This window comes from Phyllobates terribilis, unplaced genomic scaffold, assembly GCF_046119375.1.
Source record: "Phyllobates terribilis strain yellow unplaced genomic scaffold, ASM4611937v1 Scaffold_1__5_contigs__length_1240528914, whole genome shotgun sequence".
In the NCBI taxonomy this organism is placed as follows: Eukaryota; Metazoa; Chordata; class Amphibia; order Anura; family Dendrobatidae; genus Phyllobates; species Phyllobates terribilis.
Genome location: NW_027362761.1, coordinates 981001645 through 981073733, shown reverse-complemented (window position 1 = coordinate 981073733; position 72089 = coordinate 981001645).

Below are 72089 nucleotides of genomic sequence, written 5' to 3'. Positions count from 1 at the left end.
TAGATTCAGTTTGCAACCTGATGGAGGTCAGTATAGATGGACTAATAGAATGATGCTATGCCCAAAAGATTTTACTTCACTAGGTGCAGTAAAAAAATTGGTATTCTATACACAGGTGGTATATCTTGCAACACAGATAGGCTACTCCACTGACTAACACACTCTGCAATAGGCCAAAAAGGATTAGCTTTGCTAGATTCAGCCAAATGCTGTGAAAAAAACTTGCACAGCACTGGCACAGACCTGCCTGGCAAAAACTGATAGGAACTGATGTAACCTAGTCCTGAAAAGGACTCCAATTACAATTAGTCTTTACTCCCACAACCTATCTATTTAAGAGCACAGACCTGCCTGATAAAAGTCGTAGGAAATGCTGTAACCTAGTCCTTAAAAGGACTGCAATCACAACTATTCCCTACTCCCAAGCTATCTGTATATTTGTGCGAAAATTGGCTTGAAATTAACAAGGTATAGCGCACACAGCAACAGCGGTGCCGTCTAACACGCAGCTGCAGCAGTGAGAAAATGGTGGCGACGGGGAAAATGGCTTGGTCTTATAGGGCAAGGACATGTGACATACACTGCCAATGACACATGCCCTTGCTTGTGTGAAAAAAAGCACTTCGCTCCGTGTGTGCGCTGCTGATAGGCTGACAGATTGCACCTCCCCACTGTAAATGCGGGAAAGAGAAAAAAAAATGGAGATCTTCATTGTTCCTGCAGAGATCCATCCCCTGCCCCTCCCCCCACCCCGCTGTACACTCAAACTGCGTATTAACATTAATTTTCATCATTACTGAGAAAAAATCCAGTTATGATTTTGGTGCACGAACAGTTATCGAACATAACCTCGAACAGCCGAATTTTTCTCAAATTGTTCGTGTTCGCCGAACGGCTCGAACACCGCCCAAAACAGCTCGAATTTGAGATTGGCGAACAGTTCGAGTAGAACAACGCTCATCTCTAGTTCTAAATTCAATCTAATATGGAACTTATCCGATGTGTATTAACATGGTTATATGTATTCTCAGAGGTATATACACATGTATACTCTCATGGCCAGGGAACTACTAGTAACACTTGGTGTACCTACGATTATACTGTTATTGATATCATGTATTGGACTCTTAAATCCTTTTTCCCCATCCTCACTCCATTTTCTTCTTTTTCAGACTTCCTAAACCTCTGGTCCCTCTTCTAGATAGATCTTACCTCCGTATTCCCTATCAGCGCAAAGGCTGCAGCGAGTACATACCTCCAGAACGCGTCACGCAGGTCTTCCTAGCCAGGCACGCCCACTTCCGACTTCGTGGAACGTAAGCCCCCAGCACTTGGACCGCACGCGTCAGCAAAAATGTCACTTCCAGTGATGTCACTCCGGCACTTAAGCTTTACGCTGCTAAACACTCTGCAGCACCGCTACGATAGGTCAGCTAACCCATCACTCCCCTATACATAGGGACCCTCCCACACCCATTTAGCGCCAGGAACCAGCGGTGGATACCGCGTTCTGCGCCAGGCTCATTGCACCAGCAGCATTAAGGTATAGTGCCCTCATACCCCTGCCATATTAACTGTCTATAGAGACTCAGCCCTGTGTCTTTGGTACTTTCTAGGAAGTCCTGTGCTATACTATGATCCTGTGCTATACTATGACATTGTGTCTGCAGCCCCTGCACATTTGCCTCACCCCAATTGCAGACAGTCTGGTAGGTGCTTTACTAATTGCTTTACTAATTAAATACATCTATTTTAGCCATCCGCATCCCTAGAAAGGTTCCTCTTCCCTAAGACTTGATCCCTTTCCCACCATTCCTTTTTCCCTATGGTTTAACCAATATGAAATTTGTCTGTACTCATGTTGGAAAGTTTTCTTTCCCTGTTATTGTGTTTTGGATTTTTGTTGATTTACTCACGCTGTTTTGCATTTATGTTCTGCAGTTAACTGATGAAGGTCTGTTTGACCGAAAAATCTTTTGTTTGTAAATTAATGGACTGCATTAAAAATTACACTTCTTTGTTCTAAATCCGAGTGCCGAGGTTATTCTAATATAGTTGTACAGGTACTACAGTCTACAGAGCATGATACAAGCTCCTGTTCTTCCTCCTCCTCCTCCTCTCCCTCATTGTCCCCCAATGCACGCTGGGATGAGATGAGGCTGGGCTGTGTGTAATCGACCGCTACGTCTTCTTGATCCATCTCATCATACTCTGGCTGCAATGCCTCCTCTTTAATTCTCTGCAGATGTAGAACGAGCAAGAAAGCTTGTAAAAGAACTTCAACATGACGTTTCAAGGATGGAGTGAGACTGCCATCTACTGGCCAGAGGCAGTCAAGCGGAACGAAAATATACAAGGGAAGTTGCAGGGAGGGCAGATTCAGACGCTGGACCCAATCAGGTGACTTCCAGGAAGGAGTTCAGAGAGATAAGAGGCCAGCGCACCAAACCTGAGGGGTCTTTGGCGCCAAGCAGCAGAGAGGAGCAGACGTGCTCCCTGCGTCCTGAGAAACCCCGCGTGCCAGGCCAAATCCAGAGGCCTGAGAGGTGCTCCAGCCGGGCACCGGTAAAAGAGCTCCGGATCCCTCACAGTTGTGACTCGAGTGCTGTGCCTGCTGAGGATACTAGGAACCTGATCGCGGTGCTGAGTGAGTTCGCGGAACCCGACGTCGGCCGCCGACAGACGAGGCCTGGACCCCCCTATCCAAGGCTCGAGAGACTGCCTCCAACGGCCAAGCAGAGAGGAGCTGCATACGTGAGCAGGGCCGTCACTTCCACTGCTCACCCACGGTACTGGGGACAATTGGGTTTAAGTACTCAGGTTGGGAGGGGAACGGTTGGAGCTAAAGTAGCACAACGTGATTTAATTGAATTCATCCGGAAAGAGACTCACGGCCTAGCGGGAATAACCGGTGACCCCCGCTAGGGCCAAATTCGCGGTTAAAGAACTTGTGTGGTGTCTCTCATGCTTGAGGGCATCACCTTACTTTAAGAGACTGCGCCTTATTTTAAGAGACTGCGCCTTACTTTGAGAAATTTCGTATTTTTCTGATATTTCAAACCACTGTTCATTACCCTTGTTGCTAATCCCTTGTTTCAGTATACCTGTTTGTATAAAACTGTTTACAAACATCTCTGACTGTTCTCGCCTTGTGTCTCTGTGTGTTGCATTTCGGCACCTGCATTACATTTGGGGTAGTCGGCAGGATGCAACATTCAGACGCAGAGATGGCGGATCAGTCTGTGGCTGGGTCCGGCCGGAGCCATATACCCCTGGGGGCTATGCTCAGCCATCTTCCCAAGTTTACAGGGGATGGCATGTCACTTTGGGACTGGGCGGAAAGACTGAGAAGTATGCTACGTTTGTATCCCCTTGACCCTCTAGCCCAGGCGGAGCTGGCCCTCCTAACCCTTGATGGAGAGGCCCGACAGACTGTGATGTACCGCCCACCTGGGGACCGTGACACCGTGGATAAAGTGATAAAAATTCTAGAGGACATGCACGGTGACACTACAGATTTGGGACACTTGCGCTTACGGTTGTTTCAGCGGGTCCAAGGGGAAAATGAGACAGTAAATCAGTATGTTAATGCATTACAGGAAGTGATGGCCCATATCACTAAGAAAACTCGAGATGGGAACCGAGGACTGGGACCATTGGATGAGGTGTTGCGTGATCAACTGATTGCTGGCTTGAAAGACCCTTCCCTGAGGCAGATCCTGAAGGAGCGGCTGCGATTGAGCCCTGATATGGGCTTCCTGGAGGTAGGGGCTGAAGCTAGAGTCCTGGAGAGAGAAGTTCCTGTTCTCAAAGCCACAGTTAGAAGTCATGAGGCAATTGCTCCTGGATTCACCAACCAAGAGCCTGATTGGGTACGGGAAATACGTCAGGAAATTCGAGACATTCGGGGTGAGCTGAATTCTATTAGGAAGACTCCTACTGCCCCCTTGCCGATGGACCGTACTGCTCAACGCGGACGGAGACCAGAACGAGAAAGATGTTCCTATCCGGCCCCAGCACGACATGTACCCGACCTATCGGCAGAACGAGGACCGGAGTGCTGGACCTGCGGAGGTAGGGGGCATATCTTCAAAGACTGTCCCAACCGAGAAAGGAGGAGGAGAGGACAGCCATTAAACTAAAATGCCCCACGGTTGTGGAGCATACCGTGGGGTCTCGAGCTTCAGAGAGTAGAAGAGGGAGCTCTGAAGACATTGTCTCTGAGAGGCCCATTATCTGGGCTGAATTCAATGGGCAGCGGATCCGCTGTTTGATGGACACCGGGTCTCAAGTGACCACTACGCCTGAGACGTACTTCCAAAGTCACTTTCCTGAAGTCGCTCGTTCCTGTCGGGAACCCATTGTCAAACTGGTGGCGGCTAATCAACTACCTATCCCAGTAGCGGGAGTAGTATGGATGTCCGTGCAGGCATGTGGAAAGGACCTCAGTCGAAAAGGGATCGTACTGACCACCGGGCCCGGAGGCGATGGGCCCATTGTAACCCTGGGCATGAATGTGCTGAAAGAAGTCGGACAGTTCCTGGCTGAGGGCTGTAGCAAAAACAACTGGACCCGCGCCACTCGAGACCCAGCTAACAAAAGAGTGTTCCAGCACCTCGTGCGGGTCAGTCAGATTCAAAAGTTGCCCACTACCTCCCAGTACCTTGGTAAGGTATCAATACCACCCGAAGCCACAATGACACTGCCGGTGAGACAGACTGTACTCACTTTGCCGGTGCTGGCACATGAGTCCTTAGAGGGCGTGGACATTCAAGTTGAACCAATGGAGGGAGAAGAAGCGCCCTCTGGACTCCTGATTGCTCGAACTCTGGCCACCGTGCGGCACGGTCGAGTACCCGTGCGCTGCATCAATTTAAGTGGCACCAGTTTACAGTTGTTGCCCCGACAAGAGGTGGCGCGAGTGTGCGTAATGCCGGAGGCCCTTACTAGAGCTGACGCTATAGGGCTGGCACCTGTGGAAGGAAAACCATGGACCTTAGAGGTGTCCCTCAATAGCCAGGAACATGGAAGAGAACCGTTGGCTGGACGCTACCTCCTGGAAGAAATGGAAGCTAACCTGACTGAGTTTTCTGCTGGACAAGTAAGGCAGATCGAACAACTTCTACAGCGATATCAGGGAGTGTTTGCATAGCATGAAGATGATTTCGGGTGCACTCGGGACATTCAGCACGAAATACCCACCGGAAATACTGCTCCCATCCGAGAGAGATATCGGCAGATCCCGCCTCAAATGTACCAGGAGGTGAAAGAGCTGTTGGCCCACATGTTGCGGAACGGTGTGATCCGTGAAAGCCAGAGCCCCTGGGCGGCTCCGATCGTGCTGGTCCGAAAGAAGGACGGTATACTGAGATTCTGCGTGGACTATCGAAAGCTGAATGCCTGTACAGTACGGGACTCCTATCCACTCCCCCGAATCGAAGAGTCTCTATCTGCACTAGGGAGCGCCAAATTCTTCTCCTCCCTCGACCTGGCCAGTGGCTATTGGCAGGTCCCAGTAGCTGAGAAGGATCGTCCGAAGACAGCTTTTGTTCTCCCTATGGGCCTGTTTGAGTTCAATCGAATGCCGTTTGGACTAACAAATGCGCCAGGAACCTTCCAACGGCTGATGGAGAGATGCTTGGGGGACCTCAACTTTGAAGCCACTTTAATATATCTGGACGATATAATTATCTATTCTGCAACGTTTGAGGATCATTTCCGCCGATTGGAACAAGTGTTAGAACGGCTACAAAGGCACGGCCTGAAAATTAAGCCTCGTAAGTGTCGTCTCTTCAAACGAGAAATTGAATATCTGGGGCACACTGTGTCCAGTGCAGGGGTGCACCCCACTGCGGAGAAAGTAGCTGCCGTGCAGAAGTGGCCCACGCCCGCTAATCTAAGGGAACTAAAGGCATTCCTGGGGCTTGCTGGATACTACCGCAGTTCATTAAAGACTTCGCTAAGATTGCGATCCCGCTCAATGAATTGCTGAGAGGAACAGCCGGGGGAGCCAAGCGGCAGCCCATTCAGTGGGGCCCACGACAAGAAGAGGCATTCCGAGCATTGAAAATGGCGCTAACAGATGCCCCGATTCTGGCCTACGCTGACTTTTCGCAGCCTTTCATGTTGTACACTGATGGAAGCTTGCATGGGCTGGGAGCAGTGCTGGCTCAAGTACAAGGAGGAAAAGAGCGAGTGATCGCGTATGCCAGCAGGTCACTCCGAGATACGGAGAAGAATCCGGACAACTACAGTTCATTTAAGCTGGAGCTACTGGCACTGGTGTGGGCCATGACCGAGAAATTTGCTGAGTACCTGTCAGGGTCAGAAGTGCAAGTGCGGACAGATAATAACCCTTTGGCCCACTTGGAGAACGCAAAACTGGGCGCGTTAGAACAGCGGTGGGTCGCAAGGATGTCCAAATTCCAGTATAAAATCGCCTATCGGTCCAAGGCCCTGAACACACATGCAGATGCCCTGTCCCGGGTCACTCAGGCAGGGCCGAAGAAGGACAGAGATGAGGAGCTCGAAGGCAACGAGATCCCGGATTTCAGCCAGTTCGCCGCTGCTGTGGTCGACGCCCAAGAGACCAGAGAGGAGCCGAGGCCCACTCAGATTCTGGGCCGTTCAAGAGACAAATGGATATGTAGCACCCTGAGGATTCGGCTGCTACAGGGGTATTGCACCTCAACCCAGAGGTGTGATATTCCACTCCCGGGTAAGGATGGAGTGTGGAACTGAGCTCGGTAGGCTGCATGCACTACACACATCCCATTTCCGAGGAGCAGACCGACGGTACTACCACTTAGAAATGTGCAGGTACGACCGAGTCTGTTCCTGGCTGGAGTGGGAGGGGGGTGGTACATCCCAAGTAGTGTAGGGGCAGATAGGGGGAGCAGCCTGGGTAAAGATAGGAGCTCATTGGGTGCTGGTCACCTGAGCTCACACATAGAGGGTGTATATAAGGTGGGCACCAACTAAGAACAGGGTCAGTTGCAGAGAGAAAGTCAGCGAGCGGAGGAGAAGAGAGACCCAGAGTGAGAGAGGAGAAAGAGAGACCCAGAGGGGGAAACAGAAGAAAAGGACTCCAAGAACCCAACTTAAATCCCCGGGTGAAGAGTCGGCACAGGGTACCGGAACCCAAGCTGGTGGGGGCAAAAACACTCCCCAGCCAGAGACCGGAGACCGTGGGCAGCGTTTGTCACGGTCACCCACCACATCCACCACGAAGGCATACCACGAGGAGGGTCAGGGAACCCGAGGCCAAGGGTCTCCCAACAGAAGGCCCGAGGGAGCTGGACCTGGGTGGATCAATAGTGGGGACGGCCAGAGAAAGGACAGAAGGAGAGCTCAGGGTCACGCTCCGGACTTATTTGGGGGTTGGCTGGATCCAGAACCTGGTGGACGCAGCACGGCTCGGGAGGTCACTCGAAGCTGGAGTGACCAGAACATCAGCAGTGAGTAAACATCCTAAACTGCATAACCCGACTCTGTCTCTGATTGCCGTCTACACTGCATCACCACAACTCCCATCCTCTGCACCTGATCCCCCTGAGGCTATACCCCACCCGTTGGGGGTTATACCATCAAAAGCTGCACCTACACCATCAGCCTCAGCGGACCCTGCTGCAGCGGCGGCCATAGTGACCGCAATACAACGGGTGGCGTAGTCGACATTAAGAACTTAGTAACATCTGTAGGACTGCCACATACAACTGAGTTTGACACCCTGGGCACGGACCGGGTCACCGCCACTCGGAAGACTACAACTCCCATCTGATCCGGCTCCGGATATTCCCCCTAAAGAATATGGCCCAGGGGGCGCGTCAGATACATCTGCAGCAATCCGACCCGGAGCTAGCAAAGTTGAGAGAATGGGTCGCCCTTAATCAGAGACCCGACCAGGAAACCAGAGCCACTTCACTTTCAACTACCCTACAAATCCTAGGCCAGTGGGAGAGGCTCCTCCTGAAGGACGGCTTGCTATGCCGAAGAATCCAGCTGCCTCGAGAGTTTGATGTTACCTGGCAAGTGGTAGTTCCAGGAGCGCTAGTAACACAGCTAGCCCAAGAAGCTCATAGAAGAGGTGCTCACTTCGGAGTAGAAAAGACCTTCCGGTGGTTGCAACGGCTGGTGTATTGGCCTCAGCTGCGACAAGAAGTCGAGGGGGTCTGCCGAACATGTCGCCAGTGTGAGTTGAACAAGCCCCCGGAGCAAAGAGCTCCCATTCAGACCATCCGAACTTCTGCCCCCTTGGAAGTCTTGATGATTGACTACTTGATGGTAGGAACTTCATACAACGGTTATGGACACTGTTTAGTCATGACTGATCACTTCACCAAGTTTGCAGTAGTGACGCCCAATAAAGATCAGACGGCAGAAGCCGCAGCCAAGGCCATCTGTCTAGATTTCATCCGGATTTATGGGTGCCCTAAGCGAATACATTCTGACCAGGGGGCCTGCTTCCAAGGACGAGTGATGGATGAGCTATACCGCATCTATGGGATCGACCGTTCCCGGACAACGCCCTACCACCCCCAAGGGAACGGTGCATGCGAGCGCTTTAACCGAACCCTGTTGCAAATGTTGCGAACACTGGAAGCGGACAAAAAGATGAAGTGGCCCGAATTCGTGTACAAGCTGGTGTGGGTGTATAATAATCGAGTTCATGCAACCACCGGCTACACCCCCTACATGTTGCTGTTTGGAAGAAGTGGCCGAGAAATCACCGAACTGGAGCTAGACTCAGAAGACCCCGGTCCGGGCAGTAGCCCAAGTACCTGGATTCGAGAACACCAGCGTCGACTCCATACCGTGAGAAGACTGGTTGCTCAGAAGTTTCAGGAAGTAGAGCATGCAGTTCGGCCCCCGACCACAGGTGGATCGCTTCAGCCAGGAGACCTAGTGCTGGTGAGGGCTAAGCGATTTGGGAGTAAGCTGGACCATCGTTGGGAGGCAATACCATATCGGGTGGTGAAGAAAGTTCACCCAGACAACCCCGTCTACGAGGTTAGGCCCGAAGGGGATGACGCCGCAACATCCAGGGTGTTGCACTGTAATATGTTGCGACCTTGCTCCTCTGAAACAGAAGTCTGTAACGGGGCTGGGCCCTCAGACGTGTTGGCTGAAGTGCCACATACAGGAACCTTGGGGGATGAAGAAGGGTGGGCCACAATGCAGTTGGGCCCGTCAGAACCGTTGGTGCCACTCCCGAGTGGAAGTCAGAATGAGTCAGGAAATGATTTTCAATCCCCAGTAGTTGATTCCTCGGATCTCCCGGAGTCTCCTCCGCAAGAAGAGCCCCGCAGAAGTGAGCGGGCTAATGCCGGAATTCCTCCTAACCGGTATGATCAGGAAGAGTTAATCTGGTCTCGAATCCAACAGAAAACGCAGGAGTGTGCCCAACTCCTGTCTGAGCTTGCACTGCCTGGAAGGAGACATCAATTCTGCGAGGAGTCCACTCGCCCGAGGACTGGCGAGCAAAAAGGAGGGAGGAATGTAGAACGAGCTAGAAAGCTTGTAAAAGAACTTCAACATGACGTTTCAAGGATGGAGCGAGACTGCCATCTACTGGCCAGAGGCAGTCAAGCGGAACCAAAATATACAAGGGAAGTTGCAGGGAGGGCAGATTCAGACGCTGGACCCAATCAGGTGACTTCCAGGAAGGAGTTCAGAGAGATAAGAGGCCAGCGCGCCAAACCTGAGGGGTCTTTGGCGCCAAGCAGCAGAGAAGAGCAGACGTGCTCCCTGCGTCCTGAGAAACCCCGCGTGACAGGCCAAATCCAGAGGCCTGAGAGGTGCTCCAGCCAGGCACCGGTAAAAGAGCTCTGGATCCCGCACAGTTGTGACTCGAGTGCTGTACCTGCTGAGGATACTAGGAACCTGATCGCGGTGCTGAGTGAGTTCGCGGAACCCGACGTCGGCCGCCGACAGACGAGGCCTGGACCCCCCTATCCAAGGCTTGAGAGACTGCCTCCAACGGCCAAGCAGAGAGGAGCTGCATACGTGAGCAGGGCCGTCACTTTCACTGCTCACCCACGGTACTGGGGACAATTGGGTTTAAGTACTCAGGTTGGGAGGGGAACGGTTGGAGCTAAAGTAGCACAACGTGATTTAATTGAATTCATCCGGAAAGAGACTCACGGCCTAGCGGGAATAACCGGTGACCCCCGCTAGGGCCAAATTCGCGGTTAAAGAACTTGTGTGGTGTCTCTCATGCTTGGGGCATCACCTTACTTTAAGAGACTGCGCCTTATTTTAAGAGACTGCGCCTTACTTTGAGAAATTTCGTATTTTTCTGATATTTCAAACCACTGTTCATTACCCTTGTTGCTAATCCCTTGTTTCAGTATACCTGTTGTATAAAACTGTTTACAAACATCTCTGACTGTTCTCGCCTTGTGTCTCTGTGCGTTGCATTTCGGCTCCTGCATTACACAGAGAGCGTTGCAAAAGACAGACAAGTGGAATGCTGACGCTAATGATGGCGTCATCGCCACTCACCATCTTGGTGGACTCCTCAAAGTTTGTCAGGATGGTACATATGTCAGACATCCAGGTCCACTCCTGAGGTCTTATGTGTGGAGTCTGACCTGAATATCGACGGCCTTGTTGCAGCTGGTACTCCACAACTGCTCTCTTCTGCTCACAAATCCTTTGCAACATGTGGAGGGTAGAGTTCCAACGTGTGGGGACATCACACACCAGTCGGTGTGACGGAAGCTGCAAACGCTGCTGCAACACAGCAAGGGTGGCGGAAGCTGTAGCCGACTTGCGAAAATGAGCTGACAGGCGGCGTACTTTGACGAGCAGATCTAGCAACTCGGGGTACGATTTAAGAAACCGCTGAACCACGAGGTTAAGCACATGAGCCAGGCATGGAACGTGTGTGATCTCGCCTCGCCTCAGAGCCGCCACCAGGTTACGGCCATTGTCGCACACGACCATGCCTGGATGTAGGTTCAGCGGTCTCAGACACAGATCTGCCTGCTCTTTCACAGCTGTCCACAACTCACAAGCAGTGTGAGGTTTCTCACCTAAGCTTATGAGTTTCAGCACAGCCTGTTGCCGCTTGGCAGAGGCAGTACTGCAGTGCTTCCAGCTTGTAACTGATGTGGTGATATCTGAGATGGAGGCTGAACATGAGGAGGAGGAGGAGGATGATGCGCAGGAGCTGTACACTGTGGGAGCAACTCTGACTGACATAGGGCCTCGGTGTGGGGAGGATGTGTTCCGTCCCAAGGTCCGACTGGGTCCCAGCTTCCACTATGTTTACCCAGTATGCCGTCAGGGAGATGTACCATCCCTGGCCACAAGCACTTGTCCACGTGTCCGTTGTCAGGTGAACTCTCCCAGTAACTGCGTTGTTGAGGGCACAGCAGATGTTTTGGGACACGTGCTTGTGTAGTGCGGGGATGGCACATTGGGCAAAATAATGTCAGCTGGGGACCGAGTACCGAGGGACGGCCACCGCCATAAGTTTGCGGAAGGATTCCGTCTCCACGAGCCTAAAAGGCAGCATTTCCAACGCAAGCAGTCGTGAAATGTGCGAATTTAGGACTGTGGCCTGTGGGGCTTTGGCTGCGAATTTCCGCTTTCGTTCAAAGGTCTGGGATATGGACAATTGAACGCGGCGGTGGGACGTGGACATTGATGCTGTTTCTTGAGAAACTGCCATAACAAGTGAAGACTGAGAGGAGGGGGCATCTTTGCATGCAGTATGGACAGGGGATTGCCTTGCACACACAACAGGGGGTTTTATTGCACGCACAACAGCGAAAGAAGCAGTGGTGACAGCCGCTGACACTGGTCGTGGACCCTGGGGTTCAACCCACAAAGTCGGGTGCTTTGCTGCCATGCGCCTGATCATGCTGCTGGTGGTCAGGCTGGTAGTTTTGTCACCCCTGCTGATGCTGGCATGGCAGGTGGTACAAATGGCCTTTTTGGGGTTATCAGCAGAGTCTTTAAAAAAATTCCAGACTCTGGAAGACCTACAGGTTGTACTGGCACCGTCCCTCGTGTTGGTGTTACGGCGAACTGTTGCCTGCCTTCTGTGTGCGGCCACCACACTGCTTCTTCCTGCCTGTTGGGGTACTCTGCCTTCCTCACCCTGTGTGCTGCTGGCCTCGCTCTGCATGTCCCCCTGCCACGTTGGGTCAGTTACTAGATCATCCACCTCCTCCTCTTCCACTTGCGCACCACGATCCTCCTCCTTACTTCCTGGCAATTGTGTCTCGTCATCGTCCACCTCTTGTGACAAATTGCCAGCGTCGACTTCCTCTGGCCGTGGCTGTTCAAATATTTGGGCATCTCTACATGGGATCTCCTCTTCCACCACTTCAAGCGGAGCAGGCGAGGGGCACAAATATGGAAATGGACCAGTGAACAGCTCTTCAGAGTGTCCAAGTGTGGGATCAGTTGCTGTCTGATGACACTCGGCATGGTGGGAGGAAGGAGCATCAGGGTGAGGAGGAGTATGCGGTCGAGACTCACGGCTACTAAGATTTGTCCGTGTGGAAGACAGACCGGAGGTGGTGGTGCCCAGGTATTATCTGCTATCCAATTAATAACCTGTTCACACTTTTCAACAAATATATTTGTGTCTGAACAATCAGGGAGACACTATTAAATTATTTTTTTTACGGCAAAAAATGCCAAAAGCAGAATAATAGAGATTTTTCACCGCGGAACGGCAAAACCACAGTTATAATTTATTGGTCTATACCAGAATCTTTTAAACAGATATATTGGTGTCTGAACAATCAGGAGACACTATTTCTGTTTTTCTTTACGGAAAAAATACCAAAAGCTGGATAATAGATATTTTTTACCGTGGAACTGCAAAACCACAGTTCTATTTCTCGGGCCAACACCAGACTATTTTAAACAGATATATTGGTGTCTCAACAATCAGGAGACACTATTACTGTTTTTCTTTACGGAAAAAATACCAAAAGCTGGATAATAGAGATTTTTTACCGTGGGACGGCAAAACCACAGTTATAATTTACTGGTGCATACCAGACTTTTTTAAATAGATATATTTGCCGCTGAACAGTGAGCGACACACTCAAACTGGTTTTTTTTGGGTAAAAATGGCCCAAAAGTGGATAATACAGAGGTTTGAACCGTGGAACTGCAAAACCACACTTCTATTTCTCTGGCCTACACCAGACTCTTTTAAAAATATATATTTGTGTCTAAACAGTCACGGAAACACTTTTTTTTTGGGGGGGGGGGACACCAAAAGGTTAATAAGATGGGTATTTGTACAGTGTGAAGTTGGAAAAAAAAAAAAAAGAGGATTTAGATGAAAAAAAAGGATTTTTCTTGGCCCCTGAGACCTGGAGCTAAGTCCAGCAATTTCAGCAACAGGAGCACACAGGACTGTAATGCAGCGTTTGCTGGTATAACCACTGCGTCTCCTATACAGCCTGCCTGCCTGCCTGATATCTGGGATGGATATTAGTCCTGAGAAGGACTGTTTGTTTGATCTGGCAGCCTTTACAGACCCTACACTAACTATTTTGCAGTATATATATCTCTACCTAAATCAGCAGCGCTGTCCCTACACTGTCTGATCCCAGCCGTCTGTGTACAAGATAGCGGCGGCCAGTTTTAAAAACTCGAGGTGACGCTGTGCGGCCAGCCAATCAATGTAATGCCCACAACCAACATGGCTGCGGCATTACAGTGACTGGCTGGCAATCCCTGCATGTTCATTGGCTCTGTAAAGAGCGCCAAACATGCAGGGATAAGCTCCCACCCGAGTAACCCAGAAATGCTCGGTGCTCGCCGAACATCCCGAGTAGCGTGATGCTCAGGCGAGTACTGAGCAGTGTTGAGCATGTTCGCTCAACACTAATCTTAACTGCTCATTTACATGTTAAGAAAAATGTGATTTTCTCTGAAATAAAAAATTGGATCGCAGATATAATGGTATCATTAGTGTTGAGCGATACCTTCCGATATCGGGAAATATCGGATCGGATTGGATCGGACCGATACCGAAAAAGTATCGGATATCGCCGATTCCGATACCGGAAACCAATGCAAGTCAATGGGACAGAAATATCGGAATGAAAATAAACCCTTTCTTTCCTTGTAGGTTAATTCTACATGAAGGAAAATAACTAAGAATAATGTAGAATGTATTGGGGGAGGTGGGGGAGACAATAAAGGCATAGAGGTTTAGCCCAATCAAATGGAATAGCAGGAATTAATATATTTTTTTAAGACGTTCTGAGTTACGGAAATATTGACTATGTTAAGTATTTTTATATTTTGTCAGATATTTATGTTTCACTACTTCCATGCTCTTCACCTTCTTTTTTACTTCTCCCACACTTTCTCCTTCATCATCCTCAGTATCTTTTTCATCCACTTCTTCTTCACCTTCTTCATCTTCTTCTTCTTCACCTTCTTCGTATTATTCTTTTTTTTTACATTCTTCATATTCTACTTCTTCATCTTCTTCATCTTCTTCTTCTTCATCATATTCTTATTTGTGGCAGGCATTCCTGTAGTTGTTATCTATAAAAGGTTGGACATTACACCTTTCGTTCTGCCCGTCACAAAAGATTTACAACAGGATTTGTTCGCGTTCAGTTTGGCCTGCAGCAGCAGCTCTTTTCCAGGGGCACCACGAGGAGGAACGGACTCACCCCCATACACTGCTTAGTCATCTTCTGCTTATAATTTAGATATTATCTTTTGCTCTGATTTTTAGTCTTATGCTTAATGTTCTTCCGCTTTTTGTTCTGCAGCTTCTTGTATTTCTGCTTCTTGGTTTTCTGTCTCTTGTTCTTCTGTATCTTGGTGCTTGTCTTCTCTTCTTTGTCCTCTTGGTCAACTTCTTCGGGGTCATCTTCTTGGTCTTCTTCGGGGTGGTCTTCAGGGTCGTCGTCTTCGGGGGTCCTCGTCTTTGGGGTCCTCGTCTTCTTCGGGTTGGTCTTCTGGGTCCTCGTCTTCGGGGTCCTCGTCTTCTTCGGGGTGGTCTTCAGGGTCCTCGTCTTCTTCGGGGTGGTCTTCAGGGTCCTCGTCTTCAGGGTCGTCGTCTTCGGGGTCCTCGTCTTCTTAGGGTTGGTCTTCAGGGTCCTCGTCTTCAGGGTCCTCGTCAGGGAAATCTAGAGTGATTACCAAGAACCATTTCAAAAAGCTTGAACTTGGAAATGTAGCAGAAGGTACAAGAAAGCTGAGGAACTACCGAGGACCAGCTGACGGTACTGGAACCCGGATGGGTAGCAGAAGGTACAAGAGCCAATGGAACTGCCGAAGACCAGCTGACGGTAGTGGAACTCGGTTACTAAGCAGGAGGTACGTGTGCCAGAAAGCACTACCAAGGACCAGCAGACGTTGGTGGAACTTGGATACCGAGAAGGAGGCACCTAATCCAAAGGCACTGCCGAGAACCAGCTGACGGTACTGGAACCCGGATGGGTAGCAGAAGGTACCCATGTAAAAAAAAGTTCAAGGCCGCGAGCCGGCCGCAGTTACCAAAACCCACAGTCCTACAGGGGGTGCTTGTCCTATTGGCACTATGGAACCAGCCTTCATTGCCAGATCCCGCAGCCCACATAGGAGTCACCTAAACTGCAGGCACCATAGAGTCGGCTAACCCGACCGCAACACGACAGGACAACGCATTGGAGGCAAAGTGACGTTGACACTACCCGGAAACAGCTGGCGTGCTGGAACCAGGCTGGGCAGGAGGGAGTACCCGTGCCAAAGTCACTGCCGAGAACCAGCTGACGGTACTGGAACCCGGATGGGTAGTAGAAGGTACAAGAGGAAATGGAACTACCGAAGACCAGCTGACGGTACTGGAACCCGGATGGGTAGCAGAAGGTACAAGAGCCAATGGAACTGCCGAAGACCAGCTGACGGTACTGGAACTCGGTTACTAAGCAGGAGGTACCTGTGCCAGAAAGCACTACCAAGGACCAGCAGACATTGGTGGAACTTGGATACCGAGAAGGAGGCACCTAATCCAAAGGCACTGCCGAGAACCAGCTGACGGTACTGGAACCCGGATGGGTAGCAGAAGGTACCCATGTAACAAAAAGTTCAAGGCCGCGAGCCGGCCGCAGTTACCAAAACCCACAGTCCTACAGGGGGTGCTTGTCCTATTGGCACTATGGAACCAGCCTTCATTGCCAGATCCCGCAGCCCACATAGGAGTCACCTAAACTGCAGGCACCATAGAGTCGGCTAACCCGACCGCAACACGACAGGACAACGCATTGGAGGCAAAGTGACGTTGACACTACCCGGAAACAGCTGGCGTGCTGGAACCAGGCTGGGCAGGAGGGAGTACCCGTGCCAAAGTCACTGCCGAGAACCAGCTGACGGTACTGGAACCCGGATGGGTAGTAGAAGGTACAAGAGCAAATGGAACTACCGAGGACCAGCTGACGGTATTGGAACCCGGATGGGTAGCAGAAGGTACAAGAGCCAATGGAACTGCCGAAGACCAGCTGACGGTACTGGAACTCGGTTACTAAGCAGGAGGTACCTGTGCCAGAAAGCACTACCAAGGACCAGCAGACGTTGGTGGAACTTGGATACCGAGAAGGAGGCACCTAATCCAAAGGCACTGCCGAGAACCAGCTGACGGTACTGGAACCCGGATGGGTAGCAGAAGGTACCCATGTAAAAAAAAGTTCAAGGCCGCGAGCCGGCCGCAGTTACCAAAACCCACAGTCCTACAGGGGGTGCTTGTCCTATTGGCACTATGGAACCAGCCTTCATTGCCAGATCCCGCAGCCCACATAGGAGTCACCTAAACTGCAGGCACCATAGAGTCGGCTAACCCGACCGCAACACGACAGGACAACGCATTGGAGGCAAAGTGACGTTGACACTACCCGGAAACAGCTGGTGTGCTGGAACCAGGCTGGGCAGGAGGGAGTACCCGTGCCAAAGTCACTGCCGAGAACCAGCTGACGGTACTGGAACCCGGATGGGTAGTAGAAGGTACAAGAGCAAATGGAACTACCGAGGACCAGCTGACGGTACTGGAACCCGGATGGGTAGCAGAAGGTACCAGAGCCAATGGAACTGCCGAAGACCAGCTGACGGTACTGGAACTCGGTTACTAAGCAGGAGGTACCTGTGCCAGAAAGCACTACCAAGGACCAGCAGACGTTGGTGGAACTTGGATACCGAGAAGGAGGCACCTAATCCAAAGGCACTGCCGAGAACCAGCTGACGGTACTGGAACCCGGATGGGTAGCAGAAGGTACCCATGTAAAAAAAAGTTCAAGGCCGCGAGCCGGCCGCAGTTACCAAAACCCACAGTCCTACAGGGGGTGCTTGTCCTATTGGCACTATGGAACCAGCCTTCATTGCCAGATCCCGTAGCCCACATAGGAGTCACCTAAACTGCAGGCACCATAGAGTCGGCTAACCCGACCGCAACACGACAGGACAACGCATTGGAGGCAAAGTGACGTTGACACTACCCGGAAACAGCTGGCGTGCTGGAACCAGGCTGGGCAGGAGGGAGTACCCGTGCCAAAGTCACTGCCGAGAACCAGCTGACGGTACTGGAACCCGGATGGGTAGTAGAAGGTACAAGAGCAAATGGAACTACCGAGGACCAGCTGACGGTACTGGAACCCGGATGGGTAGCAGAAGGTACAAGAGCCAATGGAACTGCCGAAGACCAGCTGACGGTACTGGAACTCGGTTACTAAGCAGGAGGTACCTGTGCCAGAAAGCACTACCAAGGACCAGCAGACGTTGGTGGAACTTGGATACCGAGAAGGAGGCACCTAATCCAAAGGCACTGCCGAGAACCAGCTGACGGTACTGGAACCCGGATGGGTAGCAGAAGGTACCCATGTAAAAAAAAGTTCAAGGCCGCGAGCCGGCCGCAGTTACCAAAACCCACAGTCCTACAGGGGGTGCTTGTCCTATTGGCACTATGGAACCAGCCTTCATTGCCAGATCCCGCAGCCCACATAGGAGTCACCTAAACTGCAGGCACCATAGAGTCGGCTAACCCGACCGCAACACGACAGGACAACGCAATGGAGGCAAAGTGACGTTGACACTACCCGGAAACAGCTGGCGTGCTGGAACCAGGCTGGGTAGGAGGGAGTACCCGTGCCAAAGTCACTGCCGAGAACTAGTAGAAGGTACAAGAGCAAATGGAACTACCCAGGGTAAATACTAAAAACAGAGTGGAGCCAGAGGTGTAATTGGAGCAAGTTTTAAATCCGTAGTACAGTGGATGTGGACAAAGCAGGAGAATTTGCCGGACACACAGCTGGGGATCAGCTGACGTTACTGAACCCCAATAACACTGGAGCAAGCGTTGACTGTGCAGACGGCACTTCTGAGCAGCAACTAGCGGTATTGGAGCCCAGGGTAAATACTAAAAACAGAGGAGCCAGAGGTGTATTTGGAGGAGGTTTTAAATCCGTAGTACAGTGGATGTGGACAAAGTGAGAATGTGGACAGAGCAGGAGAAATTGCCGTCCGCACAGCAGGGAAACAGCTGACGTTGCTGAACCCCAATAACACGGCAGCAAGTGTTGACAGTGCAGACGGCACTTCCGAGCGCCAACTGGCGGTGTTAGAGCTCAGGGATAATACTGAAAACAGAGGAGCCAGAGGTGTAATTGGAGCAACTTTAAAATCTGTAGTAGTGAGAATGTGGACAGAGCAGGAGAAATTGCCGTCCGCACAGCAGGGGAACAGCTCACGTTACTGAACCCCAATAACACGGCAGCAAGTGTTGACTGTGCAGACGGCACTTCCGAGCGCCAACTGGCGGTGTTGGAGCTCATGGATAATACTGAAAACAGAGGAGCCAGAGGTGTAATTGGAGCAACTTTAAAATCTGTAGTAGTGAGAATGTGGACAGAGCAGGAGAAATTGCCGTCCGCACAGCAGGGGAACAGCTGACGTTACTGAACCCCAATAACACGGCAGCAAGTGTTGACTGTGCAGACGGCACTTCCGAGCGCCAACTGGCGTTGTTGGAGCTCAGGGATAATACTGAAAACAGAGGAGCCAGAGGTGTAATTGGAGCAACTTTAAAATCTGTAGTAGTGAGAATGTGGACAGAGCAGGAGAAATTGCCGTCCGCACAGCAGGGGAACAGCTGACGTTACTGAACCCCAATAACACGGCAGCAAGTGTTGACTGTGCAGACGGCACTTCCGAGCGCCAACTGGCGGTGTTGGAGATCAGGGATAATACTGAAAACAGAGGAGCCAGAGGTGTAATTGGAGCAACTTTAAAATCTGTAGTAGTGAGAATGTGGACAGAGCAGGAGAAATTGCCGTCCGCACAGCAGGGGAACAGCTGACGTTACTGAACCCCAATAACACGGCAGCAAGTGTTGACTGTGCAGACGGCACTTCCGAGCGCCAACTAGCGGTGCTGGAGCTCAGGGATAATACTGAAAACAGAGGAGCCAGAGGTGTAATTGGAGCAACTTTAAAATCTGTAGTAGTGAGAATGTGGACAGAGCAGGAGAAATTGCCATCCGCACAGCAGGGGAACAGCTGACGTTACTGAACCCCAATAACACGGCAGCAAGTGTTGACTGTGCAGACGGCACTTCCAAGCGCCAACTGGCGGTGTTGGAGCTCAGGGATAATACTGAAAACAGAGGAGCCAGAGGTGTAATTGGAGCAACTTTAAAATCTGTAGTAGTGAGAATGTGGATGTAGCACCCTGAGGATTCGGCTGCTACAGGGGTATTGCACCTCAACCCAGAGGTGTGATATTCCACTCCCGGGTAAGGATGGAGTGTGGAACTGAGCTAGTAGGCTGCATGCACTACACACATCCCATTTCCGGGGAACAGACCGATGGTACTCCCACTAGAGAAATGTGCAGGTACGACAGTGTCTGTTCCTGGCTGGAGTGGGAGGGGGGTGGAACATCCCAGTAGTGTAGGGGCAGATAGGGGGAGCAGCCTGGGTAAAGTTAGGAGCTCATTGGGTGCTGGTCACCTGAGCTCACACATAGAGGGAGTATATAAGGTGGGAACCATCTTAGATCAGGGTCAGTCTGTGAGACGTCAGTCAGTCAGTCTGTCAGAGTGTAACCTGAGAGGCAGAGCAGAGGAGAAGAGAGAGAGACCCAGAGGCGCAGAGGGGACCCCAAGAGCCCATAAGAGAGCTAATAGGGTGAAGGGTCGGCAACAGGGTACCGGATCCCAAGCTGGCAGAGGCTACAGCACACCTTAGCCAGGAACCGGAGGTCGTGGGCAGGATCTGCCACGATCACCCACTAAATCCACCCGGAAGGCAGACCAAGAATAGGGTCAGGGAACCCAGAGACAAGGGTTTACCAACAGGAGGCCCGAGGGAGCCGGACTTAGGTGGATCCCTGGTGGGAACGGCCAGAAGAAGGGAGAGACAGAAAGGAGCTCAGGACCACACTCCGGAGTTGCCTGGGAGTTGACCGAGTCCAGGACCTGGTGGACGCAGCACGGCTTGGGTGGTCACTGCTGTACACAGTGACCCGAGCAACACCAGTAAGTAAAACCCTGGAACTGCATTTTATGCCTCTGAGTCTCCTTGCTGCACCTTCACAACCACCATCCTCCACGGCTGACCCCCTGAGGCTATACCCCTCCTGTTGGGGGTTATACTACCTAAGCTGCACTCACATCATCAGCCTCAGTGGACCCTGCTGCAGCGGCGGCCGTATTGACCGCAAATCAACGGGTGGCGTAGTCGACACAAAAGAACATCTAGTAACATCATAAGGACTGCCACACACTGAGCTTGACACCCTGGGCACGGACCGGGTCACAGCCACTCGGAGACTACAACCCCCATCTGATCCGGCTCCGGGTATCCCCAACAACACTGGCCCAGGGGGCGCGTCAACTTTGGCGTAGTCGGCAGGATAACGTGCCCGCAACAACCGGGTACTGCGTGCCTGAAGAAAAGTTCACCGTTACCTTAAAAAGAAGTCTCCCGCCGGTTCCGGAGGGTCCCCGCCAACGGACCCCATCACAGGTCGTTTCCCGCCGGTTGTCCGACATTTGCAGCTTTTTTCCGCCATCCATGGAGTTTCCCGCCACTGGGAGACGATTCCCGCCATTTCCAAAGATTTCCCGCCTTGGAAGAGCGGACGCCATTATGGGCGTGCCAGAGGGTGGCAAGAGGCCACCTCCCATCGTGGGCCAGGTCGAAGAATGGCGCCAAAAGCGGAAACCGCGCCCACCAACAGAGACTGTGATGCTGGAAGTGTCTATCAGCGTAAGAGAACTGCCCCTGGAACTGAAGTTGCCCCGGGACCACCCTCGATGTGGGCGGAGACAGAACAAGAGAACGAAGATGGGTGCAGCCTGGAGCAGTCTGGAGAGAGCGCACCCGGAGACAAGACGTCTGGAAGAGAGTCCAGAGAAAGCCTACCCGGAGATGGAGGGAGAGTCAGGCAGCACCGACCCAGTGGTCAGGAGCCTGTTGCAGGTCGCCACTCCAGAAGGCCTGCTGGAGATCCTAACACAGCTCCCCCGAGACCGGGAGTGTGCACAGACCGCGTTGGAGGACCTCGCACGGAGGATGGCCCGGGTGCAGCGGGAGACGTTGGCGGAGTGGAGCCGAGAGATGGCCCAGCAGACCGAAACCCGACAGCGGAGCACGCCACCTGAGACGAGGAGACAGACCGCCTCTGAGGATGGCGCAGGAGGAATGAAGGCAGGAGACGGCGCCGAGAAGGGAGCTGAATGGACGGAGGCAGGTAAAGGGGACGTCTCTACCCCGAGCCGGGAAACCGCGTGCCTGCCCCAGCTCCCCGTCGCAGAGCCCGAAGTTCCCCCTGCCGTGCCCGTCGCTGCATCGTCACCGCCGCCGACTAGGCCTCAACCGGAAACCGCGGCCGCGACCCCTGTGACGTCACACGCCTCGACCTCGAGCGTGGCCAAGCAGGAAATACCACCGGCCTGGTCGCAAGGCCTAGTACCTCCGGGCGCCGCAATACCAACAGCGCCCCCTACCTCCACGGAGCCACCGGCCTGGCCGCAGGGCCGAGTAACCACGGGCGCCGCCGTTCTTACGGTGCCCTTTGCCTTTAGGGTGCCCCAAGCCTGGTCGCAAGGCCTGGTCGACCCGGGCGCCACTACCATCAACGCGCCCTCAACATCTAGAGTGCCGCACCTGGGTGAAAATCTATTTGCCCAGCATACGTGCCCGGATGGGCAGCCCTTTATATGGCCACCGGAGTTTCACCATCCCCGACTCCGGAAAGAGAGACCCCTAGACGAGCCCCTGATTCCGGCTCCGAAGCCTGTAAAGAGGACCTCGCCCCCGCTGGAGGAGGCACAGTTCGAGTGGGACCCCACCGGAGAAGACCTCATGGGGTTCACTCAGGAGACTCGGGCGGCCGCAGCAGAGCGTGCAGAGTGCTGCCGGCAGCAGCTCGAGGTCTTCGAGAGGGAGCGGAGAGAGAGGCGGGTCCGGGAACAGCAAGCGCAGATAAGGAGCGCGGAGCAGAAGAGCCGGACCAGGAGGAATCCCCGTGCAGCACATGGTCCCCCTTCCACTGGGACTGTGATAAAATTCAACATGCAGCACGGATGGGGCTTTATTAGAGACCATCAGACCCCCGGCGACGTCTTTGTAACCCGCAGAGACGTAGAAAGCCATCTGCCAGAGGGACACAGAGGTCGTGACCTGTATGTAGGGGACGAGGTCACCTTCACCCGGCACAAGTGTGCCAAAGGACCCTACGCCCTCCATGTGCATCGCCTGACGGAGGAGGAGCTGCGGTGTGAGGAGGAGCAAGAGGACCCGGACGGGTCTGAAGAATCTAAAGAAGGAGCAGGAGGACGCCGTCGTTGAAGTACGGTAGAGAGAGACTGTACATAGTTACCCGTCAGGGTATAAGAACTGTTCTAGTTAAAATATAGTCCCCGTTGGGACCAGCAGATTGAACTGAAACCCGTGTGTCCCTATTCCCACTGACCGAGGACTGAGAGCGGTCATTCCTTTCCTAATACCTGGCCGAGGACTGAGAGCGGCCATATCCCCTTGTATATAGTTGCGCTTCCTAAAGCGCCCCCTACCGGTTTTATAGGAAACTGTTTTCTTCAAGAGACTGTAGCACTTTACCCGGTCACAAGTTGCACCGTGACCGGAGGAACCAGAGACAGGAATGTTTACAAGAATGTTATTTATGAAAAAGTTTTATTGCTGATATATATATATATTGTTTTATATGTTTATGATGTTTATGAAAAAAAAAAAAATTGTATGTTTTGGATGTTTATATTTTACAGCCCGAGGACGTGCTGTGATTTACCAGGGGGGAATGTAGCACCCTGAGGATTCGGCTGCTACAGGGGTATTGCACCTCAACCCAGAGGTGTGATATTCCACTCCCGGGTAAGGATGGAGTGTGGAACTGAGCTAGTAGGCTGCATGCACTACACACATCCCATTTCCGGGGAACAGACCGATGGTACTCCCACTAGAGAAATGTGCAGGTACGACAGTGTCTGTTCCTGGCTGGAGTGGGAGGGGGGTGGAACATCCCAGTAGTGTAGGGGCAGATAGGGGGAGCAGCCTGGGTAAAGTTAGGAGCTCATTGGGTGCTGGTCACCTGAGCTCACACATAGAGGGAGTATATAAGGTGGGAACCATCTTAGATCAGGGTCAGTCTGTGAGACGTCAGTCAGTCAGTCTGTCAGAGTGTAACCTGAGAGGCAGAGCAGAGGAGAAGAGAGAGAGACCCAGAGGCGCAGAGGGGACCCCAAGAGCCCATAAGAGAGCTAATAGGGTGAAGGGTCGGCAACAGGGTACCGGATCCCAAGCTGGCAGAGGCTACAGCACACCTTAGCCAGGAACCGGAGGTCGTGGGCAGGATCTGCCACGATCACCCACTAAATCCACCCGGAAGGCAGACCAAGAATAGGGTCAGGGAACCCAGAGACAAGGGTTTACCAACAGGAGGCCCGAGGGAGCCGGACTTAGGTGGATCCCTGGTGGGAACGGCCAGAAGAAGGGAGAGACAGAAAGGAGCTCAGGACCACACTCCGGAGTTGCCTGGGAGTTGACCGAGTCCAGGACCTGGTGGACGCAGCACGGCTTGGGTGGTCACTGCTGTACACAGTGACCCGAGCAACACCAGTAAGTAAAACCCTGGAACTGCATTTTATGCCTCTGAGTCTCCTTGCTGCACCTTCACAACCACCATCCTCCACGGCTGACCCCCTGAGGCTATACCCCTCCCGTTGGGGGTTATACTACCTAAGCTGCACTCACATCATCAGCCTCAGTGGACCCTGCTGCAGCGGCGGCCGTATTGACCGCAAATCAACGGGTGGCGTAGTCGACACAAAAGAACATCTAGTAACATCATAAGGACTGCCACACACTGAGCTTGACACCCTGGGCACGGACCGGGTCACAGCCACTCGGAGACTACACCCCCCATCTGATCCGGCTCCGGGTATCCCCAACAACACTGGCCCAGGGGGCGCGTCATGGACAGAGCAGGAGAAATTGCCGTCCGCACAGCAGGGGAACAGCTGACGTTACTGAACCCCAATAACACGGCAGCAAGTGTTGACTGTGCAGACGGCACTTCCGAGCGCCAACTGGCGGTGTTGGAGCTCAGGGATAATACTGAAAACAGAGGAGCCAGAGGTGTAATTGGAGAAACTTTAAAATCTGCAGTAGTGAGAATGTGGACAGAGCAGGAGAAATTGCCGTCCGCACAGCAGGGGAACAGCTGACGTTACTGAACCCCAATAACACGGCAGCAAGTGTTGACTGTGCAGACGGCACTTCCGAGCGCCAACTGGCGGTGTTGGAGCTCAGGGATAATACTGAAAACAGAGGAGCCAGAGGTGTAATTGGAGCAACTTTAAAATCTGTAGTAGTGAGAATGTGGACAGAGCAGGAGAAATTGCCGTCCGCACAGCAGGAGAACAGCTGACGTTACTGAACCCCAATAACATGGCAGCAAGTGTTGACTGTGCAGACGGCACTTCCGAGCGCCAACTGGCGGTGTTGGAGCTCAGGGATAATACTGAAAACAGAGGAGCCAGAGGTGTAATTGGAGCAACTTTAAAATCTGTAGTAGTGAGAATGTGGACAGAGCAGGAGAAATTGCCGTCCGCACAGCAGGGGAACAGCTGACGTTACTGAACCCCAATAACACGGCAGCAAGTGTTGACTGTGCAGACGGCACTTCCGAGCGCCAACTGGCGGTGTTGGAGCTCAGGGATAATACTGAAAACAGAGGAGCCAGAGGTGTAATTGGAGCAACTTTAAAATCTGTAGTAGTGAGAATGTGGACAGAGCAGGAGAAATTGCCGTCCGCACAGCAGGGGAACAGCTGACGTTTCTGAACCCCAATAACACGGCAGCAAGTGTTGACTGTGCAGACGGCACTTCCAAGCGTCAACTGGCGGTGTTGGAGCTCAGGGATTACAGTTCAGGTGGTAGAAACATGAACACAACAGGAGACCTGGATACTGTTGCCAACCAATTATTTATTCTGGAAGAGGACTGGCAAATTCATGAGAGATCCAGGCCTTGTTCATTTTGAGAAAAGTAAGCCGGTCAACGTTATCGGAGGATAGTCGCATGCGACGATCTGTTAGTACACCACCTGCGGCACTAAAGACGCGTTCCGATAATACACTAGCAGCAGGGCAAGCTAGCACCTCCAATGCATACTGACTAAGCTCTGGCCATGTATCCAGCTTATAGACCCAAAACTTGAAGGGAGAAGAGCCGTCTGGGAGTACACTAAGAGGGCAAGACATGTAGTCTGTCACCATCTGACGGAAACGTTGCCTCCTGCTGACTGGAGCCGTCTGTGATGGTGTAGACATTTGTGGCGGCGGGGACACAAAACTTTGCCACATTTCGGCCATACTGGTCTTGCCTTGTGCTGAGACGCTGCTTCTGCTCCCTCTTTGTGCAGAGCTTCCTCCACTGCCTTGACGCACTGAGCTGCTTTGTAAAGCACTAGCAGCACTGCTCTCGGTTGGAATGGAGAACATGATGGAATGCACCAGTACGTCTTGGTACTCCCGCATTTTACGCTCCCGGTTCAACGGTGTTATGAGGCTTTGTAAGTTGTCCCGGTAGCGAGGATCTAGGAGGGTGGACACCCAATAATCAGCCGTGTTGAGAATGTGGGCGATGCGGCGGTCGTTTCTCAGGCACTGCAGCATGAAATCAACCATGTGCTGCAGACTGCCAACTGGCCAAGAAACGCTGTCCCCTGCTTGAGGCGTGATCTCTGCCTGCTCTGCATCACCCCACCCTCGCTCTAGATACTGACTACTAGATCATTGTGTACCTCCCTCCTCTAGACAGATGTCTTCCTCATCCATTGACTCCTCCTCATCCTCCTCACAAAGTGTCCCCTGCCTAGGCCTTTGTGAGGAACCACGTTGCGCAGACTGTAGAGAAGCAGATGGCATTTGTGACTCCTCATCCTCCACCTCTTCCAAAACCTCGTCCCTTAGTGCTTGCAGTGTTTTTTCAAGCAGGCAGATAAGGGGGATAGTCATGCTGACTAGTGCATCATCTGCACTCGCCATCCGCGTGGAATAATCGAAGGCACGCAAAACGTGGCAAATGTCCTTCATAGAGGCCCACTCAGTGGTGGTGAAGTGTGAACGGCGCGCACTGCGACTTGTTTGCGCCTGCTGCAGCTGGTACTCCATTACTGCTGCCTGCTGCTCACACAACCTCTCCAACATATGTAACGTTGAATTCCACCTGGTGGGTAGGTCACATATGATGCGATGTTCCGGAAGACGTAATCGGCGCTGCAGAGCTGCAATGCGTGATCTTGCATTGCTGGAACGCCGCAAGTGAGCGCACTCTATGCGGACCTTGTGAAGCAGTGCATCAAGATCCGGATAGTCCCTCAAAAAACTCTGCACGACCAAGTTGAGCACATGTGCCAGACATGGGATGTGAGTGAGGTTGCCTAGGCCCAGAGCTGCCACCAGATTTCGGCCATTGTCACACACTACCATGCCTGGCTGGAGATTCGCTGGCACAAACCACACGTCGCTCTGCTGCTTGATGGCATTCCAGAGCTCCTGCGCTGTGTGGCTTCGATTCCCCAAAGAAATTAATTTTAATACGGCCTGTTGACGTTTGGCCACGGCTGTGCTCATATTGGTCACCATAACAGGTAATCGTTCACGGGTCGATGTGGAGGTAGACCGTGACGGCTCCTGCAGTGCTGATTCAGAGGAACTGGAGTATGAGGAGGAGTCAATGTGTACAGACTGGATTCCTGCAATCCTTGGAGTTGGCAGAACACGTACAGCGCCACTCTCAAGATCTGTACCCGGCTCCACAACATTTACCCAATGGGCAGTGAGGGAAAGGTATCGTCCCTGTCCATGCTTACTGGTCCACGCATCGGTGGTCAGGTGGACCTTGCTACTGACGGCGTTTTGTAGCGCATGTTTAATTTTTCCCTCCACATGATGTTGCAGGGCAGGGACGGCTTGCCTGCTGAAATAAAATCGGCTGGGCACGTTGTATTGTGGGACTGCCAATGCCATAAAGTTACGGAATGTGTCAGTCTCCACCAGCCTGAATGATAGCATTTCAAGGGCCAGTAGTTTAGCAATGCCAGCATTCAGAGCCTGTGCTCGGGGGTGGTTTGCCGAGTATGGGCGCCTTTTCTCCCATGCCTGTGCTAACGATGGCTGTAGACTGGCCTGGGAGTGTGAGGATGACTGGGAAAGTGGTGCTGTGGGTGGAATTACATTGTGTCTCTGTACAACAGTGCCAGAGATTCTTCCATGGCGATCCTGTGAGGAAGCCGAACCAGCTGTGTGTGAGCTGGAGGAAGAGGCTACAACACGAGCTGAAGAGGTGGTAGGTGGCGCTGTAGGTTGGCCTAGGTCTTCAGTGTGTTTTTGTAACTCCACCACATGCTTGGTCCGCACATGTTTCCACATATTTGTGGTATTGAGGTTGCTGACACTTTTCCCTCTTTTCACCTTCTGATTACACAGCTTGCATTTGACAAAGCAAATGTCATCTGCAACTGTGTCAAAAAAGGACCAGGCACTGCAAGTCTTGGGAGCGCCCGCTTTGGATTTTGGAAGAGCCATGCTCCTAATGGGTGCCGAAGTGGAGGCTACAGGCAACCAAGCCTGCCCCCTCCCTCTCCCTCCTTTTTGGGCTGTTCGGGGAATCTCTTCCTCAGAGCTGCTCCCACCACCTTCCTGTCCCTCACGCCATGATGGGTCAAGGACCTCATCATCTACACCACCCTCTTCAAACAACTGCTTCTCCTGGGTAGTCTCGACAGCACAGTACGCACCAGAAAGTGGCACCTGAGTCTCATCATCAGATGCGTACTGAGGTGTGCTGCTGACCATAGGCACTGGCCCACCCGCCTCTTCAGATTCAGAGAGACAAAACGGTTGCGCATCACTGCATACTACCTCTTCTTCAAATTCTCGAATTCTGCTTGGCTGGCCCCCTCTTTCCAAGCCAAGAGATTCAGAGAACAGAAGTAGAGATGGCTCCTGTCCAGGGCTCTCTGACTGCCTGGGCAATTTGGCAGGTGGTGAAGAGACAGATGGGTGCTCTTCAGTGCTCAGGACCTGAGAGGATCTGGAACTAATTGAAGTCGATGCGTTAGCTGCCATCCATCCGACAACGGCTTCAATTTGGTCCTCGCGCAGCAGTGGGGTACGGCTAGCTCCTACAAAGCTGCGCATAAAGGACTGTTCCCTGGTAAAACTGGGGGATGCTGGTGCCCGCAGCAGGCACAGAATCCCCACGTCCTCTCCCTGCAGGCACAGAATCCTCACGTCCTCTCCCTGCAGAAACTCCACGCCCACGCCCACGCCCACGACCACATGCCTTACTCCCTGCCTTCTTCATCTTGGTAGACTGATAAAGATAGGCAGAAAAGTACTAAGGGCTTAGTGTGCTTATTCCTGAACAGCTGCTAACAGGTATAAGAAACACTAATTTTATAAAGTGTGGACTAGACTTTAATATGAGCTAATGTGGCCTACACAACTGTAAAGTGGAGTGTTTGGTGAACTTTATTTAGGTTTTTTTTGTCACAAAAAGACACTGGATGTGCCTAAAGATGTAATAACGATAGTATCACAAACTTTTTGTAGCTATTACAATGTAGGAAGGTAACCTACAATGCAATAGATGAGGCTGCAAAAAATAGGCTAATACTAATCTGGCTGGGGCTGCAGGGCCCAATGCTGCAGAAAGGCTCCTCTAACTACTCCTATATAGTGTGTTTGGAACCAATTTAGCTGAATACGGATGGAACCACTACACTAATAGGAGAAATCAGGAAAAATTATGAATTGGCAAAAAAGGACAATGTATGAGGCAGTGACACACACTGAGTGCACTACAACCAGACGTGGTTGAAGCACACACTACAGGGTGAGCTGCACTCACACACCAGACCTTGCAGACAGCGGTGAACAGTACAGATGCAGAGCACTGTGCACTAGCGCTGCAAGACCAAAAAAATTTCTCTATCTACTCCTATATAGTGTGTTTGGAACCAATTTAGCTGAATACGGATGGAACCACCACACTAATAGGAGATATCAGGAAAAATTATGAATTGGCAAAAAAGGACAATGTATGAGGCAGTGACACACACTGAGTGCACTACAACCAGACGTGGTTGAAGCACACACTACAGGGTGAGCTGCACTCACACACCAGACCTTGCAGACAGCGGTGAACAGTACAGATGCAGAGCACTGTGCACTAGCGCTGCAAGACCAAAAAAATTTCTCTATCTACTCCTATATAGTGTGTTTGGAACCAATTTAGCTGAATACGGATGGAACCACCACACTAATAGGAGATATCAGGAAAAATTATGAATTGGCAAAAAAGGACAATGTATGAGGCAGTGACACACACTGAGTGCACTACAACCAGACGTGGTTGAAGCACACACTACAGGGTGAGCTGCACTCACACACAGAGACCTTGCAGAAAGCGGTGAACAGCACAGAGAACTGTGCACTAGCACTGCAAGGCACAGCGATTTATAAAGTAGCTTGGGTAAAGCAGAATAGACCAAATAGGTAGCTAAAACTGTCCCTCAGAACAACAGCGTCCTATCCCTAACTGAATTCACAGCAGAGTGAGCTCAAAATGGCGGCGGCGGCTTTTATAGTGCATCATGACATCATTTCAGCAGCCAATCACAGCCATGCCATTAGTTAAGATGCCTACATGCCTAACAGGATGTGCCCACACTTCTTAGGATCCTCATTGGCTGAATAAAATGAAAATGGCTCATTGCATTATGGGAACTTCCGATTCCGGTATACGATATTGCAAAAGTATCGGAATTAAGTATCGGAATTCCGATACCGCGAATATCGGCCGATACCCGATATTTCAGTATCGGAATGCTCAACACTAGGTATCATTTTATTCAGATTCCTGTGACCTACATGCCCATATAGACGGCTTAGGAGGGTTCATCCTACTGATAGATTCCCTTTAATAGTTCATCGCCAATCAATACATGTTGAAAATAATTTTGTAATGTAACTGCATCATTACTGTGCTAGTCACCACTGATGCTAGTATAGGGCACTGAACATACTGGTGACCATCAATATAATAACACCAATAAATGTATATATCCATAAGACCTAGCATAGCAGCATGTTATATTCACAAAGTAAGAAAGGGCCAGGTAGACTTGCCTTTAGAGGTAGAAGAGGTAGGTACTAGTGATGAGCGAGCACTAAAATGCTCGGGTACTCGTTGCTCAGGTCAAGAAAATTGGAATACTCGGGTGCTCGACCCGAGCAACGAGCCCAATGTAAGTCTATGGGAAACTCGAGCATTTTTTAGGCGGCTTCCCCCCGCGGTCTGCAGAGGGCCTAAAAATTGCCCAAATCGATGGGAACAGTGCTCAAATGACATGGGAACAGCATGGAGAAGCCCGCTGGAAGCATCTCTGACTCCCAGATCACTGCTGTCAACAACGTGGTCAGAGTATTACGCCACTTTTACGGACTCACAATAAAACATACAAAAACGATACCAAAAAGGATTTTCCTGGGAAATATGTTAAGGAACATCCTTTCCAGGGTAATGACTTGTATATAAGGCTAAATTAATAACCAAAAACAAAAATACTCCTCCACAGCTTGGGCTATGTTCCCACGTAGCGTTTTTGATGCGTTTTTGCACTTTTGCATGGCTTTCAACCAAGACAAATGCATTCACCAGGAAATGTCATTTTAACATTTTACAACCTTATCTGGCCATGTGGTGTGTGACACATCATCGGACACATGCATACAGTGCTGAAAAGACATGGGAACAGCATGGGGAAGACCTCTGGAAGCATCTCTGACTCCCAGGTCACTGCCTAAAAGTGTGCCCATCATAAGTGATCCTTGGCGCATGCAAAGATGCCTCCAGCCATGCTCCTGTCGTTGCAGACTTGAAACAATCACCGTCCACGTCCTTGTCCCACTGCAGCGTTCAGTTTCCCTACCCCATTCCTTGGATTGCAAGCGCAAGTATGCAGGCAGGCACCCACCCACCCACAGGCTGCAATACTATACTGCCAAATTTTTGACAGCTGCTTGCACTTGAAATGTGGCCTTTTAGGCTCGTGGAGGCGGAAGCTTTTCATAACCTCATGCAGGCGGCGGCCGGGTGTCCATACTCGGTCCCCAGCCGCCACTATATTTCCCGGTATCGCCTCCGCCTTCCACAAGCACGGGTCCCACAACATTACCCGTGCCCTCCCCAGTGCACTTACTGGGAAGGACCGCCTAACCACAAACACGTGGAAAGGTGAATGTGGCCAGGGACAATACGGAGCCAGTCCACAACTTTTTTTGCTGAGAGTTGTATTTAGCTCGGTGAAAGGACTTGCATAGAGGGAAACCCTATCTACCCTGCGTGTCATTTCTCCCAGGAAGTCCTGTAATTGAGCTTGTTGCAGAAGCAATGGCAGCCCATCCAACATCAACTCGCACTTGTCGGTGGTGCTTTGACACACACACATCTTTCTTTGCGCATTTAAATTCTTGAATACGGAGTTGAACAATGGCCTGATCTGTAATGCGTTTTACGAAATAACATGCATAAGCATGGCCGATCCACATTAAAAAAGCAGCCATAGAGTGTCCGGGAACCTTCCCCCACACTTTTCTTAGCCAGGGCTGCTTTTCGGCAGGGTTGGACGGGCCTATCAGAGAACTGGAGACTCCTCTGGCGGGCCCTGGCTTCTTCTTCAGGAGAGTTCATAGTGCTGAGGTGAGGCCATGATGATGATAGAGGCCACCATCTGCTTAGTTTTCTGTCACTTGGAATGCAAGTGCAAGTATGCAGCCTGCCAGCCACCCACCCACAGGCCACAACACTAAACTGCCAGATTTCTGGGCTGCTCTTTGCACTTAAAATATGGCCTTTTAAGCTCGTGGAGGCGGAAACTTCTCACAACCTCATGCCGGCGGCGGCCGGGTTTCCATACTCGGTACCCAGCCGCCACTGTTTCTCCCGGTGTCGCCTCCGCCTTCCACAAGCATGGGTCCCACAACATTACCCATGCCCTCCCCAGTGAACTTACTGGGAAGGACCGCCTAATTACAAACACGTGGACAGGTGAATGTGGCCAGGGACGGTACGGAGCCAGTCCATAACTTTTTTTGCAGAGAGTTGTATTTAGCTCGGTGAAAGGACTGGCATAGAGGGAAACCGTATCTACCCTGCGTGTCATTTCTCCCAGGAAGTCCTCTAAAGCTGCTTGCACTTGAAATGTGGCCTGAACATTACTGCTGGTACTTTTCTGTGGGAATTTGCTTGCCTCCTATCAGCCTGGAATATTTCCAGCAAACTATGGTACGACGCCATGATATTAGTACTGCCCCCAGTACCAGTAGCGAAGCCATCCCCAATTTCCTTCTCAGGAATTTTATTTGGTAGACTGAGTAGCTGCCCAAATACATTTTCTCACAAAGGAGCTGAAGATAGAGTGGCAGTAGGTGCAAGTTTCTCCAACCTGTTAGATATTAGAGGGTGAACGGTAGCACATTGGATCAGTGGTTAGCACTGAAGCCTTGCAGCGCTGGGATCCTGGGTTCAAATCCCAGCAAGGACAACATCTGCAAGGACTTTGTATGTTCTCCCCGTGTTTGCGTGTGTTTCCTCCTCAGTAAAAATAGTGTCCAGGAACCTTCCCACACACTTTTCTTAGCAAGGACTGCTTCTTTGCAGGGTTGAACGGTCCCACCAGAGAATCCTCTGGTGTGCCTTGGCTTCTACCTCAGGAGAGTTCATGATAGCGCTAACTTTGCAGCTGCTATGGGGCTCTTGAGCAGGTGAGAAAGGTTATCCCTCAGAATAAAATCCTCTGGTGGGCACAATGTTTTTCAATCTGAAACAGCTTCTCAGTGGGAGTTGTATTTCACCACAGCCATATTCTTTAGCTTGGTGAAAGGACTGGCATAGAGGGAAACCGTATCTACCCCAGCTGTCATTTCTCCGTCACCAGGTTCCGCCCATTGTCACACACGACCATGCCTGGCTGTATGTTCAGCGGTGAGAGCCACAGATCAGGCTGCTGTGTTACAGTTTTCAACAACTCTGCAGCGCTGGGTGGTTTGTCAATTAAGCATTAACCATGTTATCTTCAGCACAGCCTGTTGCCGCTTGGCCAAGGCAGTGCTGTCAGCTTGTGACTGATGTAGTCATTTCGGAGATGGAGGAGGTGCATGAGCTGAACAATGTGATTACATTGAGGTTAAATTGGTGACACTGTTTTTTATACTAAAGATCCTATTGTTTTGTTTTTTTTACGGTATTTTTTAAGACAAATGCATTTACCGGGAAATGTCATTTTAACATTTTACAACCTTATCTGGCAATGTGGTGTGTGACACATCATCAGACACATCCTGTTTTATTTATGATGGAGGGACTCTGAGAGTCATAAAGCCTATTTTTATAGGGCCATCAGACGGCCCTTACTATTCTTAAAAGGCCAGCAGTCGGCCCTCGCTATTGTTAGAGAACCATCAGCCGGCTATGCTTTGTTGTTCTTATTATTAACAAGTGGGTCTCCTATACTGTTATTGCGTATCCAGTGACTGCAAGGGCTGCCAAAAATTTGGACGCAACCCAATACCCCTTTGAAGAGACATAGAGGAGGGTCTCAGTAAAAAAAATGTTCCCATTATAAAGGAGCGTGTCTCCTATAGTGGTAATGCCCATGCTGTGACTGCAAGGGCTGCCAAAATTTGGGAAAAACCCCTCTAAGAATTTAAAGACACATAGAGCAGGGCCACAGTAACGACAAATTCCATTTAGAAAGGAGAGAGTCTGCTATACAGTTATAGGGTATGCAGTGAGTCCAACGACTGATCACTTTTAGGAAAAACCCCACAAAGAATTTAAAGACACACAGAGCAGGGCCACAGAAACAAGGTACGACATGTTCCCTTAGAAATGAGAGGGTCTGCTATACAGTTATAGGGTATGCAGTGAGTCCAACAGCTGACCAAATTTAGGAAAACCCCACTAAGACATTAAAGACACATAGAGCAGGGCCACAGTAACGACAAATTCCCATTAGAAAGGAGAGAGTCTGCTATACAGTTATAGGGTATGCAGTGAGTCCAACGGCTGACCAATTTTAGGAAAAACCCCACTAAGAATTTAAAGACACATAGAGCAGGGCCACAGTAACAAGGTACGACATCTTCTAATTAGAAAGGAGAGGGTTTGCTATACAGTTATAGGGTATGCAGTGAGTCCAACGGCTGACCAATTTTAGGAAAAACCCCACTAAGAATTTAAAGACACACAGAGCAGGGCCACAGTAACAAGTTACGACATGTTCCCATTAGAAAAGAGAGGGTCTGCTATACAGTTATAGAGTATGCAGTGAGTCCAATGGCTGACCAATTTTAGGAAAAACCCCACTAAGAAATTGAAGACACATAGAGCAGGGCCACAGTAACGACAAATTCCCATTAGAAAGGAGAGAGTCTGCTATACAGTTATAGGGTATGCAGTGAGTCCAACGGTTGACCAAATTTAGGAAAAACCCCACTAAGAATTTAAAGACACATAGAGCAGGGCCACAGTAACAAGGTGTGACATGTTCCCATTAGAAAGGAGAGAGTCTGCTATACAGTGATAAGGAATGCAGTGAGTCCAACAGCTGACCAATTTTAGGAAAAACCCCACTAAGAATTTAAAGACACATAGAGCAGGGCCACAGTAACGACAAATTCCCATTAGAAAGGAGAGAGTCTCCCATAGTGTTGGCCTATGCAGTGAATGCAAGGGCTGCCAAAAATTTGGAGGCACTTCAATGACCCTTGGAAGAGACGTGGAGGAGGGCCTCATAAAAAAATGTTCCCATTAGAAAGGAGCGGGCCTCCTATACTTGTAATGCCCATGCACTAAGTGTTTGGGCTGACAAACATTTACCCCTGGGGTAAATGTGACACCCCAGGGGTCTGGTTGCCACAGTAATAGAGATATTACGTCTGAGAGCAGGTGGGAGGTCTCCTGGTCAGGAATCCTATGCATGCCACACCTCCTGCCCAGTCCTGGGAGGGGAAGAACTTCCCCTATATAAAACTGGGGCTGAGGCAGGGTTAGAGAGAAAGAGTAGAGTTGAGAAGAAGAGAAGCAGCTATAGGAAAGAGAGATCAGGAGCTCTGGGGAAGTTGTGCTAAAAGGAATCAGGGGCTGGCAGCTGTAGAGCTCGCCCTGATTGAAGAGTTACCACCGGACCCGGAGTCCGAGGCTGTGGGGACTAATCCTTACCCAGCAGCAGAAACCGACCGGCAGGGGATTTCAGGTCCTCTGGCCAAGAAACCCGAAGGCACGGTCACACGCGTGGGACCAGCACCGCCGTCGTGGAGCGGAAGCCACTAGAAGGCCCCGAGTCACCGGCCATACGGGTGAGCACCACACGGTACACTCAGGGACGTGGGCTACTTTTACCCGCCTCTAGCAAGGTAGCCAGAAGAGTACAATTAGTCGGGGAGGCCTACAACTCCGCCTGGCCAGAGGAAATCCCATCTGCTCAAAGACTGACCAGGCCCCGATCGCTAGCCAGTACTCCGGGAGGGTCTATCTTTATCACCAGTAAAGACCCTGAACTACACCGCATCGTCTCTGAGTGGTTCCTGCTACCCCCATCATCCACGTCGGCTGCCCTGAGGCCATACCCCTCCCGTTGGGGGTTATACCATCTACGCTGCACAATCGTACCACCGGCCTCAGCGGTCTGCCCTGCAGCGGCAGCTCCATAGCTGCATTCAACGGGTGGCGTAGTCGTCCAACATCTACTGCTAATACTCAGCCACACAGTTTGACTCCCTGGGCACGGACCGGGTCACCGCCACGAGACTACTATCCCCAACAGGCCCGGCTCCGGGTAGTCCCCGCGTGCGCAACGCTACACCAAGTAGGCCCAGGGGCGCGTCATCTTTTGGCGTAGTCGGCAGGATTTCGTGCCCGCAACCACCGGGTACTGCGTGCCTGAAAAAGACTGTTCAAACTTACCAGTGGTGAAGATTCCCGCCATCCGCGAAGTTTTCCCGCCATCCGGCGCCATCTTCTACCTTCTTCCCGCCATCCGCGAAGTTTTCCCACCATCCGGCGCCATCTTCTGCCTTCTTCCCGCCATCCGTGGAGTTTTCCCGCCGTTGGACGCCATCTTGAAGACGCCGCGCGGGAAGAAGAGGGGCGTGGACTCTGAAAGCGCGCGAGAACTGAATCCCCGCCTCACGTCAGGACGTTGCGTAAGGTCCTGGAAGGAGCCCAGCAGACGCCGACGTCACAGGAGCGCAACGGAAGGTCCTCAACCCTGACGATCCACTGCGGAGCCGCGGCCTACGGAAGAGGATCATCGCAAGGTAGGCCACGGTCCACTAGGGGGGGAGAAAGATGTCGGATACGGAGGAGAGCTTCACTGCCTCAACCCCCGCCAGCGCCACCGCTGCTGCAGTCATGCCTTTCACCATGCCCTATATCCCGGGAGCAGCCTGGCTACCCCAGTACTCAGGGGAGTCACATACCCTGAATGACTTTAAAGAAAAGCTGGATAGCCTCTTCCAGGTGTACCCCCTCACAGAAGAGCAAAAAGTGAGCATCCTGGTGGCCCAACTAACCGGGGCAGCCCAAAGGGAGGTAAAGTCCTGGCCACCTGGGAGGAGGACTGTCGCAGGGATACTAACCCGGCTGAGGGACACCTTTGATACCCGCACCTCAGCCGAGATTAAGCTTAGATTCTATGGGTGCAAGCAGTGAGCACATGAGAGTATAAGGGACTATGCACTAAACCTACAAGAGGCCCTGAGAGCCATTAAGCAGACCGACCCTGACAGCGTGGGAAACGAGGACAGGCTGTTGACCGAGCAATTTATAGAGGGACTATATTGCAATGTCCACCGAACCCAGTTGCGGGCCATAGCCTTACAGGATCCTCATCTGGACTTTGCACAGTTCAAGGACAGAGCCATCCGGGTGCTCCGAGAACCGGCACCGGGTGGCGTTGTGACCCACAGGCGCCCAGCTATCACTTACCACCAGGAGGCGGCGCCCTTGTCGGCAGGGCCTGTGGGGGCTGATGCGCAGGCTTTGAACAATGACCCGGCTCCGGACCTGCACCATCAGGTCCAAGAGCTAGCTAAAAGCGTTGCTGCGCTAACCCGAACTGTGCAGTCTTTACAGGTTTCCACTCCAGGGAAGATCCAGCTGGCATCCGGACCGGAGGACATCCCGTGGCGTCGACCAAGGAGGACCCCACCGGCCAGAGGAAGACCCAGCGACCGATACAACGAGGACGGACAACCCATCTGCCGCCGCTGCAATCAACCCGGACATATGGCAAGGTACTGTCCTTTAAACTGGCACAACCTGGGGTAGAGGGCCAACCCCCAGGAAAAAGATCACCAGGCCCATCGAACTGGCGCGACAAATATGTGGGAGGACGTCCAGTCTTGCCTGTGGTACTGGATGGCATCCCTATGAGTGCCCTACTGGACACCGGGTCACAGGTCACCACCATCCCGTACGTGCTCTTCAAGCAGTACTGGAATGACTCGGATATAACCCGCTATCCAGATGACGACTTGAGTATCATCGCCAGTAATGGTCAGCCCGTGCCACAGATCGGATTTAAAGAAATGACCATTAAAATCGGTAGAGTCGAACTGGCAGCACAGGGACTGATCATTGTAGACATTGACAAGCGCGAGAGTCACCCAAAGATAACTCTAGGAACTAATGTGATTGAAAATTGTCTTGCAGAGGTGATTTTCATTTTACAGCAGGTTGCCAAGAACGCCAGCTCCGGCCAGCAGCGAGTGCTCCAGAAAGAGATCCGGGCACTGATGCGACGGCAACAGGTGGAACTCTCCGGTGGTGAGATTGGTAGCGTAAGAATGTGTGACCCTTTCCCTATTGCCATGCCCCCGAAAAGTGAAATGATGATTTGGTGCCGGGCAGCTATTGGTCTGAGAGGGAGAGATTACCAGGCCATGGTAGAACCAGTCTACTCAGACAGTAGGCCCACCATTTTGACAGCACGGGGGGGTAGTTGATGTACGCCATGGGAGGGTGCCCGTTCGTATAATAAATATCGGGAAAAGGGAAGTATACCTGCCCCGGTATGCTACGCTAGCCAAATTATATACTATCAACCAAAATTCTATACAGTCTGTGGAACCCTTGCCTCCATCTCACCCGGAGGAAGGTAACGGCTCTATGAAAATAATGGAGGATTGGTGTCAGCAACTACATTTGGGTACTGACTCCACTCCCTCCCACCAGAAACAGGGAGTCTACCGGGTGGTTCGAGAGTACGAGAGAGTGTTTAGTAAACACCCGTTAGACTTCGGGCGAGTCAAGGGGGTAGAACACCACATCCCCACGGGAGACCATCCTTCCATAAAAGAGAGGTATCGACCCGTACCCCCTGCACACTACCAACACGCCAAGGGGATGCTTAGAGACATGAAGGAGGCTGGGGTAATCAGGGATAGCTGTAGCCCCTGGGCAGCTCCACTAGTCTTGGTCAAAAAGAAAGACAACACCATGAGAATGTGTGTAGATTACCGGAAAATTAACCGTATCACACACAAAGATGCGTACCCCTTACCAAGAATAGAGGAGTCTTTGGCTGCTTTAAAATCTGCTAACTTCTTCTCCACCTTGGACCTTACTAGCGGGTACTGGCAGGTTCCTGTAGCAGAGGCGGACCGGGAGAAGACCGCATTCACCACCCCGATGGGACTTAGCGAGTTTACCTGCATGCCGTTCGGACTCTGCAACGCACCAGGAACCTTCCAGCGATTGATGGAATGCTGTCTGGGACACCGAAACTTTGAGACTGTCCTGTTATACCTGGACGATGTCATCGTCTATTCCAAGACCTACGAGGACCACCTGAAACACCTGGCGGAAGTGTTCGAAGCTCTGGCAAGTTACGGCCTAAAGGTGAAGCCCTCCAAGTGTCACCTCCTGAAGCCAAAGGTGCAGTACCTGGGACACGTGGTGAGTGCTGACGGAGTGGCTCCCGACCCTGATAAGATCACCGCAATTAAGGAATGGCCAAGCCCCTCCAGCGTAAAGGAAGTGAGGCAGTTCCTCGGGTTGGTAGGCTACTACCGAAGGTTCATTCCCGGTTTCACCAAAAAGGCAGCTCCTATGCAGGACCTCCTGATAGGCCAGTCCAGGAAGGCCAAGAACCAGAAGCCACCCTTCAGATGGGAGAAGCTGGAAGAAGAGTCCTTCCGCCAGCTGAAGATGGCCCTCACGGGGGATGAAATCCTGGCGTACCCTGATTATAGCCAGCCCTTTATCCTCTACACCGACGCCAGTAACATCGGGCTAGGAGCCGTACTGTCCCAGATCCAGCAGGGGAGGGAACGGGTAATTGCTTACGCCAGCCGAAAACTGCGACCCACCGAAAGAAACCCTGAGAATTACAGCTCATTTAAGCTAGAGTTCCTGGCAGTGGTGTGGGCAGTCACCGAACGCTTTAAGCACTACCTCGCTGCTTCCCGGTTCACCGTGTACACGGATAACAACCCGTTGACACACCTGGACACTGCAAGACTCGGTGCCCTAGAGCAGAGATGGATGGCCCGCTTGTCCAACTATGAGTTTACAATCAAATACCGGGCAGGACGCTCCAATACCAACGCGGACGCCCTGTCCAGGATGCCGAACCTACCGGACGTAGGGGAAGATTCAGAGGAACTGGAAGAAGTTGAACTCCCCGCGTTCCACCGTCATGGGACTATCCAGTATTCCCACCATGTAAGGAGTAAGCAATCCGCTACGTTCAACCCATTACCTCATTACAACTGGGCGGAGACGCAAGACAGTGACCCTGCCGTCCGACTGGTAAAGGAGATGCTGACTCGGCCAGATGCACGCCTTGACCCAGACGCTCCGGAGGAAGCCAAGCAACTGTGGGCTGAGAAGAGTCGACTGTTCCTTTACAAGGGGAAGTTGTGCCGCAGAATGGTTAACTCCCGGACGCATGAACTAATCTGGCAAGTAGTGGTGCCAAGAAGAGACGCAGCTATGGTGATGGAGGCATACCACGACGGAGCTGGGCACTTCGGATGGAAGAAGATGGAGTTCCTGCTGCGCGGGCGGTTCCATTGGGTAGGCATGAGAGGAACCATCGAGAGGTGGTGCAGAGACTGTGGCCCATGCAACCTAAGAAGGAGGGACCGTGCCAGCCAGAAGACTCCCCTGCAGTCCATCATCACCAGACAGCCGTTGGAACTGGTAGCCTTGGATCATGTAAAACTGACCCCAAGCAGAAGTGGCTACGTCTACGCGTTAACCATCGTGGATCACTACTCCTGGTTCTTGGTTGTCGTCCCCGTCAAGGACTTAACGGCTCAAACAGCAGCTAGAGACTTCCAGCAGCACTTCTGCCGTCCGCACGGATACCCGGAGCAGGTGCTGACGGACCAGGGGCCTGCCTTTGAAGCGGAAGTCTTCCAGGAGTTCTGCACCCTGTATGGCTGCCGGAAGATTAGAACAACACCCTATCACCCGCAAACTAATGGACTTTGTGAGAAAATGAACCAGGTGGTGATAGATCTTCTGAAAACATTGCCCCTGGAAGAACGTAGTCTGTGGCCTGAAAAGCTGCCCGACCTGGTGGACCTATACAACCACATCCCTGTAGGTTCCACCAACTGTACCCCGGCTTACCTAATGAGGGCAAGACCTGGTAAGCTTCCTGTTGATCTGGAGATGGGAGTCCTGACACCCGAGGACACTTCACCAGAAGCAGACTGGGACACAGAGAGGCAGCAGCAGTACCGGAAAGTACAGGAGAGCGTGGAGCGAAGTCTCTGTCAAGCTAGGGAAAGACAAGAGAAAACTTACAACCAGTATGCTCCCGCTGTTCCCCTGGTGCTCGGAGAGCAGGTCTTGAAGAGGAAAAGACGGCTCCACAAGTTGGACGACCAGTGGGAGAAGGACCCGTACACCGTACTGCCCTCAAGCCACGACAACCCAAAGATCTGTACAATCAGTAAAGACGGAGGGGAAACCACAGCCATTGTATCCCGGGATCACCTGAAGAAGTGTCCTGAACAGCTACGGAACCCTGAAGAGGAACAAGAAGACCCTCGACCCGTAGAGGAAAGGGAAGATATGGTTAGTACTGTGCTCGGAGACTTCCCTCGGTCTTGGACTCAAGTCAATGGTGCTGTTGTGGTACCCGTCCTCACGTTCCTCCAACCAGCATCCCAAGTGCCTACGGAGACACAGGTAGAGCTGGAAGAACAGCCGGTCCAGAAGACCCCACACAAGCAGACCAGGAGAATCAACCCTCTGCTTATAGTGAGCCTGCCATACCCCTAGTGAGCCAAAGAGTCCGTAGACGGCTGCCCAGTTTACCCTTGACAGCTCCTATACCCTGTAGCTCAGGACCAGTCAGCCAGCTCCGTAGGTCCACTAGGGTCACTAGAGGCCAGTTGCCCATACGGTGGAGGATCTAAATGTTCAAGCTATTCTATTAATGTTTACCTGTTTATTGTTGCTTGTGTATAATTATGTGTTTCTAGTTATTTGTAGGAGTCTTTGGTGGATTTACCGGGAATCCTTTATGCATATAGTTGGAGCGTAACCCAGGACGGACTAAAGACTGTTAAGGACTCGGGGCAGGACAGACCCCTACCTAGTTACGTCTCCCTGTTTTTGGTGAAATGGACACCCTTGTTTTCTTGAAAAACTGCACCCGGTTGCGGACACGCTGTGACCATCCTAATGTTTTTTCTTTATTGCGTTGTTTCTGTTTTTAATTTGTTATGTTACAAAAATATGTTTAGTCCCGGAGTACTAAATTTCACTAGGGGGGAATGTGACACCCCAGGGGTCTGGTTGCCACAGTAATAGAGATATTACGTCTGAGAGCAGGTGGGAGGTCTCCTGGTCAGGAATCCTATGCATGCCACACCTCCTGCCCAGTCCTGGGAGGGGAAGAACTTCCCCTATATAAAACTGGGGCTGAGGCAGGGTTAGAGAGAAAGAGTAGAGTTGAGAAGAAGAGAAGCAGCTATAGGAAAGAGAGATCAGGAGCTCTGGGGAAGTCGTGCTAAAAGGAATCAGGGGCTGGCAGCTGTAGAGCTCGCCCTGATTGAACAGTTACCACCGGACCCGGAGTCCGAGGCTATGGGGACTAATCCTTACCCAGCAGCAGAAACCGACCGGCAGGGGATTTCAGGTCCTCTGGCCAAGAAACCCGAAGGCACGGTCACACGCGTGGGACCAGCACCGCCGTCGTGGAGCGGAAGCCACTAGAAGGCCCCGAGTCACCGGCCATACGGGTGAGCACCACACAGTACACTCAGGGACGTGGGCTACTTTTACCAGCCTCTAGCAAGGTAGCCAGAAGAGTACAATTAGTCGGGGAGGCCTACAACTCCGCCTGGCCAGAGGAAATCCCATCTGCTCAAAGACTGACCAGGCCCCGATCGCTAGCCAGTACTCCGGGAGGGTCTATCTTTATCACCAGTAAAGACCCTGAACTACACCGCATCGTCTCTGAGTGGTTCCTGCTACCCCCATCATCCACGTAGGCTGCCCTGAGGCCATACCCCTCCCGTTGGGGGTTATACCATCTACGCTGCACAATCGTACCACCGGCCTCAGCGGTCTGCCCTGCAGCGGCAGCTCCATAGCTGCATTCAACGGGTGGCGTAGTCGTCCAACATCTACTGCTAATACTCAGCCACACAGTTTGACTCCCTGGGCACGGACCGGGTCACCGCCACGAGACTACTACCCCCAACAGGCCCGGCTCCGGGTAGTCCCCGCGTGCGCAACGCTACACCAAGTAGGCCCAGGGGCGCGTCATAAACACCCTTTAAAAAATTATGTGGGTGTTGCATCACGGACCACGGTCACCCTGGTGATATGGTGGTGGAGGATGAGGAGAAGCAGGAGGACAAGAGCAAATAGCCAAAATCAGGAAGCGTATACCCATGTGTGGGTGTGAAAAGGTGCATGTGAGTACACCTCCCAAGAAAAGACACTGGATTTGAGTTTATGTTACTCTGCTATCATTCAGTGGCGTTGAGAAGTCTGGCCCAATCCAGCCCTTGTTAATTTTTAGAAGAGTCAGACTGTCAGCATTTTCAGTTGACAGGCGGATGCTCTTATCAGTTATAATTCCTACAGCGGCGCTCAAAACCCGCTCTGATAAAACGCTGGCAGCAGAAGAGGCCAGGTCCTCCAAGGCATAGAAAGCCAGTTCATTCCACGTATCCAGCTTGGATACACAATAATTATAAGGCACAGGGGAATCACGGAGGACGTTGGTGCGGTCGGCAAGGTACTCCCTCGGCATCTTCCCAAACTTTGCACTCCTTGTGAGAGTACCCCGCGCATCAGGGCCTGTGCGATGAGAGGGTCTGAGAAAACTCTCCCAGAACTTTGACAGTGTTCCCCTGCCTCTGCTGGATTGAAGTTGTTTCTCTCTCGCCTGTACTCCTTGGTTGTCCAACGAAGTATGCCCTCTGCCGCCAGCGTTTTCAGATGGGAATTTTTTTAATAGTTCCGCAACAAGGGCCTTCTGGTACAGCCCCATTTTTGTAGACCTGTCCGCCTCAGAAATAAGAGATATAAAGTTCTCCTTGTAGCGTGGGTCTAGAAATGTCACCAACCAGTAATGACTGTCACCCAAAATTTTGAGAACGCAAGGGTCATGGGAAAGGCAGTGTAACAAACTCAGCCATGCGTGCCAGACTACTAACAGGTAAGACTTCCGTGTCCTCACCAAGAGGATGACTGACCATGCTCTCCTCCTCCTCCTCCTCCTCCTCTCTGTCCTCTTGCCATCCACGCTGAACAGACGATATGACAGCTGTGCAGGTAGTACCGTCTATAGTGCATGAAACTAGCTCCTGTCCTTCCTCCTCCTCCTCCTCTTCCTCATTGTCACCCAATCCACGTTGGGATGAGATGAGGCTTGGCTGTGTGTAATCACCATGTATGGTTCCTTGCTTCATCTTATCATGCTATGCCTGCAATGCATCCTCTTTGATTGTGAGCAGAGAGCGTTTCAGAAGACAGAGAAGCGGGATGGTGACGCTAATTATGGCATCATCGCCTCTCACCATCTTGGTGGAGTCCTCAAAGTTTTGGAGGATGGTACATACGTCTGACATCCATGTCCACTCCTGAGGTCTTGTGTGTGGAGTCTGAACTGAATACCGACGGCCTTGTTGATGCTGGTACTCAACAACTGCCCTCTTCTGCTCACAAATCCTTCCCAACATCTGCAGTGGAGAGTTCCAACGCGTGGGGACATCACACATCAGTCTGTGAGACGGAAGCTGCAAACGCTGCTCAAACACTGCAAGGGCGGCGGAAGCTGTAGCTGACTTTCTAAAATGGGCACGCAGGCGGCGTACTTTAACAAGCAGATCCGGCAGCTCCGGGTAGGATTTGAGAAACCGCTGAACCACGAGGTTAAGCACATGGGCCAGGCATGGTACGTGTGTGAGCTCACCTCGCCTCAGAGCCGCCACCAGGTTCCGGCCATTGTCACACACGACCATGCCTGGCTGTAGGTTCAGCAGTGTGAGCCACAGTTCTGCCTGCTCTTTCAGAGCTGTCCACAACTCTTCAGCATTGTGCGGTTTTTCACCTAAGCATATTAGCTTAAGCACAGCCTGTTGCCACTTGGCCGAGGCAGTGCTACAGTGCTTCCAGCTTGTGACTGATGTGGTCATTTCGGAGATGGAGGCTGAAGAGGAGGAGGAGGAGGCTGAGGAGGATGAGGTGCAGAAGCTGTAGATCGTGGGGGCAACCCTGATTGACCTAGGGCCCGCAATCCTTGGCGTCGGGAGGACGTGTTCCGTCCCAAGGTCCGACTGTGTCCCGGCTTCCACTATGTTAACCCAGTGTAACATCAGCGAGATGTACCGTCCCTGCCCACAAGCACTTGTCCACGTGTCTGTGGTTAGGTGGACTTTACCGGTAACTGCGTTGTTGAGAGCACGGCTAATGTTTTGGGATACGTGCTTGTGTAATGCGGGGACGGCACACTGGGAAAAATAGTGGCGGCTGGGGACCGAGTACCGAGGGACGGCCGCCGCCATCAGGTTGCGGAATGCTTCCGTCTCCACGAGCCTAAAAGGCAACATCTCGAGCGCAAGCAGTTGTGAAATGTGAGAATTTAGTAGTGTGGCCTGTGGGGCGTTGGCTGCATATTTGCGCTTGCGTTCCAAGGACTGGGGTATGGACAACTGAATGCTGCGCTGGGACAAGGACATGGACATGCTTCCTGATGCTGCTACTTGAGAGTGTGCAACAACAGGTGCAGGGCAGGAGGCATCTTCTCATGCACCATGGACAGGGGATTGGCTTGCATGCACAACAGCGGAAGAAGCAATGGTGCCACCCGCAGACACTGTTCCTGGACCCTGAGGTTCGGCCCACAAAGTCGGGTGCTTTGCTGCCATGTGCCTGATCATGCTGGTGGTGGTCAGGCTGGTCGTTTTGCCACCCCTGCTGATGCTGGCCTGGCAGTTGGTGCAAATGGCCTTTTTGGGGTTATCGGCAGAGTCTTTAAAAAACAACCAGACTCGGGAAGACCTAACAGTTGTACTGGCAACTTCCTTCGTGTTGGTGTTACGGGGAATGGTTGCCTGCCTTCTGTCTGCGGCCACCACACTGCTTCTTCCTGCCTGTTGGGGTGCTCTGCCTCCCTCCCCCTGTGTTCTCCTGTCCTCGCTCTGTATGTCCTCTTGCCAGGTTGGGTCAGTTACTATATCATCCACCACCTCGTCTTCCACTTCCGCACCCTGGTGCTCCTCCTGACTTTCTGGCAATTGTGTCTCATCATTGTCCACCTCTTGTGACACTTTGCCACTGTCGCCTTCGTGTGACCGTGGCTGCTCAAAGATTTGGGCATCGCTACACGCGATCTCCTCTTGCCCTGCTTAAAGTGGACCGGGCGAGATGCCCGAATCTATAAATGGAAAAGTAAACAGCTCTTCAGAGTGTCCAAGTGTGGCATCAGTTGTCTTTGGGTACTCGGCATGGTGGGAGGAAGGAGGATCAGGGTGAGGAATATGTGACCCAGACTCACGGCTACTGAGACTTGACCGTGTGGAAGACAGTGTGGTGGTGGTGGTGGCTAAGTGACTGGAAGCATTATCCACTATCCAACCAACAACCTTTTGACACTGCTCTGGGTTCAATAGTGGTGTGCTGCGGTCCCCTAGAAATTGGGACAGGAAGGTCAGGCGAGAAGATGTGATTGTTTGTTGTGGCACAATTTCGGCTTGCCCACGGCCTTGTCCTTGGCCTCTGCATGCACCATTACCATCACGTCCAGTTCCCTGTCCCTTGCCACGTACCTTGCCCATTTTAAATGGAGGACAGTATCTTCCACGCTCACTACAAATGACTGAGTTTGGAGCGAACTTATATGTGATCCGTGTGATGGAGAAAACAGAGTTTTAAATACCTGGCCTGTAGGTAAGTAGTTTGAACAGCAAACTGCTGTGAATTGCTTCACTGACACACTAAAGGAAATTTTTAATGGAGGCCAGAAATGGCAGTATTTTCTGACAACGTATATGTGATCCGTGTGACGGATAAAACAGAGTTTTAAATACCTGGCCGGTAGGTAAGTAGTTTGAACAGCAAACTGCTGTGAATTGCTTCACTGACACACTAAAGGAAATTTTTAATGGAGGCCAGTAATGGCAGTATTTTCTGACAACGTATATGTGATCCGTTTGACGGAGAAAACACAGTTTTAAATAGCTGGATTTCTAGCGCTCTAATATGGAAAGGACCTGGCTGTATTCTGCAGTGCCAACAAGCAAATGGCACAGAAAAAATTGTGTTCTCTGGATTGCTTTTTAAGCAAATAATGAGGATTAAAATCCAAAGAAAAGTATTCCTGGCCCCTGAGACCAGGGCCTTTGTATAGAAATATCTAACAGCAGCAGAAGGCAGAATTGGAATGGAGCCTCGTGTGCTATATGCACTGCAGTCTGCTATATACACCGCCTGTCTATACACCCTGCCTGCCTGATATCTCTGCAGATGGATTAGTCCTCAGAAGGAATGTTTGTTAAGATGCATATGTGTAATGTACGGTTTTTCTCCCTACACTACTTAATACACAAGCAAATCTGTCCCTGACGCAGCAGCACCTCTCCCTACACAAGCAAATGGCGCAGAAAAACTGTGTTCTCTGGATTGCTTTTTAAGCAAATAATGAGGATTAAGATCCAAAGAAAAGTATTCCTGGCCCCTGAGACCTGGGCCTTTGCATGGAAATATCTAACAGCAGCAGAAGGCAGAATTGGAATGGAGCCTCTTGTGCTATATGCACTGCAGTCTGCTATATACACTGCCTGCCTATATACACTGCCTGCCAGATATCTCTGCAGATGGATTAGTCCTCAGAAGGACTGTTTGTTAAGATTGATATGTGTAATGTACGGTTTATCTCCCTACACTACCTAATACACGATCAAATCTCTCCCTGACACAGCAACAGCTCTCCCTACACTGTCTGATCCAGAGTGACTGTGACGAGCATGGCGGCGCCAGGTCTGATATAGACCTGATGACGCTGTGCGGCCAGCCAATCACTGTAATGCCCACAACCAACATGGCTACGGCATTCTAGTACATGGCAGGCAATCCCTGCATGTTCATTGGCTCTCTAAAGAGAGCCAAACATGCAGGGAGGGGACCCGAGTTCCCGCCCGAGCAACCCAAAAATACTCGGCGAGCGCCGAGCATCTCAAGCAGTGAGATGCTCGGGCGAGCACCGAGCAGTAGCGAGCATGCTCGCTCATCACTAGTAGGTACCAACTTATTAGGTTGCTATCTTTCTAAAAATGAATAAAGCAATTTAACATAAATACATGAGGTTTTATTAGGAGAAGGTTAGGTTATACATTATGCTCTGAAATGGCAATTAGCATATGAATGGCATACATCAGCATCTCTTTCGCTGACCTCTATATAAGCATTAGTATAACACTGTAATATGATCATTTCAACCTGTCAGCTTCATTGCTAAGTATCAACTATAAATGTGGCCGATGTACATTGTTTCATTACATTCAATTACATTTGCTTGAACGCGTTAAATAGAGTTGTGCAAAAGTCTATACTTAGTAAATCACTATTATAGCATTTTGAATCAATGGTGCTAGTTATACTGCCACTGCACATTGCAACATTTCATCATTGCAGATAAATATAACAGTCGCGAAGAATGGCATTAATACTAAACTACAGTCATAAACTAGTGGAGTACGGTCAGAACCGAGACATGGACTTACCGTCATTTCTGAGCCTTATTTTATAATTAACCAAGGCAGGATAATAAATCTATAGGCATTATCTTTATATCAGGAGGTTAAAGTGGGTTTCCGGATTCAGAAAATCCTAGTCCCCTGCTGCTGTTTTTTTTTTAATAAAAGAAAAAAAAAAACTGGCATTGCTCACCCTCCCTTGGTCCATTGCTGAGTCTCTGCTGCTGCTACTGGTGTTGGTTATTGTCTGCAGAGCTATGGTTATGTCGGCAGCACTGCAGTCGATCATTGAGCTCAGCAGCTTTGAGCAGCTTGTGCTGTCTATTCAGGTAGAGCCGCTGAGCTCTCCTATCGGCTGCAAAGCTGTCAACATGATGTCTGTGCTATACACAATAACAGACACCAATAGCAACAGCGTAGACTCAGTGCTGAACACAGGGAGGGTGATTAAAGCACAGTTTTTTTTGTTTTAACCACTTCGCGCCAGAGCCTGTTTTTGCCTTCGTGACCGGGCCAATTTTTTCAATTCTGACCACTGTCACTTTATGAGGTAATTACTCTGGAACGCTTCAACGGATCCCCCTGATTCTGAGACTGTTTTTTTGTGACATATTGTACTTCATGATAGTGGTAAAATTTCTTTGATATCACTTGCGTTTGATTGTGAAAAAATCGGAAATTTGGCGAAAATTTTGAAAATTTTGCAATTTTCAAACTTTGAATTTTCATGCCCTTTAATCAGAGAGATATATCACACAAAATAGTTAATAAATAACATTGCCCACATGTCTACTTCACATCAGCACAATTTTGGAACCAAAATTTTTTTTTGTTAGGAAGCTATAAGGGTTAAAAGTTGACCAGCGATTTCTCATTTTTACAACAAAATTTACAAAAACATTTTTTTAGGACCACATCTTATTTGAAGTGACTTTGAGGAGCCTTTATGACAGAAAATACCCAAAAGTGATACCATTCTAAAAACTGCACCCCTCAAGGTGCTCAAAACCACATTCAAGAAGTTTATTAACCCTTCAGGTGCTTCACAGGAATTTTTGGAATGTGGAAGAAAACAATGAACATTTAACTTTTTTTCACAAAACTGCTACTTTAACCTCAAATTTTTAATTTTTACAAGGGCAGCCAGAAAAAGTGGACCCCAAAATGTGTTGTGCAATTTCTCCTGAGCACGCTGATACCCCATATGTGGTGCAAAGCCACTGTTTGGGCGCACGGCATGGCTTGGAAGGTAAGGAGCGCCATTTGACTTTTGGAATGGAAATTTGACTGGAATGGATAGCGGACGCCATGTTGCATTTGGAGAGCCCCTGAGGTGCCTAAACAGAGGAAACCCCCAACAAGTGACCCCATTTTGGAAACTAGACCCCTCAAGGAACTTATCTAGATGTGTGGTGAGCACCTTGAACCCCCAGGGGCTTCACAGAATTTTATAATGTTGAAGTGTGAAAATAAAAAAACACATTTTTAACACAAAACTGCTACTTTAGCCTCAAATTTTTAATTTTCACAAGGGCAGCCAGAAAAAATGGACCCCAAAATGTGTTGTGCAATTTCTCCTGAGCACGCTGATACCCCATATGTGGTGCAAAGCCACTGTTTGGGCGCACGGCATGGCTTGGAAGGTAAGGAGCGCCATTTAACTTTTGGAATGGAAATTTGACTGGAATGGATAGCGGACGCAATGTTGCATTTGGAGAGCCCCTGAGGTGCCTAAACAGAGGAAACCCACAACAAGTGACCGAATTTTACAATCTACTCCTCTGTATAAATTAATCTAGTGGTGGGAAAATAAGTAGATAGGTAAATGGTCACTAAACCCATAGATGAATTCCCACAGAGGTGTCATTTCTATAATGGGGTCACTTCAGGGGGGATTATGCTGTTCTGGCACTTTTCAGAGTACCAGAGCTAAAGAATCCCCCCTGAAGTGACCCCATTTTGGAAATGAAACCCCTCTGGGAATTCATCTATGGGTTTAGTGACCATTTTAACTCAATGGATGATTTCCAGAAACAAGCACGCAATGGAAGGTTTAGATACTGGAGAACCCCCCCTGGAAATTAAGTGAGCTCTACTCGAATGTGTCATTCACTAAATGAACCAAATGTTTGAATGACAAATTGGGATACATTTTTACAGTTTAAAAACGTGGTTCTGTGTGGAAGATTTTAAAGCAGTCAGTGACGCATAAGGCTGGCAATGATGGGCATTGTGGGCAATAGTAGCGGGTATCACGCCTCATTCCTCTCTTAGTACATACACGACATCTTTTCTGGGGGTTCCTTCTTGTTTCCGTTGCTGGAATAAGTGCAATAAAATGTCGCTCAGTGAGTCTTTTCACATCCTCAGATTCTAATGGATGAGCGGGGCTAACACTTTGAAAGACAAGATTTTCAATTACCTTTTCTTGATAATCAAGAAAAGGATCTGAATTTCCTGCTTTTTTGTACAACACAAAAGAATTGTATGTGGCCACCTGAAACAAATAAATAACCAACTTTTTATACCAGGTATAGGACTTTCTTGATACCTGGTATGGCTGTAGAACCTGGTCTGCAAGGTCCACACCCCCCATGTGTTTGTTGTAGTCAATGACTGACACAGGTTTTTGCTTCGGAGTGGTGGATCCTGGTTCTACAGTGGCCCTTGTGGCATCTGTGTGGATCGAGCTGAGGACAAAAGTATCCCTCTTATCCCTATATTTCAGGGCAAGCAGCTCTCCGTTGCGTACAGCCCCTGACTGCCCCTTTTGAAACTTTTGGTTGACCAATGGTTGTGGAAACCACCGACGGTTTTTACGGATGGTCCCACAAGCCCCGATGTTGTGTTCAACCAGACTTTTAAATAGGGGTATGCTGGTGTAATAATTGTCCACATATAGATTGTAGCCTTTTTGAAAAAATGGACTTATCAGCTCCCAAACAATTTTTCCAGATGTCCCCAGATAAGTAGGGCATCCTGGTGGGTTTAGTTGGCTATCTTTCCCCTCATATATGCGAAAAGCGGATGTGTATCCGGTTGAACTTTCGCACATTTTATAGAGCTTTATTCCAAACCTTGCCCTTTTAGATGGGATAAATTGCTTGAGGTGCAGTCTTCCTTTGAATTTTACAAGGGACTCGTCTATAGAAATATTTTGTGTTGGGGTGTAGAGGCTTAAGAATTTTTCTGACAAATTTTCAATGATGGGTCTAATTTTATATAACCTGTCATGTTCTGGGGCATTTCTGGGCAGGCATTGACTATTGTCGTTAAAATGCCAAAACCGCATGAGCATTTCATAACGGGTCCTAGGCAGAATGACTGAAAACATAGGGGTGGCTTGAACAGGGTGGTTGGACCAGTAGGATCGAATGCTCGGTTTTTTAACAAGCCCCATGGCAAATGTAAGTCCTAAAAAATTTTTTATTTCCGGGACATTAGTTGGTGTCCATAAATTTGCCCTAGCATAGTAAGATCAGGGATTCTGGCTTATGAATTGGGACGCGTATAAATTTGTTTGCACGACAATATGCTCTAGCAAGCTGTCTGTAAAAAACAAATGAAAAAAATGAATTGGTCCAAAATCTTCCACCTCCACATTTATACCAGGAATGGCGTTGAAATCAGGGCTGAATGGAGCAGCCGAATCTGAAGCCTCCCATCTAGGAAATGCTAGATCATGTGGCAACGCCCCTTGTACACTGGCGTGCGCCAATTCACTAGTAGCAGGGACAGCGCTTGTACTGGGCAGTGTTCCCTGATTTGGAGACGTTTCTCCAGTAGCGCTATTTGCCCCTATTGCTGTACTGGTCCTTGGGCTTGAGGATGGAACAGAATCACTGCTCATTTCTGGGCTCTCAGTGTCGCCGCTACTAAAGCCCTCAAAATCCATATCTCCATCTGAGATTGCGCTGTCATCAGTGTCAGAACACAGCAGGGCATACACCTCCTCTGCGGTATAAGTCTGACGGGCCATTTTATTTTTATATTTTTTGACTGGACTGAACGGACCGGACTGAAAGGACGGGACCGGACTGGACTGACCGGACTGATCTGACAGGACTGACTGACTGATGTGACAGGACTGACTGACTGATCTGACAGGACTGACTTACTGACAGATCTGACAGGACTGACTGACTGACAGATCTGACTGACTGACAGATCTGACAGGACTGACTGACTGACAGATCTGACAGGACTGACAGATCTGACAGGACTGACTGACTGACAGATCTGACTGACTGACAGATCTGACAGGACTGACTGACTGACAGATCTGACAGGACTGACTGACTGACAGATCTGACAGGACTGACTGACTGACAGATCTGACAGGACTGACTGACTGACAGATCTGACAGATCTGACAGGACTGACTGACTGACAGATCTGACAGGACTGACTGACTGACAGATCTGACAGGACTGACTGACTGACAGATCTGACAGGACTGACTGACAGATCTGACAGGACTGACTGACTGACAGATCTGACAGGACTGACAGATCTGACAGGACTGACAGATCTGACTGGACTGATCTGACAGGACTGACTGACTGACAGATCTGACTGGACTGATCTGACAGGACTGACTGATCTGACAGACTCACTAACCCTAACTCTTACTTTCTTTTTTATTTATTTTTTTTTTTACTTTCACAGTGGAAAGGCTGACAGCTCTTGTCACACTGTTTCTCCTCTGCTCTCTCACTGAGATCGGAGGAGAAACAGTGTTTTATCAGGCAGATCGCCCGGGAAAGTTTGTTGCTAAAACAAACTTCCCTGGTGATCTCTCCGATTGGCTGGTGTGACGCTGACATCATCGAGACCTGAGCCAATCAGGTCTCGATGATGTCAGAGTTCACAGCACCGGGATCCCCGCCGCTGACAGGTATGTGGGGGGTCTCGATCGCCGACCACCGGCTGTCCCTATCTTTTAAATGCCGCGATCGCTATGGATCGCGGCATCTAGAAGATAGGAACAGGTTAACATCATGGGGACCTGATCCAATCAGGTCCCCATGATGCCACATGTCAGAGCTATCGCTCTGAACCGGTACCGCAGCGCTAGCAGGACCCTGGGGGTCCTGAGCGCTGCGGGACCACCCACCGTTTTTAAACGTCGGCGCTGCACAGAGCCCAGGCAGCGCCGACGTTTATGTACAGTGGGCGGTCCTGAACCGGTTAAAACAAACTGCAGCCCAGGGACAGAGGTTTTCGAAAATCAGAAAAACACTTTAAATAACTAGGATACAGTTCCTTTGTTACGGGCTCACCTAGCGAGGTGGATTCTCTAAGCCATGGGTCAGGGCAAGCAACATGGACCAAAGGCAATGGCACAGTGGGCAGGACTTGCACATAGATCAACAAGGGACCAGGACATAGTATGCAGGATGGCAGGCAGACAAGCAGAGCAGGAAACTTCAGGAAGGCACAGAGCCAGGAGTGTGGATATACACAGGAGCTGTAGATGTACAGACAGTCCAGAACTTGTAGCAATCAAATGCTTAAAGGAACCCTGTCAGCACAGAATGACTGTTCTAACTAAGTCCCGCCGCTTGGTGCACAAAGGTGTGGCCAATCATTTAACCCTGGAGAACGCAGGGGAAACGCGTGGGGACAATTTAAATGACAAGTGTCAACTTTTCTTTATATTTGTTGCAATGTCCACATTGGGGGTCATTTGTATATTAATTCATTATTAAGATTGGCTATTTAATGCTGATGGGGTGTGAACCTGAGACAGTCAGAATGATTAGGTCTAAATCTCTGTATTGACTATTTCTGTGGTTCATATTATGGGACCAATGTGTTTTAGGTCTAAATCTTAGTATTGACTCTTTTTGTGGTTTATATTGTGGGACCAATGTATTTGTAAGTCTTTTTTTATTTGATTATCGGGTCATTTATGGCATATATGGGATAGGGATTCTGTCTGTAAGTATATTATACATCCATACCTGTGTGATTGACATATTTTACACATATGCCCTTACCTTAACATCCCTTGATTTAGGGTGAACAGTAGGGTATTTAGGGCTGCCGACGTTGAGCGGAGGCGCCATACTGCTTAAACTTAGGGTGCCAATTTTCACAGCAAGGCAGGGTAAGACAGAAGGGCCGATTAGGGCAAGGCTGGCCCTCTCGCCCCCCTTTTGTACAGGGTTCCACTTTCTACCGATGTTATACCTGTGAATCATGTCAATTGATGATTGACTTTTTATGTTTTAAAACCCAAGTTTCTTTAAGCACTTTTTTGCACTTTTTCTAGTAGGGTATTTTGCCAAGGAACACTAGGCACTTTTTTACCTACTAAATATATACATATAGATAATTTCCTACCCTTATGCTGTGTTTATAACTCATTTAGGGATTTGTTGTTGTGGGTCCTTTAGCTTTTAATATATTAATAAAAGTGAAGTTTTAGGGGTCTTTTCTGCACTCTGATTTTCATATTGCATGGTCCAGCCATCAATGTAATAAATAAGGTATTCAAATAATGCTACGAGGGTCCTGATTTGGAAGGAAATATTGTATGGGAAAAACAGGGATAGTTGGATAAGCAAGGTGAGGCGATATGTCAGTCTAAAGAAATGCATTTTTAGGACACGCTTAAAACTAGGGATATTGGGGATTAATCGAAGTGTCCTGGGTAGTGCGTTCCAGAAAATTGGCGCACTTCGCGAGAAGTCTTGGAGAGGATGTTAATCTTAAGTCATTAGCAGAATGGAGGGCACGGGTAGGGTGGTAGACTGAGATGAGGGAGGAGATATACATAGTTTTTAAGGTTTAAAGAAGACTAAGTCCATCTAGTTCAATCCATAGCCTAACATGTTGATCCAGAGGAAGGCAAAAAAAAACGATGTGCAACACCAAGCTCCATATTGGGGAAAAAAATTCCTTCCTGACTCTATACGGCAATCAGACTAGTTCCCTGGATCAACGCCCTATCAAGGAATCTAGTATATATAACCTGTAATATTATACTTTTCAAGAAAGGCATCCATGCCCTTCTTAAATTTTAGTAGTGAATCACTCATTACAACATCATGCGGCAGAGAGTTCCATAGTCTCACTGCTCTTACAGTAAAGAATCCGCGTCTGTGATTATGATTAAACCTTCTTTCCTCCAGACGTAGAAGATGCCCCCTTGTCCCCGTCTCAGGCCTCAGAGTAAAAAGATCAGTAGAAAGGTCTTTGCACTGTCCCATCATATACTTCTACATAGTAATAAGATCACCCCTAAGCCTTTGTTTTTCCAAACTAAATAACCTCAAGTGTAATAACCTGTCTTGATATTGCAGACCCCCCAGTCCTCTAATAACCTTGGTCGCTCTTTGCACCCGCTCTAGTTCAGCTATGTCTTTCTTATACACCGGAGACCAGAACTGTACACAGTATTCTATGTGTGGTCGCACTAGTGACTTGTATAGAGGTAAAATGATGTTCTCCTCATGAGCATCTATGCCTCTTTTAATGCATCCCATTATTTTATTTGCCTTTGCAGCAGCTGCCTGACACTGGCCACCAAACCTGACCTTGTCATCCACCAATACACCCAGGTCTTTTTCAGTGACAGTTTAGTCCAGTGTTTTACAATTAAGCATATAATTATACATTTTATTTCCTCTGCCCAAGTGCATTACCTTACATTTATCCCCATTAAAGCTCATTTGCCATTTATCAGCCCAAGCTTCTAGTTTACATAGATCCTGTAGCGTCGGCGTCCCTGCCTCCTGCTAGGCAGGGACGCTGTTCCCCTCACCTCTCCACTCCGTGCCCGGCGTCCTCCTCCCGCTCTGCTGGCAGCGCGCGCTGCTTCCGGGCCACGGTGCTTAGGGCGCACGCGCGCGCGCTCCCCCTCTCTTAAAGGGGCCGCGCGCGCCGTCCTAAGGAGTCCCCGGCCAATGGAGGACCTCACCATATATAAGGCACCTCCTCCAAAATGGAGGTGCCCGAGCAATGTTGTTGCAAAGCCTTCACTCTGTTTCAGCCCTCAGGTCCCGTTACCAGTTACCTGCCAGTCACCTGCCAGATTCCTGCTTGATACCTGCCTGATATCCGTTTACCTGCTTGCAAGCCTGCGGTCCGACACCTGTCAGTCTGTCTATGGACCAGCCTGCCCGCTCACCTGGGAGCGCTCATCTGCTACCTGCCTGCTAGCCTACCTGGAGGCTCCGCCGTCACTTGCCGTGACCACCTGCCTGTCCAGAGACTCTTGCCTGCTCACCTGGGAGCGCTCACCTGCTACCTGTCTGCTAGCCTACCTGGAGGCTCCGCCGTCACTTGCCGTGACCACCTGCCTGTCTAGAGACTCTTGCCTGCTCACCTGGGAGCGCTCACCTGCTACCTGTCTGCTAGCCTACCTGGAGGCTCTGCCGTCACTTGCCGTGACCACCTGCCTGTCCAGAGACTCTTGCCTGCTCACCTGGGAGCGCTCACCTGTTACCTGTCTGCTAGCCTACCTGGAGGCTCTGCCGTCACTTGCCGTGACCACCTGCCCGTCCAGAGACTCTTGCCCGCTCACCTGGGAGCGCTCACCTGCTACCTGCCTGCTAGCCTACCTGGAGGCTCTGCCGTCACTTGCCGTGACCACCTGCCTGTCCAAAGACTCTCGCCCGCTCGCCTGGGAGTGCTCACCAGCCACCTGCCTGCTGTCCTTCTACCCAGAGACTGTCCCTGTCACTTGCTGTGAGTACCCGTCCTTCTACTCAGAGACTGTCCCTGTCACTTGCCGTGACTACCTGCCCTTCTACCCAGAGACTGTCCCTGTCACTTGCCGTGACTACCTGCCCGTCTTCCCTGGGAGCCACCCGCTTCCTTACAAGGACCGCCCCCTTGTATAGTTGCTCAGAGGTTCCGCCTCCCAGACCCGTTACAGTTTGCTCGGGACATGGAACCCGGTGGCACCCAAGCTCCCTCGCTCTCGGACCTATGTCATGAACTGTCCCGTCAGAGGTCCCAACAGGAGTCCATCCTGAGTCATCTGCGGAATGTCAACTCTCGCCTGGACACTCTGACTGCTCCACCAGCAACCACCGCTAGTGTCATGACTCGCAGCCCGGCAGCGCCGCTGCCCACCAATACCATGGCATCCTGCCCCGGACCCCGGCTTTCTGCACCTCCACGCTTCGGAGGCGACCCCGCTCAAGCTCGGGGCTTCATAAACCAGTGCACCCTGCACTTTGAACTCCTGTCCCACCAGTTTATCTCCGACCGGGCCAAAGTAGCCTTCATCATGTCCCATCTCACGGGGGAGGCACTGGCTTGGCTAAGTCCTCTATGGGAGAGAGGAGACCCCCTGGTGTCCAACCTGCCAGCCTTTCTCATGGCTTTCCGGAAAGTCTTCGACGAACCCGGACGGAAGACCTCATCCGCATCATCTCTGCTACGTCTTCATCAAGGAAATCTCACCGTGGGCCAATATGCCATACGGTTCCGTACCCTTGCTTCGGAGCTGGCCTGGGATAACGACGCCCTGGTGTCTGACTTTTGGGAGGGTCTGTCCGGCCGTATTAAAGATGAAGTCGCCGGTCGGGACATACCTACCACTCTCGACGACTTAATAACTCTTGCCACCCGGATTGACATCCGGTTCCAGGAACGCGCCAAAGAGGTCACCCGTGAGAGGAGGTTTCCACGTCTAGCCTCTACCTTTCAGAAACCTGTCACTTCTCCTGCTACTCCCCAGGCGCACTCACCCGAGCCTATGCAGGTCGACCAGACCAAGATGGTCAAAACCCGTCAAGAGTTACGCCGTGCCGAGGGGAGCTGCTTCTACTGTGGCAGTAAGGAGCACCGGATCCGTTCCTGCCCGGAGAGGTCGGGAAACGCCTGTGTCTAGGATCGCTCAGAGAAGTCGTCCTAGACAAGAGTAAACCGTCTCCATCTCTGTTGCTGTCGGTCTCTATCATCTGCGGGGAGAACCGTTATTTTGAACTAGCCCAACTTGACTCTGGAGCTGCCGGAAATCTCATTTCTCAGTCTCTGGTAGAGAAATACCGCATTCCCACCAAACCTCTAGCCGTACCCTTATCTGTCGCTGCCGTGGATGGGGGCCTCTTACCACATCCCATCCAACTCATCACCGAATCCATAACCCTGTAGGTGGGAATGCTGCACTCTGAGAGCATCTTCTTTCATGTTCTGCCTGGACTCTCTCACGCCCTCTTACTAGGCCTACCTTGGCTTCAGAGACATGCACCCGTGCTTGATTGGCAGACCGGAGAAGTCCTTCGCTGGGGACAGGACTGCCATAAGACTTGTTTAGTTCCCATCCATCCTGTCCGTCCTTCTCCTACTCCAGCCAATCTACCTGGTCTTCCGGCTCCTTATTGGTCGCATGCGGACGTGTTTAATAAAAAGGAGGCAGAGACATTACCCCCTCATAGACCATACGACTGCCCAATCGACCTGATGCCCGGCGCTACTCCTCCCCGTGGGCGCATTTACCCTTTGTCCGCTGCTGAGACCCGATCCATGGCAGAATATATTGAGGAGAATCTGGCCCGGGGATTCATCTGGAAATCTACTTCCCCGGCGGGAGCAGGCTTCTTCTTCGTCAAAAAGAAAGATGGCTCACTCCGTCCCTGTATAGACTATAGAGGCCTTAACCAGATCACGGTGAAGAATAAATACCCCCTTCCGCTCATTCCGGAATTATTTGACCGTCTGAGGGGGGCTAGAATCTTCACCAAGCTGGACCTCCGTGGGGAGTATAACCTGGTCCGTATCCGTCAGGGGGATGAATGGAAGACGGCATTCAACACCCGGGACGGCCACTATGAATACCTGGTAATGCCCTTCGGTCTCTGTAACGCTCCCGCCGTCTTTCAAGAGTTGGTCAATGACATCTTCCGGGACCTTCTCTACTCCTGCGTAGTGGTGTACCTGGACGACATCTTGGTCTTCTCTCTGGATCTCCCCACACACCGGAGGGATATTTGTCAGGTTCTGCTCAGGCTCAGGCAGAACCACCTCTACGCTAAATATGAGAAGTGCCTCTTTGAGCAGACCTCGCTTCCGTTTTTGGGCTACATAATTTCTCAGACCGGCCTACGAATGGATCCTGATAAACTGTCTGCCATCGAGAAGTGGCCTCGACCAGAGGGGTTGAAGGCTATTCAGCGGTTCCTGGGCTTCGCCAACTACTACTGCCTCTTCATACCGCACTTCTCTTCCCGGACTGCCCCAATCTCTGCGCTCACCCGTAAGGGCACTAATCCCAGAGAATGGCCGCCCGAAGCTGAGGAAGCCTTTCTTTCCTTAAAACAGGCATTTTCTTCCGCCCCGGTGCTGCATCGCCCGGACGGCAACAAGCAATTCTTCCTGGAAGTTGACGCCTCCTCCTCTGGAGCCGGAGCGGTACTTACCCAAAAATCGTCTTCCGGGAGAATGGTAACTTGCGGCTTCTTCTCCAAACTCTTCTCCTCTTCCGAGCGCAACTATTCTATAGGAGACCGAGAGTTATTGGCCATTAAGCTGGCATTGAAGGAGTGGCGTTATCTGCTCGAGGGGGCTCTTCACCCGGTAATAATTTACACGGACCACAAGAACTTGGCTTACCTCCAGAGTGCCCAGAGACTTAACCCGCGCCAAGCCTGGTGGTCCTTGTCTTTTGCTCGCTTTGATTTTGTTCTTCATTTTCGCCCGGCTGACAAAAACATCAAAGCTGACGCCTTGTCCCGATCCTTCCTGGTGTCTGATCTTGAGGAGGAACCTAAACACATCATCAATCCCGCCAGAGTAATGCAGGTGGCCCCCGTGAGTCTAAATCGTCTCCCTCCCGGTAAGACGTTCGTAACGGTACCTGATCGGGAGAAGATCCTACACTGGAGTCACTCGTCTAAGCTTGCTGGCCATGCCGGTCAGAAAAAGACCCTCCAGCTTATCACCCGGCACTACTGGTGGCCTACCCTGCACAAGGACGTAATAGACTTTGTTTCTGCCTGTGTGTCCTGCGCCCGCAACAAGATTCCGAGACACCTGCCAGCCGGTCGCCTCCTTCCTCTTCCAGTACCTGCTGCCCCATGGCAGCATATAGCTATGGACTTCATAACAGATCTCCCTGTCTCTGCCGGTTGTACGGTCATTTGGGTGGTCGCTGACCGCTTTTCCAAAATGGCTCATTTCATTCCCCTGCTAGGCCTCCCGTCTGCACCCGAGCTGGCTAAAGACTTTATCCGCCACATCTTCCGTCTCCATGGCCTGCCCCTCCACATCGTGTCGGATCGTGGGGTTCAGTTCACCTCACGCTTCTGGAGAGCCACATGTAAGCTGCTAGACGTCACCCTGGACTTCTCCTCCGCATACCACCCACAGTCCAATGGTCAAGTGGAGCGGATCAATCAGATCCTGACCAGTTACCTCCGGCACTTCGTTAATGCCCACCATTCAGACTGGGTGGATCTCCTGCCATGGGCCGAATTTTCTTACAATAATCATGAGAGCGAATCTTCCTCCAAATCCCCGTTTTTTGTAGTCTTCGGTCAGCATCCTCGGATCCCATTTCCCGTCTCCACCTCGGTGGACAATCCGGCTGCGGAATCTCTCGTTAGCAAATTTTCCTCCATTTGGGAGAGTACCCGATCCGCACTATTTCAGGCGTCCGAGCAGATGAAAAAACACGCTGACAAAAAACGCCTGGATCCTCCACAATTCCGTCCTGGAGATAAAGTCTGGCTCTCGTCCAAATATGTCCGGCTCAAGATTCCTTCCTACAAGTTAGGGCCTCCGTTCATCGGCCCACTAGAAGTTATCAAACTAATCAACCCAGTGGCCTATAAATTGAAACTCCCGGCCAACTTGCGGATCCCTAACTCCTTCCATGTATCTCTCCTCAAACCCGTGGTACTTAACTCTTTTTCCAAGTCTACAGGTACGCCTCCTGCTCCGGTTTCCGCTGAAAACGAGTTTGAGGTAGAGAACATTCTGGCCACCAAAAGGGTAAGAGGAAAAACCTTTTTTCTGGTAGATTGGAAGGGGTTTGGTCCTGAGGAGAGAACGTGGGAGCCCCGGTAGAACATCCATGCCCCTCTCATCCTTGATAAATTTCTGTCTGGCCTAAAAAAGGGGGGCCTAAAGGGGGGGGTACTGTAGCGTCGGCGTCCCTGCCTCCTGCTAGGCAGGGACGCTGTTCCCCTCACCTCTCCACTCCGTGCCCGGCGTCCTCCTCCCGCTCTGCTGGCAGCGCGCGCTGCTTCCCGGCCACTGTGCTTAGGGCGCGCGCGCGCTCCTCCTCTCTTAAAGGGGCTGCGCGCGCCGTCCTAAGGAGTCCCCGGCCAATGGCCGGAGGACCTCACCATATATAAGGCACCTCCTCCAAAATGGAGGTGCCCGAGCAATGTTGTTGCAAAGCCTTCACTCTGCTTCAGCCCTCAGGTCCCGTTACCAGTTACCTGCCAGTCACCTGCCAGATTCCTGCTTGATACCTGCCTGATATCCGTTTACCTGCTTGCAAGCCTGCGGTCCGACGGTCTGCCTTCCGACACCTGTCAGTCTGTCTATGGACCAGCCTGCCCGCTCACCTGGGAGCGCTCATCTGCTACCTGCCTGCTTGCCTACCTGGAGGCTCCACCGTCACTAGCCGTGACCACCTGCCTGTCCAGAGACTCTTGCCTGCTCACCTGGGAGCGCTCACCTGCTACCTGTCTGCTAGCCTACCTGGAGGCTCCGCCGTCACTTGCCGTGACCACCTGCCTGTCCAGAGACTCTTACCTGCTCACCTGGGAGCGCTCACCTGCTACCTGTCTGCTAGCCTACCTGGAGGCTCTGCCGTCACATGCCGTGACCACCTGCCTGTCCAGAGACTCTTGCCTGTTCACCTGGGAGCGCTCACCTGTTACCTGTCTGCTAGCCTACCTGGAGGCTCTGCCGTCACTTGCCGTGACCACCTGCCCGTCCAGAGACTCTTGCCCACTCACCTGGGAGCGCTCACCTGCTACCTGCCTGCTAGCCTACCTGGAGGCTCTGCCGTCACTTGCCGTGACCACCTGCCTGTCCAAAGACTCTCGCCCGCTCGCCTGGGAGCGCTCACCAGCCACCTGCCTGCTGTCCTTCTACCCAGAGACTGTCCCTGTCACTTGCCGTAAGTACCCGTCCTTCTACTCAGAGACTGTCCCTGTAACTTGCCATGACTACCTGCCCTTCTACCCAGAGACTGTCCCTGTCACTTGCCGTGACTACCTGCCCTTCTACCCAGAGACTGTCCCTGTCACTTGCCGTGACTACCTGCCCGTCTTCCCTGGGAGCCACCCGCTTCCTTACAAGGACCGCCCCCTTGTATAGTTGCTCAGAGGTTCCGCCTCCCAGACCCGTTACAGATCCTCCTGTAATACAAAATTGTCCTCCTCTGTATTGATTACCCTGCAGAGTTTAGTGTCATCTGCAAATTTTGAAATACTACTCTGTATGCCCCCTACAAGGTCATTAATAAATATGTTAAAAAGAAGCGGGCCCAATACTGACCCCTGTTGTACCCGACTGTTAACTGTGACCCAGACTGAGTGTGTTCCATTAATAACCACCCTTTGTTTCCTATCACTGAGCCACTTACATATATTTTCCCCTATCCCCATTTTTCTCATTTTATGTATCAACCTTTTGTGTGGAACCGTATCAAAAGCTTTTGAAAAGTCCATATACACAACATCCACTGCATTTCCTTGGTCCAGTCCGGAACTTACCTCTTCATAAAAGCTGATCAGATTAGTTTGACAGGAACGGTCCCTCGTAAACCCATGTTGATATTGGGTCATGAGGTTATTCTTCTTCAGAAACTCTAGTATAGCATCTCTTAGGAAATCCTCCAGGATTTTACCCACAGTAGAGGTTAAGTTTACTGGCCTATAATTTCCAAGTTCGGGTTTTGTCCTCTTTTTGAATATTGGTACCACATTTGCTATACACCAGTCCTGTGGTACAGACCCTGTTATTATGGAATCTTTAAAGATTAAAAATAATGGTCTATCTATGACTTTACTTAATTCCTGCAGTTCTCGTGGGTGTATCCCATCCGGGCCCGGGGATTTGTCAACTTTAATGATTTTTAGACGTTGCCGTACTTCCTGCTGGGTTAAGCAAGTGACATTTAATGGAGAATTTTTGTTATCACTGATCATGTTTTCTGTCATGCCATTTTCTTGTGTAAATACTGTTGAAAAAAAATCTTTTAGCATATTGGCTTTTTCCTCATCCTCATCCACCATTTCACTAATACTATTTTTAAGGGGGCCAAAACTATAATTTTTTTAGTTTATTGCTATTTATGTAGTTAAAGAATATTTTGGGATTATTTTTACTTTCTCTGGCAATGAGTCTCTCTGTCTCAATCTTTGCTGCCTTGATTTGGTTAATTTATTTAATTTTCTGTATTTATTTAATGCCTCATCACTACCTACTTGCTTTGGCTCTCTAAATGCTTTCTTTTTGTCACTTATTGCGCCCCTTACAGCTCTATTTAGCCATAGTGGTTTCCTCCTATTTCTAGCATGTTTATTCCCATAGGGTATGTATTGTGCACAGGTCCTATTCAGGATGCTAATAAATGTCTCCCATTTGCTTTGTGTAGTTTTATGTCTCAGGATATCGTCCCAGTTTACTGCACTAAGATCATCTCTCAACCGTTGGTAATTTGCCTTCCTGAAGTTTAGTGTCCTTGTAACCCCTCTACTACACATCTTATTAAAGGATAAATGAAAACATATTATTTTGTGATCACTATTACCCAAGTGACCCCCAACTCGTATATTTGATATAGCATGTTGGTTAATATTAGGTCTGGCAGTGCCCCCCCTTCTTGCTGGGTCCTGAACCAGTTGTGAAAGGTAATTGTCTCTCATAGTTGTCAAAAACCTATTACCTTTGCTGGAACTACAGGTTTCTGTTCCCCAATGTATTTCAGGGTAGTTAAAATCCCTCATAATAATGACTTCTCCTTGAGTCGCTGCTTCATCTATTTGCTTTATGAGGATATTCTCCACTGCTTCCATTATTTTTGGAGACTTATAACAAACCCCTATTAGTAATTTATTATTTTTTCCCACTCCCCTTATCTCCACGCACAGGGACTCTACATTTTCATTAGATTCAGAAATATTCTCACGCAAGATGGGTTTTAAGGATGATTTTACATATAAACACACACACCCCCTCGTTTGTTTGTACGGTCATTTCTGAACAGACTATAGGCCTGTAAATTAACTGCCCAGTCATGGCTCTCATCCAGCCATGTCTCAGATATCCCCACCATGTCATAATTATTTTCCAACAAAATTAATTCTAATTTCTCCATTTTGTTGGTGAGGCTTCTGGCATTAGTGTACATGCATTTTATGTATCTCTCTGTACCTCTATTCCTTCTTACTATATTGACTGTTCTAACCCCACCCCCAATTTCTTTATTTGTGCCCAGGTCACTATCTGCACTATCTTCCCCACCTATAAAATGAATACCCTCCCTCCCCCAATCCCTAGTTTAAACACTTCTCCAACCTTCTAGCCATTTTCTCCCCCAGCACAGCTGCACCCTCCCCATTGAGGTGCAGCCCGTCCCTAGCGTAGAACCTGTAGCCAACCGAGAAGTCAGCCCAGTTCTCCAGGAACCCAAGCCCCTCCTTCCTACACCAATTCCTGAGCCATTTATTTATCTCACTAATCTCCCGTTGCCTCTCTGGCATGGCACATGGTACAGGTAGTATTTAAGAGAATACCGCCTTGGAGGTCATTGCTTTAAGCTTGCAGTCTAATTCCCTGAAATCATCTATAAGGACCTTCCACCTACCTCTAACTTGCAATGTGCACCATGACCTCTGGGTCCTCACCAGCCCATCCAAGTAATCTGTCAACCCGATCAGCGATGTGCCGGACTCGAGAGCCAGGTAGGCAGCACACTGTTCGACGATCCCTGTCTTTGTGACAGATTGCCCTATCTGTTCCCCTAGTAATTGAATCCCCCACTACCAGCACCTGCCTGGCCTGCCCTGCTCTCCTATTTCCCCCCTTAGTGGAGCTGACACTCCTCCGGCTTTCAGAGGATATGCCTTGCTGCAGCAGTGCTACCCCTGTACTGACACCTCCCTCATCTGCCAACTTTGCAAACTTATTGGGGTGTGCCAGATCAGGACTAGCCTCCCTGGCACTCTTACCTCTTCCCCCCTTTCTAACTGTCACCCAGCTAGCTGCCTCACTGTCCTGCAGCTCCCTACTACCACCCTCCCCCAAATCTACCCCAGGGAGCAGCTGCTCAGTGAGCAGCAGACTCTTTCCATATTGTCTATGGATCTCAGTGTTGCCAGCTGCTCATTTAGATCCAGTACCTGGGCTTCCAAACTCACAACGTGCACACATCTCGCACAGCAGTATGCACCCCGACCGGCTGTTCAAGGATTGCATACATGTGGCAAGATGTACACTGGATAGCATTGTTAATAATGGAGCTCATTTCCTAATTGGGATTGCACTAGACAGAAATGTTAAGTAAAACGAAATGTAAAGAATTAATAAAATACAGACAGCAATTCAGTCCAAATTCCTCGCTTCCAAACTCCCTGAATCCAAAGTCACTGGATCACACGTCACACACTTACTTCCGTTTGCACTTACGCTTCGTTCACACTCAGCTCGTTCACACTCGCTAAGGAAGAAGATTTAAAGAGGGTTTTTTTGTTTGTTTTTTTCCCCTTTAGCAGCAATCCAACCTACAGCTCAATGCACTTCCAAAGGCAGTGGTGAATCGTGGAGAGCTTAGTGGGTGACAGTCATAAGTTTATATTAAACTCGACAGCGGATGGGCAACCAGTGCAATGACTGGCACAGGGTAGAGGTGTCAATGTAGCAGTTGGCGAGGAATATGATCCTGGCTGCTACATTCAGGGCGGATTGGAGAAGGGAGAGTATAGTAAGATGCAGACCGATTAGTAGACAGTTGCAATACTCCAGATGAGAATGAATAAGAGCAACAGTAAGAGTTTTTGCCGAATCAAAGGTAAGAAAAAGTTGAATTTTAGAAATGTTTTTGAGGTGCAGATGACATGAAGAGTGAGTGATCAGATGTACAGAGTGAATGAAAAATCTAAATTAAGTATGACCCCAAAACAGCGGAAATGTTGCTGGGGAGTAATGGTGGAGCCACACACAGAAATGGCAATATTGGGCATAGGTAGGTTAGTGGAGGGAGGAAACACAAGGAGTTCAGTTTTTGACATGTTCAGTTTCAGATAAAGGACATGATGTTAGACACAGTGGAAAGACAATCACTATTGTTTTGTAACAATGCAGGCGTGTTGCCAGGAGAAGAAGTGTATAATTGGGTGTCATTAGCATAGACATGATAATGAAAACTGAATCTACTGATTGTTTGTCCAGTAGGTGCAGTATACAAAAAGAAGAGGAGGGGACCTAGGGCTGATCTCTGAGGAACCCAGACAGTAAGGGGAACAGAAGAGGAAAAGGAACCAGCAAAAGATACAGTGAAGGAGTGGTCAGAGAGATCGGAGGAGAACCAGGAGCGAATGGTGTTATTGAGGCCGATATAGTAGAGCATAGTGAGGAGGAGTTGGTGATCCACAGTGTCAAATGCCGAATGTTTCTTTAACCCCAAATTTTTCAGTTTTGCAAGAGGAAGTATGAAAAAGTGGACGAGAAAGTTTGTTACCCACTTTCTTTTGATTGTGGTGATACCCCACATGTAGTCAAAAAGTTCTGTTTGGACACACATCAGGGCTTGGAAGTAAAGAATCAACATTTGGTATTTGGAATCTAAATTTGGCTGGAAAAGATTACAGACAACATGTCTTATTTACAGAGCCCCTGAGGTACCAAAAGAGCAGAAACCCCCACAAGTGACCCCATTTTGGAAACTAGACCCATCAAGAAATTCATCATAGGGGTGCATTAAGCATTTTTAACCTACAGGTGATTCACAAAACTTTATAACATTTAGATGTGAAAACAAAAAAACTTTTTAAAATATGGCTGTGAAAATGAAAATTACGTTTTTTCTGCAAAAATGTTGATTTAACCCCAAATTTGTAGTCTACACAATGAATAATAGGAAAAAATGGACCCCATAATTTGTTACGCAACGTCTTCTGAACGCAAAGATACTCCGTATGTTGTCAAAAACTGCTGTTTAGGCACATGGCAGGGCTTGGAAAGGAAAGAGCTATTTGATTGTTGCAGTATAAATTTGTCTGGAATAAATTATGAATGCCATGTCGCATTTGCAGAGCCCCTGTGTTACGCTCGCGCCCGGGCTGACTGGCGTGAGCGTGGTTAGTGGTCCCACTGGGCCACGAACCGAGGAGTGCTTGGAGGGGCGTGACTAGGGGTCTCGCCAGATCCGACTACAAACACACAGCAGCTTAATCGACTCCGTGGTCCGAGGAGGGACGTGGGAGGTGGCCCAGGTGCTACTCCAGGTCAGACCCCGGTCACAGCTGTTGACCCACACTGGGAAATGCAGGAACAAGCAGGTTAGGCTGGTATGCAGACAGGTGGGTACTGGCAGGCATGGCAGGTATGCAGACAGGTGGGTACTGGCAGGCACGGCTGGTATGCAGACAGGTGGGTACTGGCAGGCACGGCAGGTATGCAGACAGTCGGGTACTGGCAGGCATGGCAGGTATGCAGACAGGCCGATACTAGCAGGTAGGAAAGCAAGCTGGATAGGGACCAGTACAGACTGGGATACAGGTTACAGGAACAGAGCCGCAGGTGCGGTGGACAAGCAGAGCAGAGCCGCAGGCGCGGAGGACAAGCAGAGCAGAACCACAGGCGCGGAGCAGAGCAGAGCAGAACCACAGGCGCAGAGGACAAGCGGAGCAGAGCAGAGCCGCAGGCGCGGAGGACAAGCAGAGCGGAAACGCAGGCGCGGAGGACAAGCGGAGCAGAGCATAGCGGAACCGCAGGCGCGGAGGACAAGCAGAGTAGAGCGTAACTGCAGGTGCGGAGGACAAGCAGAGCAGAGCGGAACTGCAGGTGCGGAGGACAAGCAGAGCTGAACAGCAGGCGCGGAGCAGAGCAGAGCAGAACCGCAGGCGCAGAGGACAAGCGGAGCAGAGCAGAGCCGCAGGCGCGAAGGACAAGCAGAGCGGAACCGCAGGCTCGGAGGACAAGCGGAGCAGAGCATAGCGGAACCGCAGGCGCGGAGGACAAGCAGCGCAGAGCGTAACCGCAGGTGAGGAGGATAAGCAGAGCAGAGCGGAACCAAAAGTGCAGAGGACAAGCGGAGTGGAGCAGAGCGGAACCGCAAGTACGGAGGACAAGCAGAGCAGAGCGGAACTGCAGGTGCGGAGGACAAGTGGAGCAGAGCAGAGCGGAACCGCAGGTGCAGGCAGACAGGGCAGGGCTCTGTTCACATGGAACAGACTGGGAAACACAGAAGATAGCTAGAACACAGGAGGTAGATACGGAGGGAGGGAAATGGGACAAGCAGAACCAGATACACACAAGGTACTTGCAATGATGTAGCGAGTGGACACAAAACTCACAAACAAAAGTACAGAGACAATGAGTTGGATTTAGGTACAGGTTCAGACACTGCAGGAAAAGGGAAGAATCGGACATAGAGACAAATAGGTAACGGGCAAGGACACAGTTCAGACAGGAACTGAACCTGGAACAAGATACAGAACGAGCCTCGGTACTCAGCCCCCAGGGTGGCGGAAACAGACTAGAAGTCACAGATACAGGTAACGGGTCTGGGTACTCAGCCCCCAGGGTGGCGGAAACAGACAAGATACAGGACAGGACCTGGCAACTCAGTTGCATAGAACACATTGAAAGAAAGCATTGCTCAGGCACCCAGCAGACAAGAGACATGCACACAGCAAGCAGAGGAGTACAGTGCACAGCCTGGACTGATAGGTAAGTTGGCGGTCTTGCATGGTGGTAGATGGTAAGCCATGCCAGCACACCGCCAGGGATGTTACATTCTGACATCTCAAAACAGTAGAAACCCCCCACAAGTGACCCCATTTTGGAAACTAGACCCCTCAAAGAATTCATCTGGGGGTGTACTTAGCATTTTTAACCTACAGGTGATTCATGAAACTTTATAACATTTAGATTTGAAAAAAAAAATTACCGTATTTTTCAGACTATAAGACACACTTTTTTCCCAAAAAATTTGGGAAGAAAATGGGTGTGCGTCTTATCGTCTGGATGTAGCTTACGGGGAAGGCTGCAGCGGTGAAGCTGGGTCACAGGAGGTAGGGTCGCTGCTGTAGGAAGCCAGTGGTGGCAGGAGTGGGGCGATGCTGCATGCCCTGGAATGGGAGGAGGGATTGTCCCGGCGGTGCGAGGCTGCAGGCCCTGGGCTTCAACAATATTTGGGGTGCGTCTTATGGTCTAGTGCGTCTGTTAGTCTGCAAAATACGGTACATTTTTTTCCACTAAAATACTGTATTAGAAACAAATTTATAATTTCCACTAGGTGTAATAGGAGAAAATGGACCCCATAGTTTGTTATGCAATTTTTACTGAATGTGGCAGTACATCATATGTGGTTGTACACTGTTTGAGCTCATGGCAGGGATCGGATGAGAAGGAGCACTACTGGCTTTTAAAACATAGATTCTGTTTGAACAGATTGTGGGCTCCATTAGCAGAGCCTCTGAGGTGGCAAAACAGCAGAAACCCCCCACAAATGACCCCATTTTGGAATCTAGACCCCTCAAGGAATTCATCTAGGGGTACATTAAGCATTTTTAACCTACAGGTGATTCAGAAAACTTTATAACATTTAGATGTGAAAACAAAAAAAAATTCCACTTAAATACTGTTTTGGCACCAAATTTATAATTTCCATGGTGGGTCATAGGAGAAAATGGACCCCATAATTTGTTATGCAATTTTTTACCAAATGTGGTCTTATTTTTTATTTATTTATTTTACTCACTTATATAGTGCCATTAATTCTACAGTGCTTTTACAGACATTACACTGTTCAACAAGGTTTTTGTTTCCTGCATGAAACTGGGTGAATCTTATCAGAATTGTCATGCTGAGTTCAGAAATAACTTCAGAATTCCTCTATCACGTAGGATTTTTGAGAAAAATGCAATTATATGTATGCATTGAATACTGTCAAATTCCTAGCGGCATGTGATATTCCGAATGCAAAAGTCAGCAACAGCGATCAAGTTTAGAAATGTTTTGCCATTGATTTTCGTTTATAATCACTGTCCGATGATTCACGGACAAGATTCCAACAATAGTTACCCAGCATCGAGGGACTCCACCTCCCCTGGTACCATTTCTCCATCTGGGAAATGTCTTGACGAAATCTTTCACCATGTTCATCACTTACAGCGCCGAAGTTTGGTGGGAAAAAGTCAATGTGTGAATGAAGGAAATGTATTTTAAGTAACATGTTGAACTTCATTGACTTGTAAGCCTGAAGAAGACTTTCGAACTGTTCTTTGATAGGTATCGAAGGGTAGACATTGCCATTGTGTAGCAAGACAGCCTCCACACTTAAGATCGATGAATCAATGAAAAGTTGCCATTCCCTTGGGTCATAGTCAACTCCAAGGACAGAAAACAATCCAGTAATATCACTGCAAAAAGTGAGACTGTCAGCTTGACTGAAATATTTTGTCAAATCTTCATGACGACTGCGAAATACTGAAATTTTTGTACCTGGCTGCAACAGATTGCACCCTTGCAACCTTGATCCAAGAAGTTCTGCCTGACTCTTTGATAAACCCAAATCTCTGACCAAATCGTTGAGTCTTGCTTGAGATATTAAACGTGGAGCAGTTGATATTGATGGTTCGAAATCTGAATCAGCAGCATCTTCCATCTCTAATGAATCAACCATCATTTCATCATCATCATCTTCTATTCTCCACACCGGCGGTGGTTTTGGAACTGGCAGACTTTCATCGTGCGCCACTGGTCTAATTGCAGAAGCAGAAGTAACAATCGGTTATATGGTCCTTCTGCTCCCTCCAGATCATTGGAATGGCAAACGGCATCAATGGTCGCACACCCTTCAGCCAAGATCTCAAACTCATAGTGCAAGAGAGCAGCATATATGAGGAGCCCATGCTCTGTCTTGGTCACCAATTTTGCGTCCAAAATATAACTCGCCTTCTTAACAACTACAGTTACACTCCTTTTCTTTCTTTAAGGGTATAATCTCCACTTATATAACAAAAGAGGTCACTGCTATTCTTATTAAACACTTTTGCTCCTTATGAAATTTTCTGCAAAACAGAAGAAACACTTGAAGACTACAGCGTCATTACTGCTGCTATTATATAAAGCTACTTGGAAATAGACCAAAGCCTGA